The sequence below is a fragment of the Peromyscus leucopus genome, chromosome 10 (genome assembly GCF_004664715.2).
Source record: "Peromyscus leucopus breed LL Stock chromosome 10, UCI_PerLeu_2.1, whole genome shotgun sequence".
NCBI lineage: Eukaryota > Metazoa > Chordata > Mammalia > Rodentia > Cricetidae > Peromyscus > Peromyscus leucopus.
Genome location: NC_051071.1, coordinates 210,317 through 281,485, shown reverse-complemented (window position 1 = coordinate 281,485; position 71,169 = coordinate 210,317). Strand labels below are relative to the sequence as shown.

The window sequence follows — 71,169 nt, the reverse complement described above, 5'->3', positions numbered from 1 at the left end:
AAGCCCTCTTTCCTTGGGGCCTCAAGTGGGAGGCAGGGACGCCCCAACCATAGGCCCTGGGCCCTGATGGACAGTGGTCTGTATTCCTTTTCTCTTGCCTCGGCTCTTCTTGTGCCTCTCCCAGGCTCTGCTCAGTTTATGGTGCTTGCTCTCCCCTGAGACTCTCCATTGTCCCACCCCCTGCCCTGCACACCCTTCTACCCACCCCATTCCAGCCTTGATACTCATTTCCATTAGCTTCTCGGACCACCCTGCTCAGTCAGGCCCAGGACCTCTCCAGTCCTCTGAGCTACTCACTCCTGTGACATCCCCCCCCCCCATTTCTCTCCCCTCTCTTGTAGCTTGCTCTACAGGGTTGCTAAGGCTCAGCTTTAATTCTCGCCTGTGCCCCAGCACACTTATATCCTGGTTCTGGGGCCGGGGCACAGTCTGTGTGGCTTCTCAGAACTGACTTCTGTGAGGTTCAAGGTTCCACCATGACCAGTCAGGCCACTCCACGTCCTGGAAAAGACACTTTCCTTTTTGCTTTCCAGAAAACTCAAGCCGGGGTTGCAGACACACGTCAAGCCCCATGAGTTTGCAGGGTCCACATCCTGCATGAAGCTGACTTACCAGCGTCCCCTCCCCAGAGGAGCGAGATGTCCCTATCAGCCCTGCTCCACGGTGTCCCACGCCTCGTGGTCACCCACCCCTTCAGCCATCATGGCGTCCTCGTTTCCCGTGCGCACCACCCCAGCAGACAGCACCAAAGTACATCTCTGTCCTCCTCTCAATGGCTGGGAATGGCAGACACAGGTCATTGCATCAGTTTTATGGTTCTGGGAGACAGAATGTATTCCTCCCTCCCTCCTGTCCTCCTTCCCTTTTCTTCTTCCCTTCCTCCATCAGTACTGGGAATGGAACCTACCGTCCTCTGCCAGCCTGGTGAACTCTCTACCATCAAGTCCTGGGTAACATTTTTCCGTGTCTCAATTTTCTTACTTTAAAAAAATAAATAACTCTTTGGCCCCAAATCACATTAAAATTGCCTCAGCATTGCCAGACTTCAGGGACGTGTGAGCTGAAGCCTTTGTGAGATGCCATGTAGTAGTAGTTCAGCCATCTACTATGAAGAACAAACAAGCAAATAAGAAAAAGGAAAATAAATCCTGGGAGGTGAGGCAGTGAGAGCCAGTACACTCTGGGAGTGGGGCATATGAAGTGGTCGCCCGCTGTTGAAAACTGACATTTCCTCAAAAGAAGGGAATAGGCCTAAAATTGCCACATGTTCTTGCACTGTCGCTTCTGGACATCGACCCCAAAGTGCCAAGATCCAGAACACAGGCCACACACACCCCACCCCATCCACAGCAGTCCGTTCACAACGGCTCAAAGGCAGAATGACCCACAGCCATCACAGGCAGGCACTGGGACAAATCAGGAGGTCCCCAAAGCCATCACATTCATGGGGACAGGAAGAATGGTACCGTGCTCAATCAGGAAATGCAGAGTTGGTGTTCGTGGGGACAGGTGCAGTCTGGGGAGGTGGAAGTTCTGGAGATGGTGACCACACAGCACAGTGAAAACATTCAGAATCGCTAAGATGACAACCTTTATGTTGTGCATATTATAACACGATTTTACAGAACGTAACCCCTTTGCTTCAGAAAGGCCTTGGAGAGGCCTCCTGGGAGAGCTAAGGTCAGGTTTCCTGACCAGGTGATGGTAACACAGACATAGTTAGTGTATACAAGTTCTTATATAAAAAATTGAATAACAATGCCCCGGGGACACTGGAAAGGCAACTATAGATTCTAAAATACTTAGGGCCTATCCAACTGTGACATCCAGGGCCGAGCTACACAAACCTCCAGAGTCACGGCCGGACAGGAAAGCCTGAGCATGGACTGTCTGCTGTGGAAGAGCTTTCTGATCATTAGATGTGGGGTCCACACTGCTTTCACATTCTTCTCTGCGGAGCTGCACTGAGCCAAGTGTGGGTAGGATTATATCTGTAAATGTCATCTTACATCTGAGTAGATGAATGTCCCTGAGACATGGCAGGTTATAGGTTGTCAGTTCTGAAACTGAGGTGATGCAGACATGAGACATATGATTTCCTTTCCTTTTCTTTCTTTCTTTCTTTCTTTTTTTTTTTTTTTTTGGTTTTTCGAGACAGGGTTTCTTTGTGTAGCTTTGCGTCTTTGCTGGGATTAAAGGCGTGTGCCACCACCGCCCGACTATGATTTTCTTTTGATGAGAAAAAGCTGAAAGGCAGTAATCAAATCCATGCATCCAGGTGAGGAATCCACCCCTGACCCACAGCTATGAGAAGTGGAACCCTGTCATCAAATTGGAAGGTCTGGATAGCAGTCTCCCACAGGGGGCCCTGGAGGGTAACACAGCACAGCCATGACCTGTCTACCTGGGAATACTCTGTGCAGAGACCCAGGAAGCTATTGAGTGCTATCTGAAGCTGACCTGTGGTGACCTGTGTCTCAGCAGTCAGAAACCTATGGCCTGGAGTTCTGTTCTCTGGGGACACAGGCAGCGCCCTGGACCTCTGAGCATGCTCTTTCTCCACACTGCTTTCCCCCTGCAGGAACTCCTGTGGCGTCACATAGATGGCAAGAGTTCACAGGAGAGGGAGGGGGCATGCAGAGATGAGCTGCTGTCCCTGACCCCAGCTTTGTCCCTGACCAGAGGCTGGCCTCAGGCACACAGTTCAGAGCCTGTACTCCTGGGCCTCCAGGTCCTTCTTGTGGGGAACACTGCCCAGACGCCTTCCTCAGGAGAGCTTGATCTCAGTGCTATCACTGACTGAGTTCTCTCTAGGGGTCACTGATGTGGGTGGGTCAGCCAGCTATTCCTGGTGGTCAGATTTTCGGGATAACTTGTCTGCTCCTAGTATGGGCACCATCCCACATGGGGAGACCTGTTTGTCCACCCTCATTCTGGCATTTAACACCTCAGAACCAGAGGAGCAAGGCTCCACTATCAAACTTGGGTGGGGTGAGGAAGGACCCACTATGAGGAGGGGACAGTCTAGCCTAGTCAGTGACAGCCTTCAGCAGGGCCACAGTGATCACTATACGGCAAGCCTGGGAATGTTGGTGGAGCCCGAGGATGGGGCTGAGGGAATGGGGTTGGCGGTGTCATGAAGCTGAACACTGAAGTTCCATGGAAGCTGCACAAAGCCAGTTTCAGCATGGAGAGCTGGGAAAAGGGAGAGATATTACCAGGCTTTTAAATAAGCACAGAGCGGCCAAATGCAGCCCTCCTTCCAGAAGCAAAGCCTAGGTTACTTTACAGCATCAGCATTAGAACAAAGACTCAGGGGCCGGGGAAGGTGTTATAATTTAGTAAATGGTTCAAGAAGGCTGGTCCCTATGGCCTGGGTGGCCTGGAGGGCTGGGAGTCCCCAGAGTTCCACAGACTGACTTTTTGGGGCCATATGGGTGTCAGAGAATGTTGGAGGTGCATGTGCTCCGAGGGTAGACCGGAGGACCTGCCTTACAAACCTTCTCCTCTCCAGGTCTCACTCCTCTCACCTGGAAAGGAGAATTCTGTGGTGACTGAACAGGCAGTGGATGGCACTCAGAGCCCCCAGGGGCAGGGACTCCATAGAGGACAGAGAGGGGCTATGCTTCCCAGGGCCTTTTGTCCTGAGGGCCACATGCACCGGAAGAGCAGAGCCTTGGCTTCTCTTCTTCTGTCCCCTGGTCTCCCCTCCCCACCCCCTCTCCTTCCCTCCTTGCCTTGCTCCACCTCTGTTTCTCCCACACAAGCCTCTCTCCAGAAAGGGGGAGCACATCTTCATCCTCAGATCCCAAGCGTGTAAGTATCCATTCTCCTCCGGTCTGTGACCTCCTGCTACAGTCAAGGAAACTGAGGCAGAGAGACGCAGAGGACTGGCTGAGTGGAGCCAGGCCCTCCCGAGGCTCAGCTCCTGACAAGGACTGGACGGTGGCTTTCACACTAGGTAGGAAAGAGCCTTCAGCCGATCAGGGCCAGAGCAGATGCCTGGTGAGGTAAGGGAATTGCTGTGACTAGAAGGATTTGAAGGACTAAGGGATAACTGTCCTAGCAGTCCTTGGAGGACCTTCAGCATCACTAAAACATGCCCTTCCAAAGCCAAGCTCAGGGGCTGTGGGGCAGTGGCTGGTAGTTTGGTTCCAGAGCACAATAGCTCTGCATGAGAGGTTAACGGGGGTGTGGGAGCCCTGGCTGGCTGAGACCCCCCCCCATGAGGCATCTGGCTAGTGTAGAATGCCCCATTCATAGGGTTAAAAGTCTGCTCTGCTAGCATGTTCCAGGAGATGCCTGATGAAGGGGGTTGTGGGAAGCAGCAGAGCCATAGGGAATCAGTGGCTATCTCCACCCCACATCAGGTGAGAATGAAGAGCCAGAGGCTTGCCCAAGTTGTGGAGAAGCTGAGGATAGAAAGATGATGCTGAGTCACACTAGTCCCTCCAGTTTCCCTGTCCTCCTCTAGCTGCCTGTAGGGTCCTGGGGATTCTGTCTCCGGGACAATGCTCAGCTCTCCTGTGAAAAGCTCCCAGGTCTATGTTTTGAGGTCCTGCATCAGCCTTCCAGAATGGCGTGTTGGGCCAGCAGGCAGTGTGCCAAGGAGCAAAGAACATGGCTGAGGGCTGGGCTGCAGCCAGTTTCCTGGGCAGTCTTGCACTCAATGTCCCTCCTGGTGGAATAGAAAGCAGAGATGGCTAGAGGAGGCAGCAGCCTGTGGGACTGGGACATTAGCACACAGGCCTTGAACACACAGGGCATGGAGGCTGGCCCTGTGGTTGAGCCTACCTCCAGGCAGTCTTGGTTGGCCCTACATTGAGCTCTGTGATTATTAGATGAGTTCATCAGGTCCCAGAAGCCCATCCCTGGCCAGCCAGCCTTCTGCACCACAGAGGAACACTTTCTTGGGAGCTGCCAGGTCCCAAAGTCTAGGAGAGGGGTGGTGGAGACCAGACAGGGTGGGGTACTTGACCCGGGTTTCCTGCCTCTCTCTGGACTGAGGCTATTGTACAAGGTACCTTGCCTCCCACAGAGGGAAGGCACCCACTTCCACAGACTTGTCACAGCAGCATGTAGTTAGCTCTCACCATGGACGATGGGCAGGCAGAAGGAAGGACAGGACTGAGGGATGGTGGACCCTCAGAAAATTTGAACCTGGGAGGGGCATATCTACCTCCTTGAGCAAGCAGTGGGTGGGGCTGGCTGGCATAGTGCAAAATAGTGCTCTTTACAAATTTACAGCTGCCTGTTATCAACATATGTGATCTTATCTGCAGCCAGAGCTGTATCATTACTTTCCTGTTACTGTGATAAAACACCAAGACTGAGCCAGGCCGGTGGTGGTGGTGGTGGTGGTGGTGGTGGTGGTGGTGGTGGTGGTGCACGCCTTTAATCCCAGCACTCGGGAGGCAGAGGCAGGCGGATCTCTGTGAGTTTGAGGCCAGCCTGGGCTACCAAGTGAGTTCCAGGAAAGGCTCAAAGCTACACAGAGAAACCCTGTCTCGGAAAAAAAAAAAAAACCAAAACACCAAGACCAAGGCAACTTAGAGAAGTGGGGCGGGGGGGGGGGGCGCGGTGTGTTACGGTTCCAGAGGGATAAGAGTCTGTCATGGCAGGGAATCATGGCTTGGAGCTGTAGGCTCCACAGGAGGAGCAGGAAGCTGAATGCTCACCTCTTGAACTGCAAGGAGGAAGTAGAGCATGCACCGGAAATGACATAAGGCTTTGAAACCTCAACGCTCATCCCCAGTGAAATGCTTCATACAACAAGGCCATACCTACTAAACATCCCCAAACAGTGCCATCAATTGGGGACCGAGCGTTTAAATACCTGAGACTATGAGGGAACATCTCATTCAAATGACCACAAGGGCCTTTGCAGATGTGACTGGTTACTGAGGCCAGAGTGGATGAAGGTGGATCCAAGCCCAAGACAACTGACTGACTGGGTGGTGAGCAGGGAGGAGGCCCTGGGGAGAGGAGGCCATTGCAGAAATGACATCAGAGCTCCAGAATGGCAAGCAACCACTAAAAGCTGGAGAAAGATCCTTCCTCAGTGCCAACAAGGTCAGTGTGGACATCTCTCTAGACTCCAGCCTACAGAAGTCTGGGGCCCCTGGGCTGTAGCTCTCTTCTTCATCCACAGGGACCTCACGTAGGTCCATCCAGAGAGTCCATGGCTCCCAAGACCCTGTAGGCAGCTGGAGGAGGAATAATGAGTTCTCCACCTTCAGAGCACGGATCTGGCCACGGACGGCTCTCCAGAAGTCAGGAAGCAGGCAGTGCTGGTGAATGCTGGAGCTCAGGCCCTGAGGCACAGCCCGCCTGCATTCTGGTGCTCTCCTGGTCTGGGGAAGGCCCAGAGGGTTTGACTTCTCAGGGTCTTGGGTTCTCTATCTGTAAAATGGGGTCTCAGACAGGGCCACTAGAAGAAATGACAGCATGTCCTGAGACTGACCCACTTCTCCATGAACAGTCGTCACCCACTTCTCTCCAACAAGGACAAATTGGCAGAGTGTTTAAGTGGTACCTGGTATCAAATGGTGCTATCATCATTATGACTGTGGCTGTCATCGCTGGTGCTGCGGCAGGTGTTTATCAACCTTTCCTGTCATCTTGCCACTTCAGACAAAGGCCCAAGGCCTCGGAAAAAACAGCAGGTGCCAAACACTTACCCTCCAGGGAGCAGATGCAAAGCTGGGTGTGAGTGGACCTGAGCTGGCTCCCTGTCAGCCCTGCACCTGTCTTCCCTGTCGCTGAGAGGCCGACAGGTTTTCTGGCAGGAGACAGCCATTGACTGACACCTCCCTGCACCCTCCACCTCTTTCGGCTTGTCTGCTGTAACCTGGCCCAGTGGGTTTATGTGATAGTGTGGTCTGGAGGGCTCAAGATGGCAGCTCTGATGCCTGGCATGTTGGCCAGAGAACCAGCAGCCTACGTTCAGCAGGGGGTTGGCTGTGCCCTAAGGTCCCACCTTTAGGACTGGGAAGCATACTCATTTGCAGACTCAGCTAGTGCTCAGGTATTTGGCACTGCGGGGTCATCTCTGAGAAACCTTACCTCCCCATAATGGGAGAAAGGCAAGGCATTTTCAACATGGGACAGTCTCACCACAGTCCTTGACAGCAAGTTTAGTGGACTTCTGGGCAGATGATCCCTAGGGCGGTGTGATCCCTCTGCTTCAGCTCACCTTCATAGGGACTCAACTATTGCTTCAGATGTACCTCAAGGTGCTGAGTTTCCTGGGGCCAGATGTAGGTCCCTTTAAAGAGTACCTTCAAGGACTCCTGGGAGGAGAAGGAGAAGGGTAAATCACCTTTGATGGGGAGCTGAGATCTGTAGGAGAGGATGGGAGAGGTGAGCATGGGTGTCCATGCCCGGAGTCTCACTTGCCAAGCAGCAGGCTCTCTCCTCCATACCCACCTTCTGGGACTGGACACAGTTACCCTAGAGCTCCACAAGGCAGAGACAGGACGGGGAGAGCAGTGCTGCTTTCCAGTCCAAGGCTACTTCCCTCTAGACAGCTTTGCCTGGGACCAGCGTCTCCCATTCTTGTGTTAGCATAGACTGCACTTAGGTCCTACGGTGAGCAAGGGACTTGATCTCACCTGAAAGAGATGGCAGAGGTCCAAGGCAGGCCCAGGGACCAGCTAGACTGAGAAGCTGAGGTGTGTGTGACTGTACATGTTTGTCCTCATGTTTGCTCATGTGAACTTGGGGCAGGGATGCTGTGACAAGGTGACTTCCTTGTCCATCTTTTCTCATGTATTTTCAGGAGGAAGCTCGCTTTGGAGACAGGAGAGAGCTGGGTTGCTTCTTGGTAGATGGGAATTGAGGTGAGCTTTGGAAAAAGACAAGATTGCCAGGGGTAGGGATTGGACAGCAGATAGGACACATGCATGTGGTTGAGTTGGGATAGACATGAGCCCAGGAGTATGTGGGGAGCAGGCACAGTGGTCTACTCTGCTGTTATTCTTAGGCAGAGGGGAGCACTGGACCCCAGGTTCCTGAGGGACTCTTGGGCTCTCTCCTACATGACAATGAAGACGGGAGAGTGTTGGGCAGAACATGACTACCTTCTCTGGATTCTCAGCTTTGGGAATACAACAGTGCTGAGCCAGAGAGTGCCAATGGCTACCTGCCTGCATGCTCCGGGGTCCCCAAGGCAGGGCACCTGCTGGCATCCTGCAGGGCCCGCTCTAAGCTGGTGAATAATTCCTGCTGCCGTCAGGCACTTCCTTTGCTAGCCTTCAAATCACTTAAAAATAACTCGTGCAGGTGAGTCACTTGATCTGCCTCGTTGCCAGGAGCAGCCTGTCTGCTGGCATCTATGCATTCTAAGACAGGGGGACTTCAGAGCAAGGGAGGTCACTGAGCCATGCTCTGTCTCTGGGGCTGGATGGGCAGGGTAGACTCAGGCACCAGTACAGAGAGGAGGTGTAGCAATCCCTCCACAAGGGTCCTATTAGACAGCCTGTGGTCTCTCGTGGTTCTGAATGGCTGTTATGGAGATTCCAAAGATGCTCCAAAGCCCTCTGGGTCTGGGATCTACCCTCAAATGTAGGTCTCTGAACTATAGGAGATGTCCCAAATAATGGCTGTGCTCTGGCTTGGATTTTTGACTTGCCTTCAGAGGCCACAGAAGCCACCTCTCTAGGCTCATCCCGGCCGTGTTCATACTGGTCTGCTTTCGCCTCCTTCCCAGCTGATTTCACCTTGGCTCCAGGGCCATACTTTCCCCACAGAGTGTCATTTCCCTGGAATCTATCATGGCAGGGTCAGCAGAGCCTGGGCACACCTTTCTCTTACTCAGCAGATGTCATCAAGGGCAGCGGGTAGAGTGTCAGTGACTAAAGACCCTCTAGCCCCAACAGGGAATCACCCGTACAGTATAATGACTTGCAGATGGGATGGGTGGTCACAATCCTTTGCTCTTCAATGACACATGTGTAGAAATACACCAAGGAGAAATCAGAATGAAACACTGACTAGGGAAGCAGCAGGTATTCCTACAGCCATGTGCTAAGCTGATGAAGCCTCCATGGTCAGGACCTGCCAGGACCAACCATATGGAGTTAGCATCTGAAGCCTCAAAACTTAAGGACCATTTGTTACTGAGCATAAGCCACGCTGACTAGCACACCCTGGGATTCTCTTCTGTTCTTCCCGTTTTGCTAATTTAATAGATTGAGAATCCACCCTGGGATCAGCTCTGAAGAACTTGGCCATCACGTAAGACTCTTCCATTCAATTCTAGGGCAGTCTGGGATCTCCAGTCTGTACACTATCTGCACCCTGCAGAGCTGAGCACACCCTCAGCATAGGCTTTGTAGATGAGACCAAGTTGGCCTATGGTGAAAGCAGCCAGGTTGGAAGCCATGCAGGGTTGGTCTGCATCAGAAGTAGGAACCTGTTTCATCACAAGTAACAAGGTGGTGGAAGCAGTAGATCAAAATCAAGGAAAGCCATGGAGCAGGGTGCAGGAAGAGCCATGGAGCAGAGTGCAGGAAAAGCCATGAAGCAGAGTGCAGGGAGAGCCATGGAGCAGAGTGCAGGGAGAGCCATGAAGCAGGGTGCAGGAAGAGCCATGGATCAGAGTCAGGGAGAGCCATGGAGGAGGGTGCAGGAAGAGCCATGGAGCAGAGTCAGGGAGAGCCATGGAGCAGGGTGCAGAATGAGCCATGGAGCAGAGTCAGGGAGAGCCATGGAGCAGAGTGCAGAATGAACCATGGAGCAGAGTGCAGGGAGAGCCATGGAGCAGAGTACAGAATGAGCCATGGAGCAGGGTGCAGGGAGAGCCATGGGGCAGAGTGCAGGAAAAGCCATGAAGCAGAGTGCAGGGAGAGCCATGGAGCAGAGTGCAGGGAGAGCCATGAAGCAGGGTGCAGGAAGAGCCATGGAGTAGAGTCAGGGAGAGCCATAGAGCAGAGTACAGAATGAGCCATGGAGCAGAGTGCAGGGAGAGCCATGGAGCAGAGTGCAGAATGAGCCATGGAGCAGAGTGCAGGGAGAGCTATGGAGCAAAGTCAGGGAGAGCCATGGAGCAGAGTCAGGGAGAGCCATGGAGGAGGGTGCAGGAAGAGCCATGGAGCAGAGTGCAGTTGACTGTGTGCAGCAGAGTGCAGAGAAGCTTAGGTGACCTTCTTGGCAGGAGAGCAGGCATCCTAATTAAAGAGAGACACTTGCTGCCCTTTGGGCTATCATACTATTGAAACAACAGAATCTACCCCATTAGAATTTCAGCAGGCATCTCATGCTGGGGGAAGGGAAAGGCAGTGTCAGTCACCAGAAGAACATTGCTTCCCAGGAAGAGACTGCACACCTTTCTTTCTGGGTACCATCAGATCACCTTGAAGGACACACTAGAGTGGAGAAGACAGGTGGTGACACGCCTTGACCAGGGTCACTTCACTTTTCATTATACCCCTTGCCTTTTACTTAAACCTCATTTTCATGTCACTACCAAAGACAGACTTGTGCTTAATGGCCTCTTCTGGGACAGGCTTTTACAACCAGAGCTCCACCCTGTGCTTCTCTTATTCTGTCCCCATATTTGCCCACTCTGTGACTTTAGGAAAGTCACCTATCCTCTCAGCCTCCACTCTGAGTTGTGCTCAGAACCTCTTTCTGTTTCGCACCTCCCAATGGGAAGTCACACGACCACAGTGTACAGATGAGATTGAGGTCAGGTGAGTCAAAGCCAAGCAAGATCAAGGCACAGGGTCTTAGACAGTGAGGTCATCATCCTGGCTCGGCTCAGTGAGGCAACGTGTGTGTGTGTGTGTGTGTGTGTGTGTGTGTGTGTGTGTGTGTGTTTTCAGCAGGCAAGGGTTGCAGGTTTGAGAATGGGGCGCTGGCTGGCCCTACACTTCCCTCACTCTCCACAGCATCTGTGGCTCCTGGTCATCTAAGTCTGAGGTGATGCTTAGCAGCTATGTACCTGAACAGGCCTCCGATCCCAGCACAGAGCTGCACCTCGGCCCTCTGCTCAATCCCCTAGCCCTGGCATGCTCTCACCTCGGCTAACATGGGGTTCCCTTCGCTCCTGCTCACCCACTCTGGGATCTCTGCAGGACCCCATCCTTGCTAGGGAAGCCTCTCTTCCCTCAGGGGGCCTGAAGTGAGTGTGCTTTAAGAACAAACAGCCAAGCCGGGCGTGGTGGCACACGCCTTTAATCCCAGCACTCGGGAGGCAGAGGCAGGCGGATCTCTGTGAGTTCGAGGCCAGCCTGGGCTACCAAGTGAGCTCCAGGAAAGGCGCAAAGCTACACAGAGAAACCCTGTCTCGGAAAAAAAAAAAAAAAGAACAAACAGCCAGCTGGGGAGAACATGGCCCACATGCCCTACCCTACCCACCTGTGGAGCCCAGCATCTCACGTCAGGATGGGAAACATGGGCTGAGAGGTTAAGAACTCCTCTCCTTCCCCAGCCCAACTCATGCAGGACAGAACTGCAGGGCTGTTGAAGCCTGAGTTGGAACTCTTGACCACATACATGGTGACGGTGGCCTTGTCCTTGGGCACACTCTGCAGAGATACTCCATTCTAAGTGGCCCAGGGTCAGCCTCACTCATCCTATTGGCTGTTGTTTCTCCCTCTGGACATTCTTGAGTGTGGGCTTGGCATCTGCTGCCTCCACTCCAAAGAACCAACCAATCCGCTCCCAGACCTGCAGCGGCCTTATCCAGCCTGCCAGCCCATCAAGGCCGTGGCCATCATCCCACTCATTGGGCCATCCCTGACCACCATCTCCTCACAGCAAAGCAGCTGCAAACCCACTGGTCCTGGGTTCAGATGGCATCTGCAGCCTAGCTGGGAGAGCCATGGGCTCGGGCATCTGCAGAACCTACTCCCTGCCCTGGCCTCTTTCCTGTCTGCTCTTCTCCAGGTAGTCCCACGGGAGCGGTGAACAAGTGGCAGAAGCACTGCCCTTCCCCCACCCCCAACAAACTGGTCCAGACTCCAAGGAAGCCTAGAGGTTCTGCAGGATTTAACGGGGGCTCTTGTCCTTCCCGTGTTCATGCCCCTTTATTATTCCTTGCCTGAATATTCCACTCCACTGTGTTTCCACGTGCCATTCCCCCTGCCTAGCCTGCTCCTGAATACTGGCATGGTGCACACCATCACATCTGTGGCTTTTCTCCAGAACCCTTGGTGTCTAAGAGGACCACTCTCCGCTGTCTCTCTGCCACCCTTTCCCCTGGTTGGTTCCTCTTTTCAAGCTCATAGCATGGCATTGTCAGGCTTCTGTCTGTCTCCCAGACTGGAAAGGAAGTGCTGGCTGTGGGTAGCTCTCTCTGAGCAGCAGCACGCAGCACGTGCTCGGCAAACAATCTCGAAGGGAGCCCTGGCCATCCGCCTGCCCACTGCTTCCTGCAGCTCTCCTCCAGCCAGGGGGCCGCCTTGAGTGCTAGTTTCATTTCACACTTGAAATTTTTATCAAGGATAAATCTCCAGGGTCACAAAAAGATCAACGAAATTCGTTTTCAAGGACCCAGATTAAATTTAAACAGAAAGGCACTATTTATCCAACCCAGGAAAACATTTATATAAATGTGCTTACATAATGCATTAAAACCACCAGGAAAAGCTACGTGTGCTGCGGCGCCCGCGCTCCTCACGCGCGCGCAGCATATGCTAAAGCCGCTGAAATCCGGTCTGAGCCTTGCTCCCTCACAGCTCTGAGATTAAATCTGCAGTTCTCCCCTGGAGAAACACCTTCCTTCCTTTGTTGGCGTCCTGAGTGGCTGGCGGGTCTGCAATTCTGTAGTGCAACAAACCGCTACTCGGATGGTGCTCCGCGGGGCTCTCGGGGTAAACCCTTTCCTCCCACTCCAGGGGTTTGTTGGCCTGTAGGGGGTGCAGGTCCCAGGGTCCATCCCATCAACGGGGGGGGGGGGCGGGGGGCTCTGGTGCCAGCAGTGGACAGGGGGCTCCCTCGTCCTGTCTGGCAGGGGCGAGGTTGGTTCCACCCACAGCGCCCAGCGCTCCCGCAGCGCTCCCATGGAAGCTTTTGTTCTCTAAATAGCATGTGACTGACAATTTATTCCTCCAGGTTGAAAAATAGTTAAGTCAACGAGACATTCTCAGAAAACCCACACTTGAATTGAGGAGTGGTGATTCAAAAGTTGGAAGAGAAAGCAGTTGGGATTTTAAGATGATGAGATGTGTAGGGTTTTGTTTTTTTTTTCCTCTTTCTTTTCCTGGTATTTTTGAGGTCAGTGACACAGACACAAATCAGTGAATTTTTAAGTACTTAATATCGTTTTAAAAATACATCATGATACCCGTTGCAAATCCCTTGGTCAGGTGTTATTGGGGGGGGGCAATTTTCAGTGGCATGCAAGTCTTCCTCAGGGCTTCCCTAACACTCTGCTGCCCTGGCCACCTCTCCACCCGCCTGGTATAGACTCCTGGAATTCTTGGTTCAAAACTTGTACAAGTGTTCCCAAGAAAACAGGGGGAAATTGCTCATCTAAAAACAACCCCATGGGTTTATTGACACACTCTCCATTGGAGCCAGGTGCCAGGGTCACTATTGAACTGCGGAGTGCCGCTGGGTGTGGGTGTCTGTGGTTCCAGAAAATAGCACTGCCCAAGGCTCCTGCCTGGGATCCCACCTGAGGCTGGCACCCACATCCCTGGGACTGATGGTGCCTGATGCCTAGAGATGATGTTGGCAGTCACTCCTGTGGCTGGCAGCTTTGATTGAGAGCTGAGCAAGGACTCTGACCACACTGCCTTGGCACGCTAAGTGACCATCAGAGGTTGTCACAGGAACACACTTGTTGAAGCTGAGTGAGGATGCAAGGAGGCTGAGAAGCCAGTGAGGCTTCTGAGATAAGAGAACTGGGTAAGATATTCTGATATAATAATCCTCAGCCGTGGGATTAATAACAAAAGAGGTGCCAGGCAGAGCGTGGGCAGTTGCTGGGTAGATGTCTTTGTAAGACTGTCGCCTGAGCCAGGTGGCACTGTGAGGCTGTGTCCTAGCAAGGTCTCCTGATCTACCTTCAGCTCCACAGGAGACCTCAGCTTCTCAGTGGCTATGATGACTCCATTGGGATTTTGGTTCCTCTCCCAGCCCATGGTGGCCTTTTCTGTGGTCTGGACTTTTCCCAGCTGGTAACAGGGCTCAGAGAGAGAGAGAGAGAGAGAGAGAGAGAGAGAGAGAGAGAGAGAACATTAAGAGTCAATGCCCTGAGATACCTAGGTGGAAGCTGTTTCTCATCTATTACGTAGCCTGGTCAAGCAGCTTCAAGCCCAGCAGGGTTCTACTAGGGTTTAGGTGAGAGACACCCTCAGCTGAAGACACTTCTCAGGGTTGTGGCTGTCAGCTGCCAGGCTTAAGGGAATTGCCGGGAGGGCCCAGGTGCCCAGGCACACGATTCTGTGAGGGCCACCATAGCAAGGTCTTCCAGATGGGGCTCAGACTACGGAGACTTAGCTGGAAACCCCAAATCAAGGCTTCAGGCAGGGTGTTTCCCTCCCCTTGGTTTACGGGCACCACACCATGTCCTTTCTATGGTCATTCTTTGTGTGTCTGGTCCTGATTTCTTCTCATGGGGACCACAGGTACTCTCACTAGTTTAGGGTTGTTACCTTATGACGGCGGGGGTGGGGTGGGGTGGGGTGGAGGAGGGTGTCATATTTCCACACACAACACCAAGAGAGTCATTTCCTCTGGGAGAAGGAGAATGGGTCCACATTACAAAGACCAGAGGAGACACTGTCACTGAAGCCTGGAAGAGTCAGTTGAAGTCCTTTGGTCAGGGTAAGTGTGAGTGACTTGAGAACAGGAGACTCGGGGGTGGAGGTACAGAAACAGGAGGCCGCATCCGGCTGGGGCTGACAGAGCACAGTGGGGAGGGGCCAACTAAGAAGGCAGCCTCGGAGCAGAGCTGAGGCCGGACGCCCCTGTTCCAGAGAACCTGGAAGGGTGAGGGACAGGAAGGGCAGTAACAGCCAGGCTGAAACCGCCTCTCTCCGCCTCTCCATGCACCTGTGCCCTCCCCACACACCTGTGCTGGTTTCTCCCTCCCCCACCCCTGCCCCACACCTACACCTGCCCCACTTGAGGTAGCAGTGACCTTAGTGGCCAAGTCTGGGGAGGAGGTGGGAGGCCCGAGGTCCTCAGCGCGTGTGCGGCCGGCCGCTGACTGTACTCACAAAACACAAAGAGAACACTGTCCAGATTTAAAGACCGCAGGGCTGCAAGCCCCGGGAAAGGGAGCTGGGTGTTCATACGCATCACATGAAGAGTAGAGAATAGAGCTAGAGACGCCTTTATCGGGGGACGGGGTCCATCACCGGCTGCTCAGCAGACACCTGGATGCAGGCTTGGGGTGTCTTGGGCACTTCCTTCCTTGTCTGTGCAGGGAGGAAAACTTCTACAAGACGCCACAGTGGGGACAGGGGCTGGCTGTGCCGAGGCTGCTCCAGGGACCCGGAGTACAGAAACCAGTTCAGGATCTAGGCAGGCATGGTGGTTGACTGATTCTAGCCCTCTAGAGGCAGAGGCAGGAGGATTCCAGTTCCAGGCCTGCCTGTCCTGTCAAAAACAAAAACAGCAACAAACCCAAAACAAAACAAAAATTTTAAAAAAAGAAAGAAAAAGAAAGTCTTCACGGGCGCTGAGAATGGAGGAAGCCCCTGACCGGCCCGTCTCTCCCCTTTCAGGTTGGTCCTGACCCTGGGAGGGTGTCTCCATCCTGCCCACCCCCAGGAATACCATTCACTGTTACCACTGGACCTCATCCCAGGCACACCCCCTCCTCTGTGTCCTCAGCACTGCCCTGATGGATAGGTTGTAGGGCAAAGGTGCCAGGATGCCCCGGGATGCTGAGGGGTTCCATATCTGTCACTGGGGACCCAGCTGATGGGCCAGGCCCAGAAGCCTGTGCAAAGGCCCTGGGACTCTGTGGCCTGGAGAATTCCCATCTCCACAAAAGTCACCTGGCGCCACTCCACGAATCCACTCTGTGGGCTTCACAGCCCCGGGGGCTGACAGACCCCTCTCCCCATCAGACGCATCCACAGTTCTGTGGAGAGAGAAATCGGCGCATTAAGGAAAGAAATAAAGACGATAAATCGCTGCGTGTCAGTGCCGGCCAGGTTCTGCCACCGGTGAATTATTAGAGAAAAACAATGGGAAGGAAAAACTGGGCTGTCAAGGCTTTGGGGATTAAAGCTTGGGCCTGCCGCCCTGCCCCCGCCCTGCCCCCACTGCTCCCCTCGGAGTCCCTGGGAGTTTCAGCAGCCCAGGTCTGCAGAGCTCCCCGCTCCCAGAATGGGGGTAGGCAGCTTGCCAGTGGCTGTGGCTGTGGCTCCCAGGAAGGACAGACGGATGGAGGGAGAGAAGAAAAGACAGGAAGGCCCTTCCCTCTCACCCGGAGCAGGGACTACAGGGGCTCTGCAAAGGCCTCGGAGGAGCTCGTTATTCAGTGGCAGCCGTGGGTGTGTTTTCTAAAACCCACTGCTTGGAAAGCCTGGCGCTTCTTTCTGTTCATCCTTCCCTGTGGAGGCTGGGGATTGTAGGAGCACAAAGCCCTTGCAGGTGTGCTGCTGGGTCCCCGAGAGCCCCGCCCACTGCAGGCCTGGGTGGCTGGCAATTTGCAAGCGATGAGGGAGTTCCTCCCGTTTCCCCCAGAAAAATGGAGCTCAAAGACCGTGCAACATCCCGAAGCCTGCTCTAGCCAGGGTCACGGTCCAGCCGTTCCCTGTACTGGCTGATTTTATGTCAACTTGACACAAGCTAGAGTCATCAGGGAGGAAGGAGCCTCTGTTGGGGAAAGGCCTCCTTGAGACCCAGCTGTAAGGTATTTTCTCAATTAGTGATCCATGGGGGCAGGCCCAGCCCACTATGGGTGGTGCCACCCCCCGGGCTGCTGGTCCTGGCTGGGTTCTATAAGAAAGCAGGCCGAGAAGCCAGAGGCAGCAAGTCAGTAAGCAGCTCCCCTCCATGGCCTCTGCACCAGCTCCTGCCTCCGGGTTCCTGCCCTGTCCTGTCTTCCTTTGGTGTTGGACAGGAATGTGGAAGTGTACGCTGAATAAACCCTTTCCTCTCCAACTTGCTTTCTGGTCATGGTGGTTTGTGGCAACAATAGAACCCCTAACTGAGATACCCCCCCTCAACCCCACCAGCTTCGGTGACCCCAGAAGATTTGTCAAGAAAAGAAGATAAGAACTGGGACAATAAAAACTGTCGGTCCAGCTCAGCGGTGGTGGCGCACACCTTTAATCCCAGCGCTTGGGAGGCAGAGCCAGGCAGATCTCTGTGAGTTCAAGGCCAGCCTGGTCTACAGAGTGAGATCCAGGACAGGTGCAAAGCTACACAGAGAAACCCTGTCTCAAAAAACCAAAAAAAACAAACAAAAACTGTCTGTCCTGGGGTGTTCTGGAATCAGAGGCTATGACACAGACATGTGAAGAAGTTTCTGGCAGACCTGACTCCAGAAGGGAGGAGACTGCTTCAGCGACATCATTTCGTGATGGTGGGGGAGGGGTGATGAAAAGCACAGGCTCACAGGCCACTGCCAGACCCTGAAGCTCTCCCGAGACCCCCAGGCCCAAGCTCTTCATGGAAGGCCCATGCCACCAACTGTCCCAGGATGGCAGTACTAGCAGACGTGTGCGATGACCCTTGATAACAAGGTCATGTGTCCTGTCCCTCCACCTCACCCCCACCCCACCCCACCCCTGCACTGTGTGCTCTGTGCTTGACTAAAAATCAGCTGACTGTAAGGGTGTGGGTTTTCTTCCAGCTCCCCGGTGGTTCCATTCCCTTACTCTGTGTTGGGTCCACCATGCTGCCTGTTCACTGCAATTTCGAGGTGATTCTGAAGCTGGTCCTGATGATGCCTCCAGCTCTGTTCTTTTTACTGGAGGTTGCTTTGACTATTTTGGGTCTTCTGGGTTCCTTGTGAAGTTCTTTCCTGTTCCTGTGAAATCTGCCATTGTCAATTGAATGTGGGTTGTATTGGTTATGTGGATCGCTCTGTGTGCAACAATATTAATTCTTCTAGTTCGGTGAACATGCAACCAAATAGTGAAACAGTAAATGAAAATGTCTAAAAGACCGGTTTTAAAATAAGCAAAAGAGGGTCTGGAGCAATGGCTTATTGGTAAGAGTACTTGCTGCTCTTGCAGAGGACCCAAGTTCAATTCCCAGTACCCACATGGTGACTCACAATCATATGTAACACCAGTTGCAGGGGCATCCAATGCCCTCTTCTGGCCTTTTTGGGCACCAAACACACATGGTGCACACAGATTATGCACTCACACATACATACAAAATAAAAATAAATAAATCTTTAAAAATTCCTACTGGGCAGTGGTGATGCACACCTTTAATCCCAGCACTTGGGAGGCAGAGGTAGGCAGATCTCTGTGAGTTCAAGGCCAGCCTGGTCTACAGAGCGAGTTCCAGGACAGAGCTACACAGAGAGACCCTGTGTTAATATTCTGATCCCGCCCCTTGGCACAAAAGTCTCTTTTTAAGGAAAAACTCCGCCCATTTCTCTCTCTTCTCTCTTCTCTCTTCCGCTTCCCTCCCACAAGGTGCACACCCTCAAACCCCATCTCTCTCTCCCTCTCCTTTCTGTCTTTTCCTATCTTTCTCTTTATCCCTCATTATAATAAGCCATTTCCATGCGGGTGCAGCCTCTGGGTTTGAATGTCCAAGCTGCCGCCTGGCTGCCATGCCTGCCCTGCATGGAGTGGGTTGCTCGTCAGCCCACGGTTGCATCTGCCCAGCATGCCAGGATGGTTCCCAGCACATGCAGGATACCCTGCTGGGGAGCCCACGTAGTAATAAATCATAACACCCTGTCTTAAAAAGCAAAAAACAAACAAACAAAAATCCTTTAAAAATAGGCAGTTTCTCCGGACAAGATATACAAATGGCCAATGCATGCCTGACATCACTAATCGCCAAGGACATGCAAATCAAACCTGTGGGGGGACACCCCCCTACTCCAGGAGAGTGGCTATTACTAGGACTGGCAGGGGGGAGGGGAGTGGGGGTGGTGCATGCTGGATAACCCAGTACTGGAGAAGTGAGCTAGGAGGATTGCTTCGAGTCCCAGGTCAGCCTGGGCTACCTACTGAGACCCTGCTTCAGCCCTCCCCCACCAAAAAGAAAGACCTTATGAAAGAAGCAATTGAGACAGTGCTGGTGAGGACGTGGGAAGGGAACGGTGTCAGGATATGAAGTAGTGTGGCCACTGTGGACCGCAGCCGAGCAGTCCTGTTTCTAGGTTATTTCCCACAGAAATGAGCTCCACTGTGGAAGAGACAATTGCCCCTCACCTGCATTTACTGAATATATCTCCCAAGACAAGATAAAGAGGAAACAGCCCTCTGTTTAGGGAGTACTGTTCATCCCTAAGAATGAGGAAATTGTATCACTTGCAACAATATGGATGACCCAGAGGTCATTATGTTAGGTGGAATAATAGACAATTTCACGTGACCTCACCCTCACATGGAATCTATAGCAGTAGTGTGGCAGTGACCAGAGGCAAGGGAGGTGGTGGGCAGGAGAAAGGAGGTTTACAGAGGTTTGCAGCACAGTCATAGTCAAGGAGCATTGTGCTGTGAACTTCAGAACAGCAGATCTTCAAGTTCCCGGCACTTGAAAGTCAGAACACTGTAAAACACAGGAGTCTAAGAAAATTTTGCATGAACACCATTAAAACATTTCAAATGCCAAGACAGGAAGGCAGTCTGAGGTTTTCCTCAGCTCTGCTCTTACACACACCCATTCTGGCCTTAGCTGGACCATCTGCAAGTGAGAGAGAGGTGACTCCAATGTGTCTCTTGTACTGTGTCTCTCCACTGTCTCCTGGGTTAACACCGGTCACACCTCATAGGGCCACTTGCTGTGACCTTGCCTCCTGTCAGACATGGGATTCTTCCTCTGCAGAGCCCCGGACAGGGCTCCTCTCAGGGCACAAGGATCTTAAATGGCTGAGTGAATGAATGCTCTGAGCATTCTCTCCTGGGAGCCCTTTTGGCTGTCAGGCTACGTGAGTGGAAGCTGCTGAACTTCATTGGGAAAAAGCCCCTGAAGCCCCATCTGGACCCTTCTCACCCTCATAGCAGATGGTGCCTGAGTGTTTATACACCTTGTCTCTGAGGTCCACTGAGGTGTGTCCCCTGTGCATCTCACTTCCTATGACCATGAGACCCATAGACACAGGGTCTCTGCCCCTGAGCCGACCACAGGACACAGCAGATGCTCATCCATGAAACATACAATAGGTGTTCAGCCCCAGGGCACACAGTAGATGCTCAACCAGAGGACTGGTACAACAGGTGCTCAGTCCCAGGACACATACTGGGTGCTCAGCTACAGGTCACACATTGGGTACTTGGCCACAGGGCACAATGTGGGTCCTCAGCCCCAGGGCACATAGTAGATGTTTTGCCACTAAGTATTGCCAGTGGCCATGTCAGAGGAGCAGCAGATACCAATTGAAGCTCAAGGTGTCAGCCCACCAAGAGGAAATCCCTGATGAGTGAATCTCAGTTAGACAAGACCCCAAGACTATAGACCCCAGAATGTCTTTTGCTTCTGCCTTTACATGTTTTCTGCTGCTGTCTTTCTCTGGTATCTGGCATGGTGTGAATGGGTGTGGGGAGACCCTCACTGCCTGTAATGTAGTATGTTTATCTCATGGAAACATTCTATTCTCCTGGGTATTTTTACCTGTGGACTATTATGCTGATGATTTCTTCCTAAGCTGTACTGGCTAAGTGGTAATAATGTTAGTTTAAATAGAGTTTTGATGATTAAAAATATAAACAAGGATGTGTCACACAGCTACAACACATGAGTTTTTATTGAGGAGCTCTATAGAATGTAGCTTAGGTTAACGATTAAGGAAAATAATTGAGTCCCAGTTAGCCCAACTAGCTTAAATTCTTTTAACCTTAATGTTGGGAGACGTGTTCACAGGTTTCAGAGTGCATCACAACTGAAACAAAGCTTTAAAAATAACTTAAAGTTAGACTAAGATGCTTTTGTCAAATAGCTTTGAGGTGAAAAACCCAAGAAGATAATCTAAAGTTTTAGAAAGGCACATAGTTGAATGTGGAACTCTTTAAGGTCAGGGAACAAGAACAAAGCAGCCCAATTATAACTAGCTAATGCACCTTTCTTGCTAGGATGGGTTGATGACCAAAGGTGATGATTAACTCCTTATACCCATTTTGTCCTCAATCTCCTGGTATAAGAAACTATTGATGAGCAGGTATGTACCCTAAAGATTTGAAGTAGAGCTGACTGATTATTTTTCATATATAAAAGTTTAGGTTTGTGATTCCTTTAAGATTTCCTATAAGATTACCTTTCAAGATAAGTAGTAAAGTAATTGGCCCTTTCTTTGTAACTGCAAAGTGCAGCCTGCCAGTTAAAGACCTGACTGAGAAGAATACCTTGCTTGCCCACACAGTTAATCTATAACAAGTTGTTTGGGTATGAATGTATGTGGGTTCTTGGGATAATTTGTTTTTCATCTGTAATACGTAAAACATTTAATCATGTCAGGGATATGGAAAACATGCTGCTTTTTACTGTTTGTTTGGTATTCATTGTAATCATTCACTTGAAAAACAGAATGTAACCACATTGTAATTCCTATATTGCCTGAAAACCTTTGTTGGGGTATATAAGCTGTAGGGAAAAAGTACACAGTAGAAAGAACACAGGAAAGAATATAGAAGAACATAGAGAATAAAGAAAGAAACCAACCAGAGAAAGTGTGAATGTCTTTTTCCCTAACCCCCTCAGACAGAAAAGTCTAGTATGTGCTGACTGTGGATTTCCTTTTTAGACCTGTGCTGCTAGGGGCAACCCCCTCCCCCAGGTAGTAATAGAGTACACAGTGGGTACTCAGCCATGAGGCACATAACACTTACTTGGCCATGGGACTTATAATAGGTGTTCGCCTCAAGGGCACACAGTATGTGCTCAGCAGATGGTAGCTTCAGGAGAAATAAGCAAAACATCTTGGTTGGCTCCCAACAGCTCTTCAAATCCACAGACTCTCTGTGGTTGCCATCAACACTTTGAGGCAGGTTCTCAGAGCAGAGGAGCCAGGGGTCAGAAAGGTAAAAGGGCTTGACCTCGAGTTCAATTGGCTCACACTCCGCTCAGTGGTCCTAATTATATTAATATCGTTCCCCATCTGCATAATTGAAAATCACTGCAATTCTCTGGCCCCTGTGAGTGGCCGCAGCTGCCTGCACCTCAGGGTGGTGTATGCAGAACACGCAGGCCTGGGTCCAGTCCCCACTGTGATAGCTCCCTGGAGCTGCATCATGGTCTCTTCTGCTTGGTGTCTGCATCTGGAAGGTGAGGTCTGGTGGACAAAGGACCTAGGTTGGAGGGGCTGGCTCCTCCATGCCTGGCTGAGCAGAGCTGTTCCCAGAATAACACCCCACTGCAGCTGCAGCTGCTGCTGACTGTCGGACCCTTGACCTCCACCTCAGTTTCTTCCTCTCTAAACAGACTCATAGTCTTGCCCTGGAGAGCATGGGGCACAGGCCTGGCTCTCTAAGAGCCAGGGAGCCCAGCTTCCTGATCCCCCTGTTTACTTGGCCCCCAATGCTCTGCTATACCTGGCCAGCCCCTTCCACTTTCAAGGTTATGGCCTAGCATTTTCTAGAGACAGGGTCTCTACCTGCGGGAGACTCTCCCACTTGAGAAAAGAAAGAGCAGCTCAGGAATCTGTGTCTGAGGGTGGCAGGTGAGAAGAGCAGAGGAGAATCATGGCCGGCTACCTGGAAAAGGCTGTGTCTCAGGACTGTCATTGGAGGGGAGAGCAGTAACCAGTTACTGAGTTTCATATGCAGTCGAAAAGCCTCCCAATCTGACTGACACTTTGGAAGTTATGTGCCAAAACTGTGTGGGTATTTTACAAAGCCGCTCACCCACCCAGCCATCATCCCAGAGACCGCTTGCAATCATAACCCAAGCAAGCCTTGGTAACCACATCAGAAAATTCTCCAATTTCTGCTGGGCGTGCACCGGACTCAGGGAAAAACAGGTTTGCCTAGAAGCCAGAGAGCTGGGTAGCTTTAGACCCTGGCATCGATCTGGCCTGCAACAGCTGCATATGAAATGGACGTATAATTTATAATCTGCCTGACAGAGGCCGCCATCCAAGCCCCTGACAGCAGGAGGACAGGCAGGCAGGGATCCAGGATCCTCTCCAAGCAGGAGCCGAAATCCAATTTCCATCCTGTCCTGGGGACTAAAAGCTCTCTGCCAACAGCCACACTGAGTTCACAGATCCAATTAGCCACTGCCTGAGTGACTCGCTGGGCACATGGGGCTGGCTGGACTTCCGAGTGGAGCAGCCCCAGGCTGTGGCTCAGGGTTTGGACAGCCCTGCTGTACCCCAGTGCTCCACTCTCCTGCCCGGTCCATCATCATCGCCTTCTCCTTTATCTGCAAAAGGGCAGGTCTTTCAGCTGCCCAGCCCGGCACTACATCCAGCCCTCATCCCTGCCCTCCCTTTCCAGAGAATTAGAGCAATTCACCCTGTGGTCTCTGCTTTTGTCTGGCACCTTGGCCTCTGGGACTCAATTCATGTTCTTGGCTGCTAGGCTCTGACATCCACACCCTCATCATGTGTGCACTGGTCAGGCCCACCTCCACTGCGGCTTGATAGCTGGCAGCAGAGCCGTGCATCAGAAGATCCTTGAAGGGCATGAGGCTCCTGGATCTTACCACTTCACTCCTGGTGCTTGAGTCTTGCAGAGCCCATCTATCCCCGGGCTTCAGAGATGCCTGACCCACGCTGCCCCGCCAATCTCCTGAAAACTCTGAAGTACATTAGCATATGAAAGCTTCCCAAAGCCTGTCAATTAAATGCAGCTCTATAAGTTGGTTTCATCTGGAATTTTCCAGGTTATCAAATGTAGATGCATTCTGTGTGGGTCCAGACGGGCATGTTGCTTGACAGTGTCTGAGCTGGGTTGACCCACTGAGCAGACTGGGCATCCAGCTTAACGGTGAATGGCAAACACTCTTACGGTGCACACACGCCCTTACTGCAAGGACTAATGAGAGTGGTTTGTGTTGATCCTCACAGCCACTCTGCTCTGCGGTAGCTGTCACTGTCCTTGTCCTGTTGAGAAAACTGAGGCACAGGTTGCTACGTCACGCATGAAGCTGAATGTATCTGTCAGCTGTGGCTAAGACACTGGAGTCACCAACACCCCCCTCCAGGAGTCCAGTACATCTCCTACCTGAGACATTATGGGCATCTCCACCCCAGCTCCTAGGCTGGCCAGGCAGTACCTGTGCAGGCTGTTGCTGGAGATGAGCAGTTCAGAGCGCCCGCCAAGTGAGACTCATCAGGCCACCCACCTTTCACTGGTGAGTCAGTAAGCTCTGCTCCGAGGTTCACCAGCTGGACGGCTCTCTTTGACCAATAATGCAAGCAGCCATGTGGAATGCTGGTCACTCAGCTGTAGTGCTGGCTGCTGTCACGTGCCCAGTGTCCATGAAGTTTTCTGATCTTCCTCACTTAAGGGAAACTTGTACATCCACCCAGAACGACCAGCCTGGGCCACACCTTTGTGTGGGGCTCTGCCCCTGGGTCCCTCACATTGCCTCCTAGAGCTCTACATAGGGCCCCCTCCTCACCTGCTGCAGTTTTACGACATTCTCCACGTGACTGTGAGCACTGTCCCCGCCACAGAGTGCTCCTAGCCCTCCTAGTGGAAGGGACCCACCCTTCTCTACCCTACCCTCCTGTGCTTCTCACTTTCCCCACCCCCCTCTTGACATCACCACAGCTGAGTCCTGGAGGACTGGGGTCGTCCAGTTCCTCTGACTTCCGGCTGTGTGTCCCGGGCAAGGACTCTTTATGGCTATTAGAGTCTGGTATGTAAAAACAGCTGTAAAGAGCCAGTTTGTCCAGGTCCAGTGATCCAGGAACAAGGTAAGCACTTCTTGGGTACTCAGTGCCCTTCCACATAAGAAACACTGGCAAATGGTAGATCCCACAGAAGAGTCAGGAGCATGGTGCCCATCACAACCCGTGACAGCCAGGGTCATAGATAAGGGCAGTGGCCTGACCTGGAGCTGGAAGGAGGCAGAAACAGTGGCCATCTATCCGAGGATCAACAGTCATGGGGGTGGGGGACTTCAACCCTGCCTTGCTCCTGGTCCTGGGGACAGAATCTGTCCTTCTGCCATGAAGCATGGCATGAGCCACAGACATTTCTTGAGTATCTGTCACTAGGCTGAGGAAGTCATTGGTTCCTGATTTGCTGAATTTTTACCAGAAAGAGGAAGGCCAGGGCCCTTTCTGCATATTGAGAGGATGGTGTGGTTTTTATAATATAATCTGTCTACATTTGTGGTTCTCAACTTGTGGGTTGCAACCCCTTTGGGTGTCAAATGACCCTTGGAAAACACAGATATTTACATTGGGGTCCCCTAAGACCCTCGGAAAACACAGATATTTTCATTGGGGTCACCTAAGACCCTCAAAAAACACAGATATTTACATTATGACTCATAACAGTAGCAAAATTATAGTTATGAAGTAGCAACAAAAATAATTTTATGGTTGGGGGTCCCCACAACAAGAGGGACTATATTAAAGGGCCACAGCATCAGGAAGGTTGAGAACCGCTGGTCTATGTGCTGTCCAACATTGGTTAAGACCTTGGAGGTTAAACTGACCTTGCATTCTGGTGGTAAGCTCTCTTTGCTATGGTGTATTTAAATACTGGTGGATTTGACTTGCTGAAGCTCTCATATACCTTAACGACAGGTACTGGCCTCGGTTTACCTTTTCTCATACTGTCTTTGTGTAGCATTAAGGCAATTCCCATTTCCTAGGCTTTCCCTTTATACTTTGGCAGGATAGGTGCTCATTTTTACTTACCATGCCACCATGGGTAAATCCACAAGGGCCTGTGGTTTTAATTGTTTGTTTGTTTGTTTGTTTTTTGTTTTGTCTTGTTTTGTTTTTGTGGGAAGGTGCTGGGCTGAAAGTCCAGTTTCTCTGACTTGTGAGGGACCCTTCAGGAGCTCCACTTCCTCTTCAGCTTTTGAACAGTTTTCCAGACCACCTAAGGACAAAGCACAATGGGAAGTTGTTCATGATGTGCCCAGGCATCCTACAGCTCTAGCCTGGTGCCACCACTTCCCTCCTATGGGCAATTTGACCCTTTCCCTGTTTCTCCCCATCAGATACCAGAGGCTTGTCTGAGGTATTGGTCTCGAAACGCTGTGATTTCTCTACCATCTGCCTGTTTTCTCGTTTATTGTTTTCTGTGTTTCCTGATTCCTGCAGCTTCTGCAGGAATGTGGGTCCTTATCCCACATTCCTAAGATAAAATCTGCTTCCTTGACAGGGACCTTTTCCTTCTCCAGGCCAGGTGCACAGTGCTGAATTGCCCTGTAATCTCTGCTTTAGCAATGGCTCATGATCTGAAATGTGTTTTAATTTTTACTTGGTTAAAATCTTTTGAGACTTTCCCTTTGATTCCTTCCCACCACCACCACCCACCCCACCCCCCGAGCCCCATGATTATTTAGAAGCATATTATTTGGTTTCTGAGCATTTTGAGAGGCTTTTTTTTTTTTTTTTCCTCCCAGATATAATTCTAGTATTGATTTCTGACTTGGTCATGATGTGATAAAGAAGTGCTTGCTAAATGTTCTGTATTGCTTTGAAGTTAGTGTCTAGCTAGGGGTGTGAGTGACTCAATGGCAGAATGCTGGCATAGAACCTACTGATGAGGGAATGGTGATGGGACTCAGCAGTAGAGCAACTGCCTAGAACCCACCAGTGGGTGACTGGGGGTGCGTGGCTCAGCAGTAGAGCACCTGCCTAGTATGCATGAGGCCCTGGGTTCTGTCCCCGGCACCACTAAACAAATACAATAATACCTCTGTTCTCATTCAGAATATGCCGTTAGACACTGTTGTGCTCTTGGAAACAGTCTAGACTTTGCCACGCTGGCTCAGGCTCCGAGGGTGTCAATGAGGCCACATCAGTTGCTGCTGCCATTCACATCCCTTCTGTCCTGACTCGCCTTTCGTCAACTGCCACACATGATGATGAAGAGATACTGCAATCTAGACTGTTTTTGTGTGTTTTCTAAACCTCCTTTTGGTTCTATCACTTTTTTCCATATTTATTTCCAAGCTCTGTTGTTCTGCCCATGCACATTTGAGATTGTTATGTCTTCTTGCTGAATTGATCCTTAGATCACTATGAAATGATTCATGATCATGATTCATCTTTTCACCCCTAATAGCATCCTTTCCTCTAGAGCTTTAAAAATGGTTAAAATCACCCAAAGATTTGTACTGACTTGCTGCAGGTTCTGAGACCTCACAGTGCAGAGCCAGATACCACCAGGGACCACCTCACAGTGCAGAGCCAGACACCACCAGGGACCACCTCACAGTGCAGAGCCAGACACCAGGGACCACCTCACAGTGCAGAGCCAGACAGACACCAGGGACCACCTCACAGTGCAGAGCCAGACACCACCAGGGACCACCTCACAGTGCAGAGCCAGACACCAGGGACCACCTCACAGTGCAGAGCCAGACAGACACCAGGGACCACCTCACAGTGCAGAGACAGACACCGGGGACCACCTCACAGTGCAGAGACAGACACCAGGGACCACCTCATAGTGCAGAGCCAAACACCACCAGGGACCACCTCACAGTGCAGAGCCAGACACCACCAGGGACCACCTCACAGTGCAGAGCCAGACACCACCAGGGACCACCTCACAGTGCAGAGCCAGACACCAGGGACCACCTCACAGTGCAGAGCCAGACACCAGGGACCACCTCACAGTGCAGAGCCAGACACCAGGGACCACCTCACAGTGCAGAGCCAGACACCAGGGACCACTTCACAGTGCAGAGCCAGACAGACACTGAGGACCACCTCACAGTGCAGAATCAGACACTAGGGACCACCTCACAGTGCAGAGCCAGACAGACACTGAAGACCACCTCACAGTGCAGAGCCAGACACTGGGGACCACTTCACAGTGCAGAGCCAGACACTGGGGACCACCTCACAGTGCAGAGCCAGACACCAGGGACCACCTCACAGTGCAGAGCCAGCTTCCAGGGTCCTCCCAGTGTAGAACCAGTGGAACATGAAAGCCTAGTCCCTCTATCCACACTCCTAGGGAAGAACAAGGACTCCTTTACCCTTTCACTTAGATGGGGGCAGAGGATGAATGGCATTGAACCCCAACCTGGCCTGAGACTCTCTTATGCACATCTATGCCCTTCTTCTGCGGACTGATGGGCATTGGTCCAAATGAGAGGTCACACAACCACTCAGTGATTTTTTTTTTATGGGGCCAGTAGTGCAGAGATTTGACCCCTGAAGTTGTACAGAACAGAACATGACATGGGAGCAATCTGGTGGCATGGGAGCCTTCTATTCAGATGAGTGAGTATCAGACTGGAGCAAAGGATAGAATCTAGGACACCTGCTATGTCTTTCCTGTGGGTGGAAGGTACTAATGTGGACTTGGAGCAGGAATCTGGAGGTGAATTTCTATTTGCCAGGCCCCAACCCAGCCAGGGTACCTGGCTTCACCTGTGGGGGGCAAGAGGGTCCAGGAAAACATACAGCCCATGGGTCAGAGCCCCTGCTGGAGCCAAACTCCTGCTACATTTGCTGAAATGCACAAAATGTCCTGCCCTGCAAGGCTGAGTGACAGGTCCAGCACCAGGTCGGAAAGGGAGCCTGGCGGTGTCACGTCTCTGCGACAAGAAGGCACGTGGAAAGAATCACCCAGGCAGGACACTTGACTGAATGGCAATGGAAGATACGCATTCCAAGAAGAGGGTGCAGTGTGTGTGTGTGTGTGTGTGTGTGTGTGTGTGTGTGTGTGTGTGAGAGAGAGAGAGAGAGAGAGAGAGAGAGAGAGAGAGAGAGAGAGAGAGAGAGAGAGAGATGGCCCCAGGTTCACTTACTTGTAGCCGCCCTCAGCATCACCCGGGTGAATGGCTGGGGAGGACAGAGCTGGAAAAATGAAGACAGAGAGACAGGATATGGAGCCACAGTCCCATGCTCCCACTGCCCACACCCCAGAGTGACCAGCTGTAGCTCATGTCAGCTGGCGGAGGCAAAATTAGTTTGGGCCCTTTGGAGAAATGGATGAGATCTCCCCCCACTCTCAGGGCCCTATTTTTGACAACGCAAATGTTCTGCAGCTGACCAGAAGGGTCTTCTTGTGTGTCTGTCTTTTTTGAAACAGAGAAACTTAAAATCCTTCTTTATCTTGCTCAGATGTGTGGCTCAGGGAGGCTCTTTACTGATATGTCTAAGCCCAGGCTTATGCATGCACCAGTCTGCCCATGGACCAGGTGTGCTCACACAAGTGCATGGACCCCAGAATGCAGCATTCATTGCAAAGTAGACTGCATACAGGCCTCTGGTTTGGAAGCCTCTGACCACCTCCTTTCTTGCTGGTATTGAGGGCTGCCTCCAACTCACCTATTTAGACTAAGCTGGGATTTGAGGTTAAAAAATAAAAGGGTGTGTAAAAATGTGGAGGATTTCAGAAATGCATGCACAGAGGCCCTCAGGCAACAGGAGGGCAGGGGACACACTGCTGGCCATTCTGCCACATCCTGTTAATTTTCCTGGCTGGCGCTGGCAGGACTGGAGGCTGCCTCTCATCTTACACAACTGGCTGAAACATTGGGGGGCCTATCTGTGAACAGGCAGCTTCCTTTGAGGTTGATGGGAAGTCCATGGACCCAGGTCTGGGTCTGGACAACTCCCTAACTGACTGTGAGAAGCATAGCAGTGTTTTCTTTCCAACCCTTGTCTACACAGGCCAGTTGTGGAGAACAAGGTCTCCCTCATGAGGCCAGATGCCTGTTTGACTTGGACAACCCCCAGAGGTCAAAGTAAGGCCCACTCACGTCTTGCCAGGGCAGCACAATAGAGCCAATCCTGTTAGTGCAGGTGTGGATGAGCCAGGCCCAGAGATGTGAGCATGGGAGAGCCATCCCATTTCTTATCTGTCTTGTGGCATCATGGGGAAGGTAAAGACATCCCCCTACTACCACCCGCCAATGTCTGGGGCAGGTGGGAGAGCTGCCCTGTGGTCATAAGAGTGGGAAAGCTATCCTTGATCCCTACCAGCTGCAACACTCGGGAGAGCAGGCCCTGCACCCTGCCAGAACAGTACAACAGATCCAACCCTGTTAGTGGAGGTGTGGGTGAGCAAGCCCCAAAATCATGAGCATGGGACAGCTGTCCCCATCACCCATGTGGCAGACCACCCCTACAGCTGCCCAGGTCCAGACCCAGGGTGATGGCTTGGCCTGCCCCAACATTCACCCCACTTATAATCTACTGGGGCACGTGAAGGGACCTGACCCACAGACCCAAAGCTGCAGGATCTCCACAACAAAGGGTGCCAGCAGGATGTCCAGGAAGAGTCCTAGTGGAGGCCTAGCATCAAATGTGGAGTGGAGACCAGGGACCTTGAACCAGACCAATGACTCTGCTGTGAATACTTACTTGCAAGTAGTTGTATGGACCAAGGAGTATACAGGGTGACTTATTGGGTCACACTGCAGCATCCATGTTGATATTTTTAATTCCTCCCATTTTTTCTTTTTCTTTTAAAATTTTTTTCTCATTTTATTTTCTTCATTTTTTTTTCTCTTGAATTTTGTTTTATTGAGGGAAAGGGGCAGAGAGTGGATATGAAGGGATGGGGAATGAATGGGATCAAGATACATGATGTGAAAAACACATAGAGTAAATAAATCTTATTAATAAAAAAATAAAATAAGGCCTACTGAATGAAGAGGTAGGGCAGAGGTCAGGGGCTGCCCCCTGGAGATCAGCAGGAAATGAGTCTTCAGTACCACCGTGTACGGACAGCTCCTGCCATCTTTCCATCCTGTTCCCCTCTCACACTGGCAGATGCCTTCCACTGATCACCCCCTCCAGTATCCCTCACATCTCTATGGAAAGCCGCTGTCCTTGCCTCTTGGAGATAAGAGATATCTTGGCTGAAATGCGGAGAGACAGCGTTAGCAGGTTGTCTGGACTCTGGGCCCCTGGAAGTGCTCTTTCACACCCAGGAGAGGAGTCAGAAAGCTGGCTAGAGGTACAAGATCAGGGGTGTTCCCAGACAGCAGAACAGCAAGATAACAGTAGAACATTTTGTGTGGTGTGCAGGGGGTCTTGGGCACGGCAGTACTGACCACTGGTCTGGAACCATGTCTTAACAGAAATCAAAGAGAGCTGGGGAGGAGACCCAGGAAGGAGGATGCAGGTATGGGCCAGGAGGAAGGAGACGATCCATGCCCATCAGAAGAGGGGCTGAGCACATGGAGAAAGAAGTGGAGGAGCATTGGACAAGGGGAGATTACTTTCTCCCCTGAGAGAATCAGGAGGGCAGATGAGGGATGCCAGCCAACAAAGAGTGTCGGACAGAAACATCAAGGAACAGGATGGAAAGCATGGGCCAAGCAGAGGGACACAGGCTGGGGAAGCAGAAGCAAGGAATAAGTTAGCAGGGGTCCTAGTGCATCCGATAAGACCCCAGTAGGGCCCTGGGTCTGGACTTCTGTGCCTGCCCTGATCTGGGAAGTCACAGCAGAAGCCTGTGTGTGTCATCAGTGGGCTTTTTTTTCAGGTCTGAGAACAGGTTTAGATGTAAGGGGACATAGGTTGGAGAATCAGGCATGATGCTCACAGACAGGAAGTTGTGGGGCAGAGTGAGCAAGACAGTCAGGAGCCTGTGGCAGAGCCATGGCCTTTGACAGGAGATAGAGAGAGGAGAGCATCATGGCGGGGTGGAGCTGGGAAGGGAGGGTAGATTGCAGCTCTACCTGCCAGGGTTTCCTCTTTCCTTGGGAAACAAGGCTTTCAGGGCTGAGATACAGAGAAATGGGGAGAGAAAAGGGTGAGGTGCTATCTGTAGGTGGACAGAGTGTCCTTTCTGTCCTATTAGGGATATGTGCGCATGTGTGTACATACGTGCATGCATCTGTACCTGCTTGCTCAGAGCCTTCAGGGAGACATCTTTCTCCTGCCTCCAGCTCCCAGCTCATGGCATCCTCATCTTCCAGTTGAGTCCTTCCAGTCTCTTCTATCTCTATGTGACCATCTCCATGATGTCAGTGCCTCTATCTGTCCTGCTCCTTCCTTTGGGACACCGGTCACTGGACTTTGGTCCTGCCTGCTCTAGTGTGTCATCATAGACCCTCAACTTCTGTAGATACACTGCTTTTCAGATCAGGGCACACACATGCAGGAGCCACCATTCACCTCACGACGGGGACAGAAGTGAACGGAAGTGGCCTAGCAGGGTGGGGAAGATAGAACAGACTGAGGCCAGGGTTGGCCTCTAAAACCCCTCCTAGCTGAGCCCCGGCACACTGCCAACATCTCCTCAGGTCTTAGCCAAGTTGTTCCTCACCAGCGATGGGAGCATGGCCAGCCACGCTGCAGCCTGGAGAACCCAGCTGTGTCATGAATCTGACAATAAACACCCAACGGAGTCAAGGACACATTGGAAACTCCCAGGTGCCCTGCTCTCCTGGGGGGCAGGACAAGCACACAACCTCTACTCTAGATCAGGGTATGGTATCACCTACAAGGCTGTAGAGGTACCTTCCCAGAGCCCTGGAAGGACAATGGGACCAATGAGATCCAGAGAAAGCTGTCCCATGCTTTTCCTGCCCCCACGCTCATCCCTTGTGGTCCCTCTTGGACACTGTATTGCTTTACCTGTCCCTTTGGAAGCCAAGTCCACATTTGACCACGTCTCTCTAGTTTAGAGGACCTCCTGTCCCTCCTGCTGCAGCTCTGGGTGCCTGGACTGTGTGGCCAAGCCACCTCCATCCTTAATTTACCTCCACAGGTCACCATGGTCCTCCCATGGGATGCCGATAGCCAGGGGCTCCCCTAGGCTTTTCTCTCTCTGTCCTGACCTCCCTTTCCTCTTTCCAGCTCTACCAGATCCTGACACTTGGAAGCCTCCTTGAGCCCCACACAGAGCTCAGACTGCCTCTTTTCAGCACTCTCCATCAGCAGATACACTGTGGTTCCATCTTGCCCCTGGTGTGACCTCAGGGCCGGACTCCCAAGGCACTGTGCTGCAGAGTCCTGTCACCTGGAGGTCCTGTGAGGTGAAATTGTGAAGTTGACGGAATGTGTCCACTCAAACTCTGCACACAGGTATTTCCTGCCTGTAACCTCCCAAACTTAGAGTGAATCTGGCATCCTTCGGCAGATGGGCAGGTAAGCAGAGGGTGAGTTGAGATGCAAAGATATGAAGAGAATGCATTGCCAGTCTTAAGTAGAAGCTGATGTGAAAAGGGTACAGAACATTCTGGAAATGGCAAGCTATAGAGGCAATAAGAAGGTGAGAGGTGGAGGAGTGGATGAATAAATGAACAGAAGTGCACAGAGGATTTAGGGCAGTGGCACTATTCTGCATGACACGGGAAAGGTAGACTCAGGTCACTATATCTGTCTAAACCAACAGTGCATTCAACGTAAGAGCAGACCTTCAAGGAAATGAAATCATGGACTTCCTAGGTTAATTGAATGTCATTATGGCTCATTACTCGCAGTCACATACCCTAGAGGCCAAGAGGTTAATAGGATCTCTCAGAGGGCCTTCTCGGGGGCACAACATGCTATCTGCTCCTTTCTTTCCATGAACATAAAACTCCATATGGCATAATCCCACACGTTTAAAAGAAATGGAGAGGCCAGGCATTTAAGACAGGAGGTTTGTGCTTCTTTGAGTACAATCCATTTGGAGGTAGCCAGGCTGAAGGTGGCTGAGATGACATCGTCAGAATGGGCTGGTGGACCCAAGTGCATTCATTGTCTCCACTGGCCCAGCCTTCCTGCCTGTGGTCAGAGATCCAGCTGTCCTCTGAGAGTGTGTGTGTGTGTGTGTGTGTGTGTGTGTGTGTGTGTGTGTAGGGTGTGCTGCTGCATTCTGGTGTGGATGGCATAAACTCTTGGAGGCTGGCCAGGCAACTTGATATACATCCTCTACAGACACTTTCGGGAGGCCCAGCCAGTGAGCCGCACACGGTGAGAGGCTCCCATCCTGAGCCCCTTTCTGGTCTCATCTGTCCTCCATCAGTTCTCCTTCTGATTGGACTTCCAGAAATTAACTTCCCAGACAGGCAACTGGCACATGGAGTGCCTCCATGGAAAGGGGCCAGGCATCCATGCTGAATGACACAGCTGGACGTTCACCCTGAACCCAGACTGGCTGGGAATCATTCCATGCCAGGCTGTCTGGGTGGACACGCTCCAGGACAACTGGGCAGAGGGGTGCAGGACACCTGTGTGGAGGGGGTCCAGGACACCTGTGTGGAGGGGGTCCAGGACACCTGTGTGGAGGGGTCTAGGACACCTGTGTGGAAGGGTCTAGGACACCTGTATGGAGGGGGTCCAGGACACCTGTGTGGAGGGGGTCCAGGACACCTGTGTGGAGGGGGTCCAGGACACCTGTGTGGAGGGGGTCCAGGACACCTGTGTGGAGGGGTCTAGAACACCTGTGTGGAGGGGTCTAGGACACCTGTGTGGAAGGGGTCTAGGACACCTGTGTGGAGGGGTCTAGGACACCTGTGTGGAGGGGTCTAGGACACCTGTGTGGAGGGGTCTAGGACACCTGTGTGGAGGGGGTCCAGGACACCCCAGTGGAGTTGACACTAGACTATCTAAAGTTACTCTAAACTTCAGCCCTTAACTCTAAAAGCCTCTTTGGGGTCTGAGGTGCTTGGCCTGGTTCCAGGGCCTCTGTTCTTCCCCAAGGAGGGAGCCAGCCACTCCAGCAAAAGTATCATGCTGGTGGCCCACAGGACTCCATGATCCCTGTCTCCTTCCTGCCTGCTCTGCACTCTCTTCAGCTGTTCCCCCTATAAGAGTGTTATATTACTCTTCTCCCCACCTCCTCCTCCCATCCCTCCCTCCTCTCAGAGTCCTGTCGTTACAGCACAGACAGAGGTGCCCACTGCCCATCTGCAGCCCATGCCCAGCACAACTCAGCATTATAGGAGACACCCAAGAATGAAGTCAGTTTCTGAGCAAGGGCCAGCACCACTGGGGTCCATGAGGATGTGCGTTCCAGCTGGGAAGCCTGAGGCAGACATCAGAGCAGGCAGACACCCAGCCAGTGAGGCAGAGTGGGCATCCGACCCCGGCATCCTTCCTTCTCTGGGATTGGCTTTTCCATTTCTGCAGCAGGGTTTTTCTAGCCCTGACTGTGGTACTGCCTTCTGTAGCTGCTGCAGGCTTTTCTAGAACAGCTCAGAGCTAAGACAGTAACAAAGCATTCATAGAGACAGCGTCTCAGTCTACAGAGCCTTCCAGAGTCTGCATGCTCATAAGGCTAGCTCCTCAGAGGGACACACAGGACCTGGGTCTCAACCCTGTGAGAACACAGAATCCAGGGCTGCTGCTCCTCAGCACCAAGGACCAGCCAGCCCCCACAGCACCCTTTGCCAAGGTTTGCTAGAAATCTCAAAGGTCAGCTGGTCTTGTATTTCTAGAGCCTATTGATTTTGTCTGGGCTGGTAAAGCATCAGAAATGCTCTTACTGTTCATTTCTGTGGCTACAATGGAAACCACAAGGAGTCAGTTTCTGTCCCCATCCATGGGGTCTGTAAGCTAACCTTGGGGTCAGTAGAGCCATGGCACTTGCCACATACATCTGCCCTGGACTCCACCCTTCTCCAATTTGCCTCCTGTGTTTAAGAGGGGCTTTCATCTAAAAAGTCCAGCGTCCTTCCCCCATGCTGCTGTCTGCTTCCCTCACTTTTCAGATGAGGCCCTGAGCATGGGGGCACCTGCCCTGGGCCTGCTCTATCTAGCCTCTCCCCACTCACAAGGCTCAGAGCACAGCTCAGCTTCCTGCAATAAGAGGTGCTTTGGGGTAACCCAGCAGCTACCTGGCAATAGAGCTGGGCTAAGCAGGTAGAACTGGGGGAGAGAAGATAAAAGGCTGGTGCTCCAGCAGCCCTGAAGAGCATCATGGCTTTACTTACTTATTCCTGCACATGCCCAGTACACTGAGGAAGCACCAGGCTGGACAGCCAGTTCTCTACAGCCTTGGACTCATTCCCATGTCTGAGGAGGGTCAGGTCTGTACTCCCAGGGCCCTGGTTAGGGATCATGGGCTCAGCCTGTGTCATGAAGCATTCCCTTGGGCCAGCTGGATGATTCTGGATGAGTCCTCACCTACCCCTCACACTCACATCTCATATTTGTTACAACTACGCCGAAGCAGGCAGCTGCTTGAGTGTTATAGTCAGCACATGGGCCTGTTCTCTGAAAGGCAGCCCATGCCACCAGCACAGGGCCCAGCAGAGCAAGCATTCACTGTCTGGACAATTGGGAACAGTTCCGACCCATCTTCCTCTTCAGGCTCTGAAGCAAGTCCTGCCAGGGAGTAGAGATGCACTGGGACGTGATGAGGACCCTGTCACCAGGACCGTTCAAGAGAGCCTGAGTGTCCATTAATGAGAGCTCCGAAGGAAGAAGATCAGACAAAACCCAGCACAGATGTCAGCTTCTTAAAATTTCCTCTTAAAGGCCTGGAGAGGTAGCTCTATGGTTCAAAAGGACAAACTGCTCTTGAATAGGACTCAAGTCAGATTCCAATGCCCACACTGGATTGCTTGCAACTGCCTGTAACTCCAGCTCCAGGGATCTCTGACTCCCCCTTCTGGCCCCTGTGGGCAGTACACTCACACGCACAAACCCATACACAGACACGCTCACCTAAACATAACTAAAAAAAAATTCCTTTTCAAAAAAGTCCCTTCTTAGCTCAAAACAGCAGCAGCAACAACAACAATAAAAAGCCCATGTCTGGCACCTTGAGTTCCATCAGAGCTGAGAGCTAGTGAGATTTAACTTTGCAAATCAACCAACCACCACCGTCTCCCGGTGTGCACCTTCTCAGGGAGCTCAAAATGAAAGCTGTTTATTAGAACGACAGGTTTACTGGTGTGCGGTGGGGACTGTGTGGGGCTCTTCCCCCCTGAGAAGGAGAAATCATGGAGCTGAGGAGCAAGAAGGCTTGCAGGGGCCCACATTTTAGTGGCAACTGCTATGGGACAAGTTTTATTTGGGGATTTTTCCTCCCCCTGTCAGAAGCGCAGGAGAAATAGCTCCAATGCTCATGGCTGCTCTGCTTTAATGGCCCCACCAGGACGCAGCGTTTGAAATTGCTCCCATTGCTTAGAGCTCAGGATTGTTGCAGGGAGCCAGGTGTTTCCAGGAGCCGGATGTTTGCAGCCTGGCTTGGGGGCTGGTGCCATGCAGCCTAGCGTCCTAGACTGTGGACAGTGTGTGTGTGTGGGGGGGGGGGTCTCTGACAGGCCACATGGTCAGGAAACCTGTCCAGAGCCTCAGTCTAATGGAGAGTAAAAACAAGTGTAGGGCCCATCCTTGAAGAAAAGCCAGTGGAGAAGGAACAAGGCTGGGTGTGGGACCTCAGTGGCCTGGACTGAGGACAGCCTTGCCTAGAAGCCATCCCGTATGGGCTGAGGAAGAACCTTCTGGACCTCTCGAAGTCATTGAGCAGATCTGGCTGTCACATATCTCCATCCGAAATCAGAGTCACGCAGCAGCTCTCACTCCACGCCCTACTGCTTTATCTCTCCCGATGACGGAATGAAGCCGGGTTGCAGAGAGACAAAAGTGCAGGCCTCTGGCCTGGACAGTGCTGAGCCCAGGCAGCAGGAAGAGAGTCCCCTGGAAGGCATTGATACCAGAGGCCACAAGAAACACGGACCCAGGCAGAAACCAGCCCACAGCTTCCTGGAAGTCAGGGCTCCAGAATGACATGGGAATGCACACTGTTTACCCTCTGGACCTGACTCCCTGGTTCAGGGCCATCTTCCTTCCCAACCCTGGGTCCCAGGTGGGAAAAGTCTCTCTCTGCTTCTTGACCTATCAGCTCGGGTGGGATCGGACCTGGGCCCCTTTTCATGAGTGCTGGGTTGTGATGTCAAGCTACCGCTGGTCAACTGGCAGAAGCAGGAAGTGGGGGAGACAGGCATACCTGACACAGGTGTACCTCTCCCACCCCAGACTTCCTGTATTGGGGTGCTGCACACTGGGACCCGACACAGTAGTCGGGGATCTTGGGTTGGTGACATCGTTCCGTGGCCATCCTACCAGAGTGCACACGACGCCTCAACCCTCACAGTCATCCAGCAAGAAGCAAATCCCCAGGATCAAACAACGAGAGGAAATGGCAAAAGGCTGTCACTCAGCCGCTCACACCAGCAGCTTACAAGTGCAGCCTGCAGAGCCCCCTTACCAGAGAGAGGGCTCAGAGAAGGGATCGGACAGAAGGAAGTGGCCGGGGGCTTCCGGAGTGGCAGCTGCTGGGCCACTCCTCTGGGCTGAGCCCGGACTGACAAGTGTTGTTTGTTGAGAGAATTTATTGATGTCTGCCTTTAGAGAGAAAGGGGACAGGGGTGTGGAGGGAGAGAGAGAGAGAGAGAGAGAGAGAGAGAGAGAGAGAGAGAGAGAGAGAGAGAGAGAGAGACTTCCTGCCTTCGCTGTTTCATAACCGCCTCAGCTCAGAAACGTTCATGTCAAACAGCACATTTGGGGTGACATATTGGGGTTTTCTTCCATTCTCTCTTCCCCCAGCCCTGAATGCACATACGAGGTCTTTAGTGAGTGTCTGTTGCCTGTGGCTGACACTGAAGTCTTTGGCCCAGCCTGAATATCAGCTACGTGTTCACTGCCTGGCCAGATCCTAGCAGAGGAGGCCCAGCATACCGCCCAGAGTGAGGACAGACAGACACCCTCCTTCCCTGTACTCCAGGCCCGAGAACAGTCTCTTGTCTACAGAGGCTGCAGAGGTCCCTTATGGTGATAGATTGTGTACCCTAATAAAATTTGCCCGAAGATCAGAGAACAGAACAAGTCACTGGGTTAAACATAGAAACCAAGCAGTGGTAGCACACACCAATCCTAGACCTCGGGAGGCAGAGATCCATCTGGATCTCTGTGAGTTCAAAGCCACCCTGGACTACATGAGATTGACTCAGTCTAGGAGAGGAACAGAGCCAGGCAGTGGTGGCACACACCTTTAATCCCAGCACTAAGAAGGAAGTAATATGGCTGGGGGCAGAAAGGTATATAAGGCATGAGGAGACAGGAACTAAATCTCTTTCAGCTAGAAAGCCTTTTCAGGCTGAGGAGTCCTAGAGGTCAAGATGTGACAGTGGCTTCTTCCTTTGTCTCTCTGATCTTCAAGCAAATGTTATTAGGGTACCCAGTATATTACCACAGTTCCCAGCTACTGTGCATTGGCTGAGCTCTCGATGCAGAATAGTGTCAGGGCCACATGCAGATTGGCGGGGGAGTGGGGGAGGGTCGTCCGTCCCTCTCATGAGCAACTACCTCAGCCTATTCTAGGAGGCTAGGCCCAGGTGCCCTTTTGCCCACAGGGTTGGGGTCCCGGAGATTCGGTTCTCATCTCAGTCTCCATGGACGGTAAAATGCCCTTGGAGCTCCGCAAGGGTATGCCAGAGGAGGGCCTGCTCTGCCCCATAGACACTCAAGACAGAGCTCCTCGGGGGAGGCACCTGCTGAGGTTGCAGAAAGAACGATCCATTCCCAATACAGGACAGACTGTATTGTTCTAGGCTCCAGGATGGGTGGGGACCCTTAGAAATCATAGAGCAGCTGGACCATGGCACAACACGACACCTTCATTCTCTGGGAGCAGAAAGGAAGCTCGTGGTATTGCCAGCTCTCCTGGCCCCAAGCACTCTCCTCTCCAGCACACTGATGCTAGATAACAGAGCTCCTGGGCAGGCTAGTAGTTTTCCATCATTACAGAGCAGATGACAGGCCTCTGGGGAGACCAGGTCGGGTTGAGAGGATCCCTCCTCAGCTCTGAGCAATGAGACTGAGGCACTTTTCCAGAATCTTCTGAGTTGGATACAGACCAGTTTCTCCCACCATCTGCAAGCCCAGTGGGCAGGCCAATCAGCCACTGCCTCTAAGGGCCTATTGAGACTCTGATAAGGAGCCTTGGCCAGGGCACCACATTTCATAGCTGATAAAACTTTCCCACACCCACTACCACGAGGACACGCCCACTCTCCCTGTTGGTTCCCCAGAGTACCTTCATTTACAGATGGAGACATTCAGTCATACCGAGGGGCATATGGCAGCTGCGAACCCCAAAATGCTGTGAAGACTAAAATCTCTTATGCAAAAGGCCACGTAACAAAGTCCGAGATCACATAGCTCTTCAGGCCAGACAACTGCTTTTCTTGCGTGCATACATCTACAGCATGCTCCTCTCTGCACTGAACCATAGCAGCTAGTTTGGATACAACAATGTTTGATCCATTTATCAATCTATGAATTTGGGGGGCTCTTTCCAGGTTTTCTCTGTTATCAATAAGGCTCTTATAAACACCAAAAAGCAAAAAGCACAACAGAAAGCCCCTGAGGGGCACACATGCAGGGCACCACAAAGCCACATTCCCCATGGCTGAGCAGGCACAGAAGGCGGACGCTTCTCCAGGGCATCCATGCTGCTTCCCTCACTTAGGAACTGCCTCTGGGAGACAGCACCCCAGCTTAGCCCTGCTACCACAGAATACACGATGGCCACTTCCTCCCAAGGACATCGGATAGGAGCAAGGGGGGGGGGCTGAAGGAGCCAGGAGATGGGTCCCAGCCTTAGTCCTGTGGACTCGTCCACAGTATCCGAACTTCCTCCCCTCAGTGAAGCCATCTCCATTGAGTGCTTCTGCCTCTCAATGGGGCCATCTCATGTCCCAGGTTCCTCCCCCGCCAGGGTTAGGGAGGTCGAGGATAGGTTGTCTACTGAAGTGCCACTCCCAGGGTGTCGGCCTGCCCCTGGGACACCCCCTCCCTCGCACTCACGTTTGATAAAGCCATGTCCCTCAACTCTGAGGCAGCATGATACAGAGGTATGCTATTCATTTCAAGTCAAGCTAATTTTCAAGTCATGTAAAATCCTGTCACTCCACAATTGGGTGACCTGGACAAGTTCAGACATCCACCCTGGCTGAGCCTCCTCTTGGGAGATAAATGGTATTAGTTCACAGATGACCTCAGTGAGTGGCCAGTGCCCTGGGCTCATCTCCTGCCACAGCAACCCCCTCAAAAAAACCCTGTCCCCCAACCTTGCAACATCCCCAGTCTATGTCTGGAGCCCACTCCTGCTCTGGACCGGTGACTCAGGCTTGCTTCCTGGCTGTGACAGGGACATACAGGGACAGATGAATGAACACTGGCAGAGTTAAAGAAGGCTGGGTGACACTATGGATGGGCAAATGCTTCTACCTGCAGAGATGTGATTGGACAAAGGCAATACCAGGCCCCAGCTAGGCTCTGTGGTCTGAAATGATGGTGGGGGGGGGGGGCTTCAGTAAGGGCTTAAGAGTGAGCCAGATAGCCACACAGTATGCTCCCTTAGCCTCCCACAGAGTCCAACTCCACTTTTTTTTTTTTTAACCTCAGAAGGCCATGTCACTATGACCCAAGGTGTCCCATCTCCCATGCCCAGGTGACGCCAATAGTGGTCAGTGTCTTCTTCCTCTGGTCATCTGCAGGGACCTGAGCTGATTGGTCTTGGTCTCCTTGTTGCTTGTGGGCTCCCAGGTGACATGATGGGACAGTTCCATGAGCACAGTGTTGAGGACCACCAGTAAAAGGGAGAAGAATGATACACAGGCAATTTAGATGGACTTTCTAAGAACACTCCCAGCTTCCTCTGAAAACCCCAGGGTGGGAGCTGGGAGGCATTGTCCCTCCTTCCTGAAACAGGGCGCTTACCCAGGGTGCACTCCTCGGAAGTAGGGCTGTTTCAACAAGTGATAAACTCTCCTGATAGGAGGGACTCGGGTTGGGGAGCATCCTTGGCATGGAGACATCCAAGGGACCTCAGGGTCTTGGTGATGCCTGATGCTCCAGGCTGCAGTTGTCCGTATGTGCAAGCACATGGGGACAGCCTAGGGTGCTGGAGGCTGCCTGAGGACAGAGCAGAAGCTTGAGGAGTGTTCCCTCTATGGGTACTAACTCCCCAGTGGTCCCAGACCTGGTGTCTGGCCTCCACAGTTCCTCTAGGTGAGTTGGAAGATGGGTAGACGTGCCCCTGCTCTGCTTAGCTATGAGGTTCTGTTATGAACCCCAAGTCTGATGGCATGATGGCAGTTCTGGGGCAGGCCTGGACCTCTCACGTATTCACAGACGGTGCTTCTGGCAGTTATAAAGTACCTACTGGACACAGGCCCATTTGGAGCCCAGGATGAGATGAAGTGGGGTAGGACACTAGAAACCTGGGAAGTCAATATCCCAGGCCTGACTGGGTCAGACTCAAAGCCAGGCAGAGCTGCCTGAGGACTTAGACCCAGTCAAGCTCAGGCTCTGTAACCCACAATCACCAGACGGTTGGTGACTCTAGGTCCTCACCCAAGCCTGAGGCAGGACAATGTGTTTTTCTTCTCATGGCTCTAAGAATGAAAACCGAGGCTTAGTGCAAGCCATAGTTGAACCGTGTTCCATTCCTGCACTGTTGGCTCCAGGAACCCGAAGTTACACTACATGGTCAGCTATAGCAACTTCAAAACCCATCCCTATGCTGAGGGATAAAGGCGCTACCCTGCCCATCCCCCCAGCCATCATCATTTGTGCCCAGGCCCTGAAGCAGACACCTGCGAACATGCTCAAGCAAGATGAATGGCAGCCGATCTTCCGCTCTCTGCAGGCGCAGCCTGGAGCCCATACAGACTGGCCCTTTCCAGTTCTCCTCTGCCAAGAGGGCAAACCCACCCTTGGCTGTCCAGCTGTGGCTGTCTAGCCAGGGCCTTTATTTAGCGATACCAAAAGTGAGATAATCACTCCATTGTTTTGCCTCCTATTGAATCCTTATGGAGGCAAAAACAACGATCAATTTTGAATAACAGCTTCATTTGAACCAATTCAAAGAGGGCTGATTTTGCTTCCAATTCGATTTGCGATGGCAGCACCCAGTAGGAAACCGGTAACTGAATTATTTTTCACCACAAACATTTTGGCATTTTATATCCTGGGTGGGGTGATCTTAAAAGCTGCCTCATTATTCTGAGTCGTTTCTAAGACGACGTGCCAAACACAAAGCAGGCTGTGTTCACATTGCCATGGGTGCCGACCTGCTGCAGCTCCCACAGAAGCGCCGAGGGTCAGTCTGTGGCTTCAGTCACGGATAATGAAGCAACTGGAGTGGCATGTAGGTCTTGGGCACTGACCAGGCCTGTTGGCCTAAACTTTAATCTAAGTGTTGTTTGATACAGGAATGGGAGAAATGGGCAGGCAGGGCAGCACGGGTTCTATCCACCACACACAACTTCATTTCTCCAAGCTTGTTTGCTCAACTCAAAACTGACAGGATGCTGTGCTGAGGGAGGCAGAGTGTTGGGGTATTCAGGGTCACGGCCAGCATCATGCCTTCCCTCCTCGGAGCTCAGTTTTCATGTCTGTTAAATAGGCATTCCTGATGGGGCGTAAGAGGCAGACACAGTGGTATGATGGGTATGGCACGCAGTGAGCTCCTTGCGCCCATTCTCTGTCACTGTTGTCTTTTCGGCCCTCCTCACTATGCTCTTGGTGAAACAGGGAGGCTCTGCACCAGACAGCCTGGGTGGGCATCCCTGTCCTCATGCTCAGCAAGCAGGCCTGCTCCTGTGCAGCAGCCCCGGGGAGATGCTCCTTCTTCCGGAGTTACAAGTCAGAGGGAGCTGATCAAATGGGGGAGAAACCCGCCCACCAATATCTGAACAGCCGGAGGCAGCAGCCGGGCCTGCACTCCAAACGGAAAATCCCCTGCAGCATCATGGAGGAGTGAGGCAGAGCCTGGGTCTCTCAGTGCGGCAAGCTCTTCAGCCGTTTGCTGTGACCACCTCAGTGATCAGCACAGACCTGATGTCTGCAACCGGAAAACAGGGGCAGTGGCTAGCTTAGCCTCAGAGAGCCTCTCTGGAGGTGAGGTGGACCAGGTGGACCCAGCTGGACACAGGTGCCAGGGCAGGTGTGACATAGAACTAACACTAGTTATCAGGGAGGGGCAGGGTGATGAGCAGGAAGGGGCACCAGAAGGGACTCTTCTGAGGTGGGTTTGTCCTGGGCCATGGGAGCCGGCTGGGAAGAGTCTGAAAGCTCCTGGTGCTGGCAGCCTTGGTGCCTTGGTAACCCCAGGCTCATGTGACTGTGGGAATGTGGAGGTCACATAGCTACATGGCCACAGTTTCAAACATGGCTGCTGATCCTCAATGTCCCTGACTCTGACACTTCGGGCCCGTGGTTGCTGATGGAGACCGGGCCTGGAGACCAGGCCAGCGCAGTGAACTGAGTGCTTGGGAGTTCTCCAAGGTGCCCGAAAACCCTTCCTGGGAGCAGATTTTCCCTAGCTGAGGAGGTCATATGCTGTAGACTTCCTGGTCCTCAGCTTTTTCTGTCAACCCCACGTCAATAACTGTGTGCATATCCTGTTTCTTTTTTGCTCCGTGGCTGCCAGGCAGCTTTGGGCCTGGTTTGTGTTCAGACCTGAGGGGAGGATGCCTTCCACCCGGCTCACTACCCAGCATTCTCTCTGCCCTGAGTGGACTGATTCCTTATCTTGACCATAATGATCCCATTGTCCCTGGGCTTTTACTGTGAGCAACCACAAATCCTCTTGGCAGGGAAGAAATACATTTTTGGTCCCCGGGGCTCGCTTTTGGCCCAGAGTCTGCAGCTGACCCGACTTCCTAGGCTGACTTCAGAGGACTGCGCTGCACCCTGCTGGAGGCACCCTGGCCCTTTCACCCCCTGCTCTGCCTCGGTGGGAGGTGTAGGAGGTGGGGAGGGGGGAGCTGTGCCCTTATTACACTGGGTGCCAAGTAGGAGAAGACCTAGTAGGAACCCGCAGGTCCCTCCCAGACCCTCTTTTGGTGGTGCAGACAGGCCCCTACCACTTCCCCTTTCTGTCCCTCAGTTCCAAGGACCCACAAAATCCATGAAATCCCCACCCCACACTCAAGTTCTGCCCCGGAGATACACCCAGGGGTGGGTGCCAGGTATCCCCAGCTAAGGGGAATGTATGGGCTGGCACACACTCTGGGGATACCATCTCCTCTACTCACTCCTTACATATGGGACTGCCACAGGTCCTCGAAGCTGGCGTTTAACTGGACAAAAGGTCACAGCGGCCCAGCCAGACTCAAGACAGGCCTGCAGGCACCGAGTGTTTTGAAACAACACTGGGCTGGACTATTTGAGCCCAGCCCATCGATTTGATATAAAAATACAGCCACTGCCAGCACTCCAGGAAGGGTGGCCTTCTCGCCATCAGGTGCTCCAGCAACGTGCCTCCCATCCTCCGCCCCCACCCTGGGGGGCTTCAGAGATCCGAGCTGCTTCTTTAAGTATTAGCAATCCCGAGTTCTTTTGGATTCCGTCCTGAGCTGTAAGGGGATATCCGGATTATCTTTTCCCTCTCCACCGATTGAGCGTCTGCATCCGGGTTAAGTATACTCACATGTGTCCATGTGTGCCGCAGGCTGGGGCAGGCAGAGTGACCTGAGCACCCTGTACTTAGGGCAGCACCCTGCATTCAGGGCCTGCCCTCCTCCACCTTGCTGGGGTGACTTTAGTTCATCTTGCCCGAACTCTTCTGGAGGCTGTGCAACCTCTATTGTTAGGCCAGAGTCACGTCTGTGTCAACCATGGAGCTGGATTTAGGGCTCAGAATCTGGGCTCTCTGCAGCTGGGCCTTTCAAAGTAGTTTCTGCTTCTCTCTCCCACTACCTGGGCTACAGTCACCTCTAAGCCTCAGTCTCCTCAACCACAGACAGAGTAGGACAACTCTGACTTTGTAAAAGAGACCTGGAAATAGAGGAGGCCAGTTAATGCCAGGACCATAGAGATCACAGCTACCACAGGAGCAGATAGAGCTGTTGGCTCACAGCTCACGGGGGTCCTCCTCCATACACTAGGGCTGCATGTGGGAACCGTCAGGGCTTACAGCATCCCAGGGAGATGTGAGCACCCCACCTCACCCTCAGAAGATATGAGACACAAGCAAGGCAGCATGGCCCTGCAGAGGGCTTGTCTTTTTAACCAGCTGCTTAGCTGCCTCCCCGGGCATCGACCCTGAGACCGTGAACAACTACCCCACTGTGTGGGGTGCAAGCCAGAGCCTAGAGCATCATTCCTGGGCTTAGGAAATGAAAAAGCATAGGGTTTGTTGACAGCCCCAGCAGAGCTCTGGAGATATTCACAGGGATAATCCCCAGGAGGCCTGGCTCTGGGCTGACATGGCCCCTACTGCACCCAAGGCCCTTGGAACTCACAAATGATCAGACCACCCCAGTCTGCATAACAGGATAGCTCTGGCTGCTGGGTCAACACATTTGCAGAACTCAGCCTTCCAGGGACCCAAAGCTCCCCACACACACACCTTCAACCTGGCACCCAGACTTTTTTTTTTTTCCAGCCTCCTGTTATGTCTCTCCTCTCCTACCCACAATCCCAGGATTTAGTTTCCTAAAACACAATTGCCCTTGCCTACAGCTAGTCCCTGCCTGAGCCCCTTCCTCCTCAGTGGGAATCCATTCCCCACAACCTAAGGGTTGGTGAAGAAATGCCTGGAAATCTTTATTTTATGGTCAAATTTTGAACCAGGGAACCCAAACCCTGCCTGGGTCTTATGGTTAGCTGTGTGATCCCAGACAAGTTTATTCGCCTCTCTGAGCTTCATGAAATGTGCCTGTAGCAATATTCACAGAATCAAAAAAAAAAAAAAAAAAAAAAAAAAAAGCTACTCTGCTTAAGACAAAAGTGTCTTGGGTTGGATTTGGGGTAACTGAGTGCAGGGGGATGGGACTGCCTCCCCATCTCATCAAGAATCTAGGTTCTATTCTTGGGTGCTCTGAGATGCAGGTTCTCTAGTAGCAATTCTGAGGCCCTGGGCCCAGGAGGCCTTCCTAGAAGCATATAGGAGAATCCCTGGGCACAATCCTCTCCCTAGTGGGATCAACTGTGCTCTTTCCCATGTATCACCCCGAGGCCCCTAACTGTGAATTTGGACCAGATTGGCATCTTACAAAGGTCTCTCTTCACAGGGCCAGAGAGAACTGAGGTCTCCCTGATCCACCTTAGGTCCCCGATTCCGTTCCTCTCACCACTCCAGGCTCAGTTTCCCCATTTGGGTCTAAGCCCAGAACACAGTAAGTGTGTCACCACATGAAGTGATGGCCTGACACTGTGGGATATGGTGAGGATCCACAGTGGATGAAGAGGCTATGCAGCTGTGTGTGTGCGTGTATAGATGTACATATGCACCCGAGAGCTCTTTTCCCAAGAGACAGCTTTGGCAGTTTGGGCCAGGAAGGACCTGCTCTGGTGTCTGGTCTCCAGCAGGAACTTGGGGAGGACAGGACTGATGGGGGTGGGGGACACAGGAGAGATACAGGCTAGGCAGTCACAGCAGGGACCCTGGCAAGAGCCCTCCAGCCTACCCAACTGGAGTGAGTTGGATCACAGGTGTAGAGGCAACTCTCCCACCCCAGGTCCAGGTCCTAACAACCTTCCTCTCAACCTTCCCTGGGGGTTGCCAGGACTTGTCCCATGGGGCTAACTAGAGCTCATGGGGTCTTGGCTTGGAGACAAGAAGGCTCTCAAAAGTATTTTATGCTGGGGACTGAGGGTTGAGCAAAAGGCAAGAGTGGGTGGCACTGAGGGGAAGTCCTTGGGGGTCTCTAGGCCCTCCCCTGCTCAACAGGTTCCCTTGGCTCTGGGCCACAATGACCTCGGCTCTGATTCAGAAGCAATACTTGGGGACTGTCCAGCTTACCCCCACCGTCCAGCAACCAGGCAAAGGCGTCTGGCCACAACGCCAACCCCATGGGTGGGGGAAGACTTCTTGGGACAGGTCTCACCCCATCTTGCCCACTTAAAGAGGCAACTCAGAGTATACTGGATGCCAGAACTACACAGTGCAACACCTGGGCAGAGCAAGGGGGTGGGGGTGAGGTATGGGGGTGGGGTGGGGTAGGGAGGATACTCCCCAGGATCTAAACTCGGAATCAGCTTGAGGCCCTCCATTCTTTTGCCTCTTACCACTTACAGGAAAGAATTTTGAGTATACCACTTTGCATATACCCCAAACATTTAACTATTTAAAGAGATACCTCCCTTCCTCACGAGAGAGAGGCAGTCAGGACTTGAATATGTGCCTGTGTGGGGCACTCAGGGGAGAGTCTGGAGAGTTCCCCCACACCCTAGCTTAAGGACTGACCAGTGCACCTGATACTTAGATTACAAAGGTTTATTTAGAAAATGGTTTGGTTGTTTTGGCTGTCATTGTTTTTGGCAAACAAACACTCTCAGTAATCAGAGATTGTCTGCACCCTCTCCTCCCCGAGACAGACGCTTTTTAGGGCATAGGAAGTCAGTCCTTGCTCACAAGGAACACTGAGTGTTTGGGGGTGGGGTGGGGTCCTTTCTTGCTGCAATTGTCTGCCCTCTAAAACCCTAACTTCACAGCCACACGCCACAGAAGCTCTCTCAGGAGCTGGATCCACAACCTAGCCACAGCCACTCGCTGAGATGGGAAGGCAAAGGGGTGTCCCTTTCTCCTCCCCACTCCCGAGGCCCAGTTGTCTCTCGCCCAGCTCCCGCTGGCCACATTCCACAAAGGGCTCTGAATTCCAGGCCACTCCTGGAACTCTGGAGTGGCCACCCCTGATTGGTCCCTCTGCCTGCCCGAGTTCGGAGCTGTCTGGGAAGTCAGTGCCAGGCGGCCTGAGGGTCACTGCCTGAAGCCCCTTCTCCTCCTGCGAAAGAGAATGTGCTTGAAAGAGCGCCTGAAGTCCTGATTGAAGACCGTGTAGATGACCGGGTTGAGCGAACTGTTGCAATAGCCGATCCAGAAGAAAAACTTAAAGAGCGGTTCAGGCAACTGGCAGGCCTCGCGGCAGATACCATACAGGCTGTAGCTGAAGAAGAAAGGGAACCAGCAAAGTACGAACACGCCCATGACCACCGCCAACACGAAGGTGAAGCGCTTCTCGCGCGCCTGGGCCACCTTGCGGCGACACACGCTGCTGCGCGCCCGGCGCCGGCGCGACAGAAAGAACTCGACGGAGCGCGAGCTTGCCCGCGACAAGCGCCCGCCGGGACCCGGGGACCGAGAAGCCGCCCGAGCGCCCTGCTCGGCCGCCAGCCCCGGTCCCGGTCCGTCTGCACTGCCTATGTCCCCCTCGGCGCCCTCTCTCCGCCGTCCTCCTCTGCGCAGCGCTCCCCGGCGCCTCCGCCTCTCTGCCGCGCTGCTCTCATCTGGCTCCACATCGGGGCGCGGGGGCGCGCAATGCCCGTTCTCCCCCGCCGCCTTGCCCAGCCCATTCTCTGTGGTCGGGGATGCGCCGTCGGGGCCGGCGGGGGGACGTTTCTCGCTGAGCGTACGCGTGCGCAGCTTGGCCACGCGGTAGATGCGTGCATAGACCAGGCCCATGATGAGGCAGGGCGCGAAGAAGGAGCCTATGCAGGAGGACAAGATGTACCAAGTCTCATCGTTGAGGCCGCACTGCGGGTAGGCGGCGCCGTCGGGCCGGCGGTAGAACGAGACGAGAGGCGGGAAGGAGATGACAGCCGAGATGAGCCACACAGCCACGATGGTGGCCTTGACACGGCGCGGCGTGCGCTTCAGATTGTACTCTACCGCCTGCGTCACCGACCAGTAGCGGTCCAGGCTTATGGCACATAAGTGAACGATGGACGAGGTGCAGAAGAGCACGTCCAGTGCCAGGTACACACCACACCACACTTGCCCGAAGTACCAGTAGGCCATGAGCTCATTGGCCAGCGAAAAGGGCATGACCAGTGTGGCCACCAGGATGTCAGCTGAGGCCAGAGACACCAGGAAGAGGTTCTGCGGGGCGCGCAGCGCTCGGCTAGTCAGCACAGCGATCACCACGAGCACGTTGCCCACCACGGTGAAAACGATAAGGAAACCCACCACGGCTGCCAGCCCCGCCACGGCACCTGCGGAGTACTGGCCCGGTGGCGGCCCCCAGTCAGTCCCCGAGACGTTGGCACCCCCGCCGCTACCCCAGTCACCCGCGTCGCTCCCGTTGGGGCCCTCAGCCGCCGCCACCGCCAGCGCCGCGGCCAGCGCCGGGGACGCCATGGTCCTCCCGCGAGCTACGCGGTCCTGCCAGGAGCCGGGGCGCAGTCGCGGCAGCTCGGGCGCCCCCCAGCCAGGGTCGGCGTCCGCATCGCCGCCTGCTCCTCCGGCGTGCCTGCTGGGGCCGCGAAGCCCCGCAGCCGGCCCTCGGCCGTGGTGGCCCGGCGGGCGGGCGGCGCGCTGGAGAGCGTGGCTGCCGGGCTCCCCGCAGCTGCCGCGCGCGTAAGTGCAGAGCTGGAGGTGCCCGGAGAGCGCAGCGACGCGGCGGTGGGGGGAAGGGGGGTAGGTCCCAGGTCCTCGCGCGGCCCCGCCCTCGGCCTGGGCTCAGTGGGAGCGCCGGGGCCGCCAGCCCACGGAGATGCGGTGTCCGAGCTGGCGCACGCTAGCGGCTCCACGGTCCAGGTAACCGACTGGGCTGCAGGCTGCAGGCGGCAGGCGGCAGCACGGACGATCTGCTTCCCATCCTCCTGGCTGGGGCTAGGCGAACCAGGGCGCGGGCTGCCGCTCTTCCGGGCCCCCGCGCCCAACCTCCGACTGCAACTTTACTTTGCGGGCTGGGCGCCTACACCCGCTGTCCTCTTGCTGTTCTGGGTGCGGGCGCCCCCCGTGGTCCGCGTTCGGCCGTGCGGGCGCCGCCTCGCCCTCCCCGCTCGCCGGTGCAGCGTCTTCGCAGCCGCCGCGGTGCGCTTGGCGCAAGTGCCGCCGCCCGGGCTCGGCTTCCAACTTGAGTCCAGTTGCGCAGCGGGGAGGGCGCAACGGGGCGGGGCGGGGCGCCCCGCAGGCCCGAGCCACCGGCCCGGGGGAGCGGGCCCGCAGCCGGAGCCCGCGGCCGCCTGGGCGAACCTGCCGGCGGCGCCGGGGAGGAGCCCGAGGCGGCGGCGCAGGGCGCGCACTCGGCGAGGGCGCCCCCTCCAGGGCTGACTGCAGCTTGCGGGGCCGGGCTGAGCGCGGGCTGGCCTGAGCGGTGAGTTCTAGAAGCCTGCTCTTTCTAAGACCGTAGCCTCCACCTCAGTCGGTTAAGGTTACAAACGATGGAGCGCGCGGGCGTGCACACCCGCTTGCAACAAGGGTCTGGCTCGGGGTCCGCGGCCTGATTGGTGGGCGAGCCTGTAGCAGCGTGGCAGAGAACGCGGCACTGCCTGTGTGCATCGTTCCTGTGGAGCTTGGGGTCCCTGCTCCCCTGCTGAGCCACCTCCTCAGTCGGCCTCAGTTCCCTCCTCTGCGCACCTCCCAGCGCTGCGGGATCGTGAATCATAACCGCGGTGCCAGTGGAGGCCCGGATCAGGCTCCCAAGCTCTATACCAATGTTGGCAAAGTTTAATCTTTATGCTGTGCGACCCTGCTTTTCAAAGCTGGAGGGGACACTCAAGATCAATGCCTTTGACAAACCCCAGACTGACCTGCCATAAGCTGGGCGATTTTGCGGGAGTGGGTTCAAGGGAGAGTGAGCAAATGTTGGGGAGATCTGGTGTGTCCATATCACAGAGGTCCTGTCACCTGTGACCTGAGTTGAGTGCTAGACACTGATCTCTAGCCCCAGGCAGCCCCAGGTCTATGGAGACAGAGCTCTAGGGAGGAGGTGGACAAGGAAATAAACTGGAGTTCTTAGACTTAACATTTCCGTCCTAGGACTGAAGGGGGACCATTCTCCCCATCAAGGCTGGCCAGGACCTCTTCCTACACAGTCAGATGGATGGGAAAGGGAGGGGAGCTGCCAACACACTAGCAGAGGGGCTCTGGTGCCCAGAAAGTCATCTCGAGGACCTTGGAGCAATGACCTATGGTGCCTGGACTTGTGCCTGCCCTGGTGGCTGCTTCCTCCCTGAGCTCAATAGGGGAGCTTTTGTCTCTGGTCTGCAGTCCTCGAAGACAGTGCAGCTTCCTGGGGAGCCCTGCAGCTCCAGGGGACCCACAGGGCCTTCCCTCAGGGCAGGGGTGCCCAACTAGGATTAGGAAGAAGTCAAACAGTTCAGAACAGGGGCCTGTCTGTCGTGAGTCCTGTGCCCATGCAGGGGGTGGTTCCTGATGCCCATCCCGGGCACTTTCTCACTCAGGAGTAACTAAGTGCCCTGTGCTGTCGTCTGTGGATGTGACCTGGGAGGAAGAGCCACCATGGTTATTAAAAAGGTCCTTCTCATCCTGAGGCCCTAACAGGGGCCACTGATCAGAAGAACTTCAGCTGTTTGTGCGGAAGCCTCCATACCTCCACCCCATCAGCAGCACACTTGAGTGAGAGGAGGCCTGGCCTGTGTCTGCTCATGTCTGGCTAGGAAAGCTTCTGGGAGGAGGCGACAGCCCGTATCACCTTGGCAGTATTATAGGAAGAGGCCGTGTGGTCCATGCTCCCTAGGGACTGAGGTAGTCCCTAGTGTGTGGCTGCTGCCCAGGACAGAGAACTCCTTAGGAATGTGGGTGCTCCTTCTGATGGGATGCTTCCTAGGTGAAAATGCTCCCTGGAGTGACTGACTTGGTCCTGGAGATGGGGGGGGGGGGCAGGCAAAGGAAGATGAGGAGGAGAAGGGCAAGTGGGCACTGGTCAGATACAAGTGTTGGAGAGATGGCTTCTCCCCCTGCAGCCAGCACTGTGGACCTCCCCGGATCAGAGAGGAGCCCTCTTGTGAGAAACGGTGGGGACAACAGGTAGTCGTCTATCCCAGGCCCTGACTGTGCACAACCTCATGCTTACAAGTGGTGGCTGTCTAGATACAAGACATACAGAGGCAAAGGGATCTGCCTTGGGAACGGCGTGCGGGGTCAGCTGGGCATCTGGAAGGCTTGCCAGTGAGTGACCTGGGCTCTTGGGGATGGTAGCTGCAAGCTGTGGGAACGCTGGCCGCACCTCCACTCGGGCCAGCAGCCAGAGGTAAGGGCTCTTAGCCCTTGGGTAGGCAACCCTGGGCTGCATTTGGGGCAGGTGTTGAGGCCTGTGGGACAGAAGGAACTTCTAAAGAGGCTGTACAAGCCCCTTTGCCCAGAGACAGCCAAGTAGGCCCGACAGTCTCCTTCTGGTTGTTCTGTGGCAGGCAAGCTGTGTGCGCCCCCCCAAAGACCGTGTTCAGGAGCGGCTGGTGGCAGGCCACACTGGCCACAGTGAGTGTGTCTGTACCACTATGTGGAGGTATGCTGGGAAGGTCCTGGTGCATTTCAGAAGGAAAGCCAGATGAAGCAAAGCATCCTGGGTATTCAGAGACACACGGATGTGTGATGCCTAGAAGGGTGGGGTTGGTCCAGCCAGGGCCACATAGTGCCTGGGCGTTGGGTCCTGGGCCTTCAGTTCCATGCCAAGCCTCTGCAGAGGGATTTGGCTGTCTGTCTCTGATGAACCCTGGGTGCAGTGAATAGGCTGCAGATCAGCCTGGCAGGTGCTGATGGGAGCTGGTCTCCTTGGATTACTCTGCTGCTCTCATAGGTATACATGAACACATACATACACAACTCCCACATGGATTCATGCACACCCATGTTCATGTACACACACCCACATAAGTATATTTATTCAAGTATGCACACATATACCCATTGCCTATAGACATGGATGTCCATGAAGATGCACTTGCATTTACATGTGTGTATACATGTGCACCTGTTCATACATACATGCATGCTTACACACCACTTGCATGTGCATATCCATACATTTACACCATGTGTGTACACACATACCTTTATATGCTTTACAGAATACCTGTGTATTTACTCCCACACACGTGTATCTCTGCACCTGTAAGTACCAGTCAAAGGCATGTATGCACACACATATGTGCATGTTTACCCACATGAGTATGCACATATTCATACACAATGCATGCACACAGCCACACATAAGCATGCATGCACACAAATATGTCGATGCACATATGTTGTGTGTGCAACCGTTCACACCTTGATTCTGAGTGGAGTCATCAGATGTGAATTTAAGCTCCTGATTATGGCTTTCTTTGCTGCTTGGCAGCTGAGTGACCCGCCCCCCAATCCCAGGCCTCAGTTTCCCTGTCTAGAATGAACGCATTGCACTGCTGCCGCTAAGATCCGTGCTGGCATTCAGATACTCCCTCTCCCTGAGGGAGAGTCTCCGCTGACCTGCCCTTCTTTGTCTTTGGTTGGTGCCTGTGGGCACTGAGGAGAGCCAGGGTCGGGGAGAGACCTCGCTTCACTTAGCTCCGACTGGTGACAGAGTCATGGAAACAGCTGGGTCTCTTGTCTCAAGAGCGAGAGGACGTGTTTTTCTTTGGAGTGGAACTGGGGATTTTTTTCCCTCTATGTTTATGTGCAGTTTCAGTTTTAAAGATGAGCCAGGGGAAGCTGGAGTTTGCTTCCCTCTCTGCCTCTCCCTGAAGAATTCCAGAGACCAATCTGTCTTGTCAGAACGTGGCAGGGATCCGGCAGCCGGGCCAGCTCCTGGCGCCCCAGCCTGCAGACTGAATCCATTGCATATTGATCATTGATTTGGCAAGTAGAGTTCCAACAGAGCTGGCGCAGCCCTCTTGAGGAAGAAGTGCTTGCGGGACTGGCTGGGATTGGCATGGGGTGTAATGGAAAACAGAGGGTCAGCATCTCTCTCTCTCTCTCTCTCTCTCTCTCTCTCTCTCTCTCTCTCTCTCTCTCTCTCTCTCTGCGTACCCACTGTGTGTCTTGGCACTGGTCGGCTGGGGTTTGAGCTCTGGCCTGCTTCTGCATCCCTGGCTGCTTGCAGCCTCGCTGCCTCCAGCTTGCCATTCTGGCAGCCTGGACCCCTATATCAGTGTTGAGAGTTGCAGATGTTCCCACTGCTGCCCCAGTGGCCTGAGCTGGTGTTTGAGGGCCTCAGCCCCCAGTCTCCACATCTGTTAAGTCCCTCACTGGGTCTGCAGACACAACCTAGCATTGTCTGTGTGCAGCCCTGCAGGTACACAAATGACCAGATCAAGGGTTCTTGTTCCCCGATCCCGCTCCTCCAGCCTTGGCCTTTAGAAACTGCTGACACAGAGCCTGGAGCCTGGACTGTGTGGCCAATTGGCTTCAGAACATGACCTCAAGAAACCACCTTTCTTTCATTGGCTCCTCTCCAGGCTGCCCAGAAGGTCTGTTAACCCCTGGCCCAAGGCCTGCAGGTGGGAGGCTGTAGGGTCCAAGCCGGCTGGTAAGACCTCCTTGTCAGTGAAAAATGGAGAGGAAGGCCTGCTGCTACCTTTCCTGGTTGGTCACGCGTATGAGGATGCAATGCCAAGAGACGCAGCAGCTGTCTGTCCTGTGACCAAGAGAAGATGAGGACAAGGATGAACATCACAGAAGAAACAGTCTATGCCCCCCCCCCCAATGCCACTCTTTTGGAGCTGCCCTGAAGCCACCCTTGGCCAGGCTTCCTGCTGTTGAGGCACAAACTAAATAAGCTCTTCCCACTGTACACCCAAAGCTGCCCGTGGTCAAGTCCCCAGGACCTGTGACTCTGTAGCACGGCGTGTCTAACATACCTTTTATGTCTGGGTGAGTCAAGGATCTTGCGACACAGAGTGTCTTGGAGTATGCCTGTGGGTCCCCTGTGAACACAGGTGTCTTCGAGCGAAGGAAAGGAGCAGGCAAGTCATGGGAGGTTGGGTGTGGTATTGTATTCCCCCAAATGTTGTGCATGCTAATAAACTTATCTGGGGTCAGAGACAGAACAGCCACAATATTAAACATAAAGGATAGACAATGGTAGCACACGCCTTTAATCCTAGCATTCCAGAGGCAGAAATCCATGTGTTCAAGGATACAGACAGGCATGGTGACTCATCACGCCTTTAATCCCAGAAAACAAGCCTTTAATCCCAGGGAGTGGTGGTAGAAAGCAGAAAGGTATATAAGGCATGAGGACCAGAAACTAGAAGCATTTGGCTGGTTAAGCTTTCAGGCTTCTAGCAGCAGTTCAGCTGAGAGTCATTCTGGATGAGGACTCAGAGGCCTCCAGGCTGAGGAAACAAGACCAGCTGAGGATCCGGTGAGGTGAGGTAGCTGTGGCTTGTTCTGTCTCTCTGATCTACCAGCATGGACCCCAATAACTGGCCTCAGGTTTGATTTTATTAATAAGAACTTTTAAGATTCATGCTACAGTTGGGTGACAGAAACAAGCCAGGGCTGACAGAGGAGGACGGGCCAAAAGGGATGGACTGAAACAGCCATGAGAAGTGGGAGAGCCCGGGAAACAGATTCTCCAACACAGCCTCCAGGAGGAGCCAGTCCTGCGGACACAGTTCAGGCTTCTGACATCTAAAACTGTAGGGAAAACAGTGTGAAGGTATGTGCATATGTGTACACATATGTGTGTATACATATACACATGCATGTATGCATATTTGTGTGTGCATATGCACTTGTATGTGGATACATGTATGTACAGGCATGAATGCATCAATATACATATGTGTGCATGCATGTGCTCTTGTACACATGTGTGTACTCGTGTGGTTAGAATCCATTACATTGGATACTCTGCGGCAGCAGCGGGAAATGAAGAGATGCAGTAGGCAGAACAGGAACTTATCCACTGTCCATTCTGGACACAGAGATTGAGCTCTGGTTCTGCCTTGACTGCTGGGCCATCTGCCCTCGTGAGCTCTTTCTTTGTGTCATCCAGACTGTTTAAGAGCTTGACTTCGGTAATTTTTTAAAAAATTAATAAAAAGAACTAATATTTACAATTCCTGACACTTTTCATACTCTTAATAAACCATAGTTGATATTTATCACTGTCACCATCACTACCACTGTTACCACCACATCACTACCCTCACCATCACCACCACCACCTCCACCACCACCACCATTACCATCACCACCACCACCACCATCACCACCACCTCCACCACCACCATTACCATCACCACCACCACCACCACCACCACCACCACCTCCACCACCACTACCACTACCACCACCACCATCACCACCACCACCACCACCATCACCACCACCTCCACCACCACCACCCCCCTCACCACCACCACCACCACCACCACCACCACCACCACCACCACCATTACCTTCACCACCACCATCACCATCATCATCATCATCATCATCATCATCATCATCACTATTTCACTGAGTCTGGTCCTGGATGATGTTGGCTCTCCTTATCAGTGTTCCTCAGGGTTCCTTGGTCTCTACCTGCTTGCAGGTGACACGAAACTCTGGGAACTGCCCACTTGGGAGTCTCAGGATAGCCCTGCTAATTTTCAACACTGAGCACAATTTCTATGCTTCAAGTCTCTTACATGTGGTTACAGGAGCCCAAGAGGTAGCTCAGCTGGGACTAGAGGGGCTGTCTAAGGAGAGGACCCCAGTTCTGGCCACCTTAGCTGAACAAGATCTTGGCGGCCCTCCCATGCATTCTGCGTGTTGCCCCTCAGCACAGCCAGGCTGCCAGAGGCCTGGCCCCACAGGATGCACCCATGAGGTGGAACCCCTTGATCCCCCTCCCACCTGCCCGGTTTATCTCCTTGGGACTGTGCAGACATCTGACAGGCAAGGGGAAACCTCTGGTTCACATTCACATCACTGTTCCCCAAGAGTTAGAGGCTGTTCATGTCCCCTCTTTGCGGATATGTGGATGGTTAGTTTAAATGGGTGCAACTCAGAATCACCCAGAAAGAATGTCTTAGTAAGGAGCTATCCAGGTCTGTTTGACCCATGGGCATATCCTTGGGGCATTATCTTGGTTGTTAATTGATGTAGGAAGACCCAGCCCACTGTGAGTGGCACCATTTCCTAGGCGGTGGGTCTTGAACAATATGAGAGGAGAAAGCTAGCTGAGAGCGAGCAAGCAAAGGTAAATTTATTCTCTCTCTGCTGCAGGTGTGATGTGATTAGCAGCTTGAGCCCCTGCCTTGACCTACTGCGGTGATGGACTGTAATTTAGGATTGTAAGCCAGTCAACTCTCCCTCTTCTGTGTTGCTTTTGGCCAGGGTGTTTTATCACAGCCACAGAAATGAAAGCGGGGCAAAGTATTCGGAGGCAGATGTACTTCCCTGGTTACAGAGAAGCACTGAGGTGGCAGGGGTCTCGGCTGCTGCCCCCCAAATGAGCACTAGCAGATACCGCCATGGTGCCTCCCCACTTCCACAGAGACTACTGTGGGGACCCTCGTTTGGTGCCAAGGACTTCTGTCTTCAGATTGACCTCCCCACGTCTCTCATTGTTGGGAGCTGCTGCTTTCCTGTGCTCCCTTTAGGATGGCTGCCCTGGCACTGCATCGCCCTCTGCGTGGCACCAATGCAGCAAGGACATGAAAGGATCCCACACCGAGAGTGAGCGTTCATTCCTAGCGAAGACACCCAAGGCCCAGAGAGCACTGAGCCCAACCTCACCCATGCCTCCTCCCATTTGCTGCCACCAAGAATGTGCAGAGGTCCAGGGGGGCTGCAGAGTGGTCTGGACCCCCAGCCCCAGCGGTGGCACAGGTGACTGAAGACAAGGAGGTCACCTAAGTCTAACGTCCATTTGGCACATGAGTTGGACACAAGAGTGGTGAGTGCTGTGTGTGCAACACAATGTAGGATCACTGTAGCTCTCGGCCCACCCTCATCACGCGGAACGCTGATGCCTTGCCTCTCGGCTGCCGCCCCCACCCCCAAGCCTGTTCCCAGCAGGCATGTTCATTAGGCTGAAGTGATTCCCTGACAGTGTATGAGACTGGCCGTGTCTGTGGCAGACAAGAGCTGCAGAGCTAGAGGAGCGCAGAGAGGCTCTTGTTTGGTTTGGCTGTGGGTTTTTTAAAAGTGGAAAATGCCAGAGTTCTTAACGTGTTCAGAAAAACAAGCTGAGAAGGCTCATGTTCGCTCTGACCCTGGAAGCTGCCTCTGGTGTTTTGCTAATGTGTGGAGCCTCCAGCCACTGCCCCACCTGGCCTGACCATCCACGGGAGGGTGGGGGGGTGGGGGGGCTATCTCACTGGTCTGTCCACCTCACAGAGACCACCCAGGGGCCTCTGGCCCTGGAAAGCTCAGCAAAATTGACTGTTTCTTCTCATGTTTTCCCTTCCCAGAAACCTCAGGAAAAAAGCATGGCCCATGTGTGCGCAAACTTCTACTGGAGATGTGTCCTAGGCAGGAAGGAGACTGGGCTCCGGTTTAGAGCCAAGCATTGGATGTAGTTGGAAATAAATTTAGCTGATTTACTTGAGTAAGAATCCCTAACTCTTCAACAAGACAGAAGCTTCTTTTTCTCCTGTGCACCAAAGTCTGCACAGGGCTGGCACAAGGACCTCAGCCCTGCAGGGCAGCACAACAGCAGCCTCACGTGGACACCTTAGGTAGCCACCCCAGCTCTGATTATGGCCTCGTGTCCATGTTCCCAAAGGGAGGCAGGAAGCCACAGTCCTCGGTCCACAGAGCGACTTCACCTAGAAGTTGCCCATTGCCTTGACCCTAACATCCTATTGGTCAGAACTTAGTCATGTAGCCACAGCTACTGCAAGGAAAGCTGGGAAGTAGATCTTTTCATGGCAGCTATAGTCCAAGATATAGTGTTCTGTCACTCCAAAGCAAAGCATTTTAGTGTCTTTGGCACTTGGGGCTAGAAACCCATTTTTGGATCGGGGTTGTTTGGCCTACAGGTTATTAAATGGCTTCTTGACCAAAACATGGGTGTGTCCCATGAGAAGGGACCAGCTTCCTCTGAGCAAATCTTGCCACTTTAGCTAGGGGGGAGAGAGAGAGAGAGAGAGAGAGAGAGAGAGAGAGAGAGAGAGAGAGAGAGAGAGAGAGAGAGAGAGAACCAGATATCCTCACATCCTTGCATGTGTTTTGGAAAGCAGGGTCTTTTCAGATGTGATCAAGTTGAAGGTCACATTGGATCAAGGTGACCCTCATTCCATGTGACTAGTGTCCTTACTAGGTAAGGAGGGAGACACAGGCAAGGGGCCACAAGGGGAAAGGGGATGTGGAATGATCGACCACAGCCCAGGAATATCTGGTCACTGAGAGCCTGGAGAGTCCAAAGGGGCTCCTAGAGCCTACAGGGAGTGAGACCCTGCATACACCTTGGCTTCAGACTTCTGGCGACTATGGGGGACTTTCTGTGCTCAAGTGCACACACACACGGCCCAGCCGTCTCTGGTGGACATAGCCTTTCCCTTGATGACCAGAACCAGTGTTCCAGGAGTGCTGTGCTGTGTGGCAGGCACGGAGGACCCAGAAGTAGCAGTACACAGGGCATTCCCCTGAAGCCGGCAGACATGGAGCAGTGACAGCCAAAGCCTGCAGAGCCCCAGAGCTTCTGCTTAGAAAAGGGCCAGAGTTGCAGGGAAGCCTAGAACAGAGCAGGGTCACTGTCGGGTGCTGACGACAGAAAGTACCACCAGGTTTGGACCCAGACTGGTCAACAATGGACATCTCCCTTGTCCCCACCCAAGCCCAGAACCCCAGATCTTACCAGACTGGAGATTCTGTGACCTTTGCTCCTTTGCCATGTCCTGAGAGACTGTTGATTCGGCTGACAAATGAGTAGGCTGGTTCTAATGTCTCCTAAGGCCCTCTGGGCTTGGGAAGTGCTAACTAGCAAGTCTTTAGATGAGCTTGAATTATGTGGCATTGTTATGCAGGAACACAGCCTCACAAAGGTACCTTGGGGAGGGAACAACGGCTGAAACAGACATGTCAGCTGCTGGGATTATACTTAGAGAAACTATTTAAAAACCAAAGCCCTTCTCAACCGCCATGCCCTGAGAGTAGTGTTTGACTTGAACGAAGGGTTTGTATCGACGGGACATGTTATAGTTCAATTTCTAGCAAAGAACGTAATTAGATGTCTCATGCTAGATATTGTTTCAATTACAGCAGGGAAAAAAATGCATAGCTCCCGCCAATGCCTCATTCTTGTTACCCAGGAGGCTCTCTGTGTCAGGCCAGCCCATACTCACAGAAGTCTGGGTAGTCATGGAGTTCGGTCAGCCCTGCCCTCCTGGAAAGTGACTGGGTACCAGGGACCCTTTGGTGTAGAGGGGACCTCTAAGTTGAGTGTTGAATATTTCCTGTGTCCTAACAGTGTGGGTGCAAGGACAGTTGGTGTCCAGAAAAGGGCAACATTTCCAGGGTCCCACCTGGAAATGGGGAACAGATGGACCCCATTGTATTCTGGAGAGCTATGCATCATCTCACCCTGGCTTGCCAGAGAGGCCTGGCCACTGGAGCTGTGCTGAGTTCAGTGCAGACTTTCCCAGATGGCTTTGCACCCTGCCATCCACTAGTGGATGCCTAGTAGACGTCCACTAGGCATCCAGGACTCCCCTGCAGTAGGCCTTGGTGCCCACGCTACCCCATCCCTCTTGGCCTTGGTTTGTGTCCTAATAGATTCCTAACTGTGTGGCTCTGTCCTCATACCCTGTCCCCCCCACCCCTACAACTCTGAGCCCACCACCCTTCCCACCATCATTTCCACAGCCTACTTCCTCCCACTCTCAGACTAGCAAGCCATAGAAAGCCCTTCTCTACCTCCTGGTGGAGCTGGCTGCCTCCTGGCTCTTCAGAATGCCTGAGAGTTGGCAAGACCCCGCCATGGGGGGCAGGGGCATTAGTTTCGCACCCTGATGCCTCTGTATGTATGGAAACGGTAGAGCCCGGCTCCCACTCAAGAGTCCAGCTCACATACTTGACGGTGGGAATCCAGCTCTGGTCTTTGTCCAGTTGGGCTATGTCTGTGTGAAGGTGGATGTGACAGAGGGACTGAGTCCTGGTCACCTGCACCCCATACTCACGGCCACCCACAGTTTCAGTTCAATTCTGTGATAGTTTCATCTATCACAGAATTCAGTGATAGATGCTATCAGAGAGTGTCCTCAGCCAGGAAGTCTTTATAAATGACTGGCCAGTGCACAGACATTGGCAATGAGACTATGAAACATTGGGGTACACGCAGGAAGACAGGCCCTCTGGAGATCACGGGGGGAGATCGCCACCTCTGCGGACCTCACTGCAGCCTTCCCATTCACAGCCCAGCCATGACTAATCCCAGGCGGTCAGCTGCCCACAGGGTCCACCCAACTGTGTTGAGCTCTGGGTCAAGCACAGGCTGTATCCAGTCCTGAAAGAGCCACAGACATATCAGGAGTCCAGGGATGCCACTGATGTCACTGTCAAGTGGCAACCCTAGACCATGCGGTCACAGAGCAGTCTGTGAGCAGCCTGACACACCTTGCTCCTTGTCCTCCATCACCTCTGACCGTGATAAGCCCTCAGGTGAGGCTGGGAAGGTGGCAGGCACGATCATTTTACTGCTCCCCGGCCATGATGGTAGCCTTGTGGATCAGGCCCAGTAGCTGGAATTGCTGAGAGCCGCTCACCCTGTAGACCCCTGACTCCCTGTTATGATGGCTCATGGTAGCTGTCCCTGAGCATCACAGGCCTGAGGCACTTGCTGGGGTCAAGTGGGGGCTGGGCAGAGGCAGAGGCATCTAGGCTGAGAGCAGGGGTCCATCAAGGAGAAAGGTCACATAAAAGGGTCATGGCACATTGTGAAGCCTTTAAGTCATGCTGGCAGGTATGACATGCAGAGCACATGTGTCTCTGAAGGGCACTGGTGACGGAAGGGAGGCAAGGCAGACATGTCTAACACAATGTAGTCAGCAGATCCAAAAGGTGGGTGGCCTTGGGGATAGGTTTCGTACAGCCACCTCATGGGGAAAGAGCTGCCTTCCGTCTGTCCACTCAGCATCTGTCCAGGATCCAGGTATTCTGCCTCTGATGCTTCCCCATAGGCCCCAGCACCGCTCTAGCTTTGGAGAGCCTGCGCCCTTGTCTCATTAAGCCATTAGGAGGGGTATCCATGGAAACCACATACTTGGGCACTCCACACAGATGAATATTTATTCAATTAACGAGCCCGGGGTGCCAAGAGGCCTTGGCTCCTGCGTGCCTGACGTGGGGGATTAGGGGTGTGTTTGCAGCTGCTTGTAAGGCCCACTCTAGGCTAGATCTTTGTCTCTATGGTCTAACGAGTCTTCCAACCATCCCTGAGATAGGCCCCACTGTCCTGTGGAGTGGTAGGCCTGAGAGCTGGGTGCACTGGAGTGGAATATGAATCCTGAAGGTGTGTCAGGGCAGAACCTTCCACACACTGGACTGCTGGGGCCTCCAGCAGGCGACTTGAGCCATCTCCCTAAGGCTTCCTCAGGCCTGACCAGAACTGGTATACAGTAGGTGTTCAAGCAGTGCTGGATCTAGTTGGAAAGAAGGAATGCGTGGTCTTCTTGGGTAGCCCTTTCCAGCCACATGGGACCAAGACCATACGGCCATCCCCTCCTTGTCTGTCCTCTGGTGCTTCTTCCAGGAGCTGTATGAACTCACCTACCAGATCACATGTGCGATGGTGTGTGTTGTTATGTATAGTGGCACCTCTCAAGGGTTCCTGGTCAGTATCTTGGAGCTGACGACATAGGCTCCACCATCAGTAACTGGAACACTCCTGAGAAACCATGAAATAGTCAGCCTAGTGGAGGACTGAGCTCTGTACCTGGGGACTGCTGCTCCCCTGGAGCTGTTCAGATGCTGCAACAGGTAGTTCTGCCTACTGGTTTGCATTTGGGTGTGTGTACTTACGTGTGGATACATGTGCATACATGTGTGTGCCTGTGTGTACACATGCATGAATGTGTGTGCATGCATGTATGTGCATGCATGCGTGTGTGTTCATGGGTGTGTTGATGTATATACATATGCATGTGTGTGTGTGTGTGTGTGTGTCTGGGATGACTTTCAACAGACTGCAGCAAGGCAGTAGCTGGCTATAAAGACCTGACTTGGAGTAGGGCATCTATGCATGGTCTCACACCGGGTCAGCATGCTTTTCCTGATGGTCAAGCAATGGCCACATTTCCCACTGAACCCCATTTCTAGGGATGAAAGACTCTCTACACACTCCAGCACTGGTCACAGTTTTAGAAGAACATTGTCCTTTTGACTCTATCCATCTCCTAAGGTGTGGTACTGAAGGTTTTTAAGAGCAAGGTCTTGAGTAGATAGCAATCTTTGAGAGTGACCTGGGGTTCCCTACAACAGGATTTGGGGGTTCCTTGAACACCTGGCTTTGCTTCAGCTTCCTCACCTGTGAATGGACGTGATGATGCCCACGGTCAGATCTTGCGGTTAGCCACAAAAATCACCAAGTAGATGTGGCACTACACCAGCACCTACAGGAGGGTTGTGGGTTCTCCGTGTTTCCTCAGGCATGTTACTGGACAGGCAGAGCCCCTTGGGAGACTCTCCGACCCATCTCTAGCTGGCTGGGGTCCTGAGAATGGTCTTTGAGCCCTCCCCCTGCTTCATTTTCCCCAAGAAGCCAGCCAGACCCGCATTGTCTCCAGACCCAGTCAGTTCTCCCTCCATTGTCATGGAGTTGGGACAAAAGTGATTCCTTAGGGAGGTGTCACAAAGCCTCCTTTCTGTGCGCCCTCAGGATGAAACAGCAGAGACACGGGCCCTCTCCCTCCCTCAAGGAGCCAAGAGACTGTGAGCACAGGACAGTTCAAAGCCTCTGAGACCACAGTGACTCTCTGGAGACACAAATCAGGTCATGAAGAGCACGACGGGGTGACTGAGGGGGGCAGGGGATGAGGGGGGCACACGTGCTTCTCACTCTGCATTGGTTTCACTTTGGTTGCTGTGATAAAATAACCAGACACAAGCAACTTCAGGGAGAAAGACTTTATTTTGGTTCGCCATCAGAGAGCATAAGTCAGTGAAGGCAGGGAAGGTACGACAGGTGAGGGCAAGCGGGCCCATCACATTGCCTTGTCAGTCAGAAGCCGAGAGACAACTGGAAGTATGGCGAGGCTATGAAACCTCAAAGTCCGCCCTCAGTGACATACTTCCTCTCTCGGGGCTCTGGTTCCTACAGGTTCCATAACTTTCCCAAACGGCACCCCTAGCTGGGGACCAAGGGAGAACATTTCACACCCAAGTCATAACACCGTCCTTTCACTCAACTCTGGACAGGAGCTGACAGGTACCCAGTCGCTCCTGCAAAAGGCTGGAGCCCCTGTGGTGCCAACCACTGCATCCAGAAACGGTGATCCAGCTCTTCCCATGGTAGCCAGTTCCCCTATTTTCTCATTTATAACATGGGATGAAAATACTGACACCCCCCCCCCAGGAGTCAGCATCTCTCTTGGGCATCTTGGGGCCTCTGTGCCCCAGCCTCTTCCCCTAGACCAGACCCTAAGACCATGGAAAAGCTATATTAACTGAGTGAATCAATGCCAAGCTCCACAGCACAGTGGAAATCTGAATGACCCAGATGCTGAGGTGTGAATGTGACAGCTGGTTAGAGAGGTGTGACCCTGTCACATACCTCAGGCACTGGCCCACAGAGGGCAGTGAGCCTTTCCCCGTGGCTGTGAGAGGTCAGGACTGGAAGAGGATCTGACACCCAGGGCCTGTCTGGAGATTTCGGAGTCAACAGACCTGCTGACTCTCCTCTCCTGCCTCGGGCTTTGAGTAAGGCCAGTGGTTGGCTTCCAAGAAGACAAAGGAATGGAAGAATCAGGTGGGATGGGAGCCAGCTGGGCTCACATCGTCCACCCCTCCTGCTCCCCAGAAGCCCAAGATGTGCACACCTGGTTGCAGAGCTAGTCTTGAAACCAGACCCAGAAGCCGGCACCTCACCTGCAAGAGTCAGACCTACAATTTGAGGCATGACTGGGCCATGAGTCATTAGACTTCAGAGGAAGCCAGTGTCCGGGACCAAACGTCATCCTCTCCCCAAAGAACAGACCCACACCCAAGAAGCCATCTTAGCTAGGCGGTAAAACACCACAACCAAAGCAACTCGGGGAAGAAAGGGTTTATTTCAGTTTACAGCTCCCAGGCCACACTCCATCACTGAGGAAAGTCAGAGCAGGAACTAGAGGCAGGAGCTGATGCGGAGGCCATGGAGGAGGGGCGCTGCTGCCTGGCTTGCTCCTCTTGGCTTGCTCAGCCTGCTTTCTTATCGAACCCAGGACCCCCAGCCCAGGGATGTCCCCATTCCCCATGGGCTGGGCCTTTCCACATCGACCATCAATCAAGAAATTGCTCCACAGGCTTGCCTTTGGCATAATCTAGTAGGGGCATTTTTCAGTTGAAGTTTCTTCTTTCCACATGACTCTAGCTGGTCTTGAAGACCCTCTGCCTCGAACAGCACCCTCTCTGTTTCCTGCAAATCCATGGAACCGGCCTTGAGGACCTGCTGTGGAGCCTTCAGATGCTCTCAGGATGAGCACAGCCTTCCAGCTACACCCATAGAGCCAGACGAAGTGGGGGGAGCAAATGGGCAAATGAGGGTTCTACATCTCACCCCCCACTTAAACAGTGGGGTGGCTCAGCAACCCTCTCCTCGAGGTGTTATGGGGGTCTGGGCACTACTCAACCTAGAACCCCGAGCCCGGGCCACCTCGCCTGCTCTCACAGTTCTATCTAACCCCTGTCAGCTGCTGTTTCTCTGCAGGCCAGGATAGTAACCAGCACACTATTGGTCCTCGCAGATGGATTGCTCAGTAAATACCCTAGAACAGAGCCTGTCAGTTACTTCTGTAAATAAAATTTTACCAGAACACAGCTGCACATGTTGGTTGCTTGCAACCTTGTCCCCGGCTCCCTCTCAGAGACTAGCCTGGAGCTGACAGGCTGCAGCAGACACCACAGCCAGCCGGACCGATTTTCTGTTGCCCAAGTATTGGCTGAGGCTGTACATTGCAGGGTTCCTCAATAGGAAAGGGGAGGTAGGGGCTCGCTGCTCACCAATATCATGTGATATTAAATCACATCTGCACCTCAGTTTTCTGCCTATTCAAACTTGGGGCAAGTCTCTAAGTTTCCTTTGGGATTCAAACCCATAGTAGCTGTGTGTTCAGGACTGAATTCTACCTGTCACGATGTCCTTTCTCGCACCCATCAGGCTCTAGCTGACATTCCGAAAGTGAGTGCTACAAGAGCTGGGAGAAGCCTGGAGCCCACTGCACACCACTGGTGGGAAAGCCAGAGGGAACAGGCCTGTGGGAAACAGCACAGGGGTTCTCAGAGCGTTTAAAGCAGGGTGCAGACATCTTAGCCAGCAGAGAAATGCAAACCCAAACTGGTTTGTGATTCTATCCCACCCCAGTCAGAGTGGCCATCATCAAGGGAGCAGAATATAAATGCTGGTGAGGATGTAAGGGAAGAGGAGCCTTCGTTCACTGCTGGTGGGGGTGTAAACTTGTGCAGCCACAATGGGAACCAGTGTGGAGATTCCTCATAAAGTGAAAAACAGAATTACCATGTGACCCAACTCTGCCACTCCTGGGCATCTGCCTAAAGGCCTCCAAGTCCACATATCACAGAGAGGCTCATGCATCCACGTCTATTGCTGCTTTAGCCAGCAAATGGAAGTAGCCTGGTTGTCTACAAGCAGAAGATGGACAATGAAAATATGGTGCTTATGCATGCTGGCATCTTATACATCCATAAAGAAATCATGACATTTGCAGGAAAATGGATGCAACTGAAGATGATTGTGTTAAATAAAACAAGCCTGACTCAGAAAGACAAATAACACTCCCATTCTCTCATACGTGAACTCTAGATGTGTATATGCATGTGCATTTGTGTGTGTGTACGTGTGCATGTGTGCATGTGTGTGTGTGTGTGTGTGTGTGTGTGTGTGTGTGTGTGTGTAGGTTGGAAAAGTAGAAAGTAGAGGAAAGGCAATCTTTAGGGAGAGAGAAAAAGAAGGAAAAATGAAAGAGAAAGAAAACACATGTGGATGGGTGGATGTTCAGTGGGTAAAAGCACTTGCCTCCAAGCCTGACCACCCGAGTTTGATACCTGGACTTGGGAAGAAGAGAATCGACTTTGACAAGTCGTTCTTTTGGTCTCCACACATTAAGACTCTCACACCACCCCACATGTACACCATATATACATATATTTAGAGAATGCATGTGACATGAAGCAGAAGGGGAACTTCTTGCAGGGATGAAAGTAACCAGAAAGAGGCATAGGGGAGGGAGGCAGGAGTGGAGTGAAGAACATGTATTAACATGTGTGTGAAAAAGCCATAATGAAACCCATTACGTTGTATGCTGACTTTGAAGAAATAGATCAACTAGATGTGATCTTAACATCCTTAATCCAGCACTTGGGAGGCAGAGGCAGGAAGATCTCTATGAGATCAAGGCCAGCCTGGTCTACAGAGTGAATTCCGGATCAGCCAAGGATATATAGTGGGACTCCGTCTCAATGTAAATAAGTAAATACTAAAATAAAGAAAAAGGAGTAGGGCTAGGGTGTGGCTTAGTGATGGAGCACCTACCTACCATGCTCAAGGCCACACCTTCCATCCCCGACACTCTAATAAATCAACCAGCAGACAAATGGAGCTGCTTTATCACCCAGAGGTCTCAGTTCTGAGCGCATGCCCAGAAGGAGGGGGAAGAGGCACCACGGGAGGCACAGTACAAGTGCCGACTGAAGAATGGACGGATAGAAAAAATGAACACAGGAGGTGACAGTGTTTAGCTTTAAGCTACAATGCTGAGGGACCTGAGCCCGGGTGCTGGGTGAGAGGCTGCTGCAGACCATGGAGGTTGGGGTTTCCCAGGACACTGTCACAGACAGCAGGTATTTTTTTTATTTTACAGCGCTTTGTGTGAGAATGGTTTGCAACTGCAGAAAAGTAATAAAAATAATGCAAGAGCCCCATGCGCTTTATGTGGACTCGAACACCATGTTACCTCGCTCTCATGGTTTTCTGGACGGTATAGATTTTTGCTGTCCTTAACCACAGTCCTTGACCCTCAGGCAAGGCTTGTCTCCTGCACCCACAGCGACAGTCTCAGCATTAGTGTGGTCTAATCCACTTGTCACCTCTTGGGCTAGCCAGCATCCCTGCACCTCTCCTCACATGTCCCCCAGCTGTCACCTCCAGGCCAGAACAGCTACTGCATCTTCTGTCTTTCCTGAGAACACACCTGCAGTCTGTCTTTTTATGTTTGGGGTTAAAAACAGCATTGAAGAGTACAGTGTTCTCTTCCTGGGCCTGCTGGGTTTCCCAGGGAGGGCACTGAGGATGCTCATCCTTGGCCATGTTGTGCTGTGGTTCCTTTCCTGGCACAGGACTTGGCCACCCCTCCCGCCATGCTGTTTCCACAGGCCACATCCATCGATACCGTCTGTTGATGTTATTTTGATGGGCTGTCTGATTTATCTGCTCTCTCACTTCCTGGAAACTTGTAAAATACCTCTGGCAGACACACTCACACACAGGAGCCTATTTCTCCCCCCGCCCCACCACTTGCCCTCTAGTTAGTGTCCTTCACGATGCTCTGATCCAATCTGCTGTTGCAAAAGGTTGGCCACCTAGCACCTTCCAGAAACAGCAATCCTTTGTCTCATCATTTCAACCTATTACCCATCATTCCTTCCCACCCATCACCCATCACCATCTATCATCACCCATCATCCATTTCTACCATTACCCATCATCCATTCCACACCTATTACCCATCTGTCCATCCACCTGCCATTATCCATTCGAACATTATCTATATCTATCTCTCTACCTATTATCTATCAATTTATCTATGATCTATTAATCACTTCTGTATCAGTTTATTATCAATCAATATGTATATCTACTGGTTACTTATCAATCTCTATCATCTATCAATCATTCATCTATTGGTCATCATTTATCTATATGCATATCTATCAACTATCTGTCCATTTATCTATCATCCATCTATCCATCCACCTATTATCTATCTGCCCATCAATTATTTATTGATCCATCCATCCACCAACTAACCATTTATCATCCACCTACCATCTATAACCTCTCTTGTCTATTACCTGCATGTCCTTGTGACTCCCCATCTCTCCAGTTGAAAACTCAGTGTCACCCTTGACGATTCTGGTGCCACTTGGTCCAGACTTGGCTGGAGTAGCCACCACAAGCTGCTCCCATGTCTTCGTGATCCGTGACTTGCGTCAAATACTTCTGCACTTTCTGGCATAACAAGATGTTCCTGTCTAATTTTGTACATTTCTTGCCCCAGCCCTAAATCCAGCCATTTCGCCCAGGAACTCTGGCTCCTTTTAAGATTCCATCTTAGTAGGAAATGCTACAGGAACTAAGGTCTAGGTTCCAGGATCAGACAGGGTTTTGAAAAGCTTTTAAATAGACAGAGGAGATTCACCCAGGCACTATACACACTATACACTATACACATACAGTATTACATGAGCACATGTGTACATAGAGACAGACACAGCACAGGCACACACATACATGCACCTGCACATGTGCATACTTATTGTCAACTCAAAAACACAGCTCCTACCTCAAAGAGGAAAAGAGATAGTTTATTCTAAAGTCAAATATGAGTGACCACATCTGGGAACACATTCCATGCCCCAACTTGGAAGTGGTTTTGTGAAGTTTTTATAGTCACAGAACAAAGAAACTCATAACTCAGGGCACTTTTCAATACGTTTGGTAGAAACAAGAAGTAGGCGGGGTGAGGCAAAGTGAGATGTTGGAGGCCTCAGATGCTATCTGATGGCATTCTTAGCCTTTTGGTTGGTGGAAACTAGGGTTCTGTTTGTACATTCCAAAAAGTTTATCTGCTAGTCACAGGATGTTGGATCAGATGCAGAGGTAGGAAAGGAAGGCTATTAAAGGAGATGAAGATAGCACAAGATAAATTATAATTAGGCTGTGGACCTGCAGCATTCCAAAGTCTTCATGGTCACCGAAGTTCTAATCAGTTCCTCAGCCTTGCAGAAGGGTCAGTGGGAGGTGTAGTTTAAGAGCGCTCATGCAGGCACACAATATATATAGTATACACAGTACACACAGTACACACGGCACACAATACACACAGGCACACACAGTACACACAGCACACACAGTACATACAGGCACACAATACACACAGGTACACACAGTACACACAGGCACACAATACAC

The 71,169-nt window shown here is 52.6% G+C and overlaps 1 protein-coding gene and 1 long non-coding RNA gene across 2 annotated transcripts; both read right to left on the bottom strand.

Moving 5' to 3' along the window:
- Nucleotides 1-15,029: 15,029 nt before the first annotated feature.
- On the bottom strand, nucleotides 15,030-16,691 carry LOC119088679. The gene is made up of 3 exons (XR_005092373.1): nucleotides 16,394-16,691; nucleotides 15,960-16,045; nucleotides 15,030-15,555 (listed from the first exon to the last, which is right to left on the bottom strand). It is a non-coding gene; the product is annotated as an uncharacterized LOC119088679 (long non-coding RNA).
- A 31,671-nt stretch (nucleotides 16,692-48,362) lies between these two features.
- Nucleotides 48,363-51,577, bottom strand: Adra2c (adrenoceptor alpha 2C). The gene has a single exon (XM_028882287.2). The coding sequence runs from the start codon at nucleotides 50,235-50,237 to the stop codon at nucleotides 48,861-48,863; it is 1,377 nt and encodes a 458-aa protein (XP_028738120.1). The 5' UTR covers nucleotides 50,238-51,577; the 3' UTR covers nucleotides 48,363-48,860.
- Between the last annotated feature and the right edge of the window lie 19,592 nt (nucleotides 51,578-71,169).

Coding starts and splice junctions, on each gene's coding strand:
- Adra2c (XM_028882287.2), bottom strand. CDS start 50,237: ATGGCGTCCCCGGCGCTGGCCGCGGCGCTGGCGGTGGCGGCGGCTGAG.